Here is a 72,089-nt window from a genome sequence, read left to right as displayed (position 1 = left end):
TGCTCCAGAGTTGCAGGCCGGAGAACATGACTGTTCCAGACTGGACCAGCTGTCAACCCCTATCAGTGAGCCCCAGCCAGGAACAGGGAGGAGAGACATGCACATGACCCCAGGGTGCCACCTAGGTATCAGATCTGTTTCCAAGGAAAGGAAAACTGTCACATGCATTATTATCCAAATACCTGACCACATCCTGGTTCAGGAAGCCTTACAAGCTTCAGTTTGTTAAGTGCTGATGCCCAGTAGGGGCGATCCGGCAGCCAAAGAGTAGGACAGTTTGGTTATTCAAAGTAGCTGAGCCTTGCAGGTGGTTTGTAAGTTTGGAACACACAATGGGCAGTGGTCATCTTGGTTGAGTCCCAGCTTGCCACTTTTATGCTTTACAACTTTCCCAGGAGGCTTTGGGAGGCACTCTGAAGGTTTGATAAATTCCCACTGTAAGCGTGGTCTAGAGGCTTCTGGAGGAGTTTCTGCCTTCACTGGCTGTGCTTAGCAGAGGGATGAGTGGAGGCTCAGTCCAGTCTCTGTTTCACCAGTAAGACCACACGATGGCTTTCCGCCCTTTCCTAAGCCAGAAGCAGGGGACCCCTAGCTCAGCCAGGCAGGTTGCCTAGGTATCTTATTCCAGAGGGGCTGACCACTCCTTCCTGAAAGTGGGTGCCAAGAACATTATTCCAGAGCAGGTACAATACCAAGAGCCACAGCTCACCGGCCCCGACCCTCCCAGTGACGCCACAGTGTTCTGACTCCATACTCTTGAAACAAACTGGACACACAAATGTCTTATATCTGTACAGGGTAACCCTTATGGTAATATTGCATGTTGGAGTTAGGAAGGAAGCTAGCTGTAACTAGCTCCACCTATCTCCTCAAGTGTGTTTAAGAATAGGAAAAATACTCTGTTGGTCTCCATTACTCAGCTGGAAAGAGTACCACATTATCTATTGGTATAGGGAACTTGGATAGCTAGACTTGGCTGCCTTAGGAAGAATCGGGTACAATTATCTGGCAACTAGCCAGCCTAGACAAAAGGCTTCACCAGTCTGACAAAAGGCTTCACAAACTAGCTTGAATAAATAAGAAAAGGGATCCACCTGCTCTTGAGCTTTATTCTTTCCTTTCGTGTGCCCTGGGTGCATGGCCCTTTATAATGATATCTGGTGCCATCTCTACTCAGTTTGGTAGTACAAGGCTCTGGGAAGGTACTGGTTATCTATTACTGTGTAACAAATTAGTAATCCTCAAATTTAGTAACCCAAAATAACAGCTATTATCTCAGTTTTTGCTTTTTGGCCGTGCCACACGGCTTGAGGAATCTTAGTTCCCTGACCAAGGACTGAACTTGGGACACCACGATAAAAAGACTGAGTCCTAACTGCCGGACCACCAGGGAATCCCCAATTATTTCAGTTTCTGTGGTCAGGAATGTGGTCATGGCTTAGCTGGGTGCCTATGGTTCAGAGTCTTTCACAAGGCTGCAGTCAGTTTCCTGGCTGAGGCTGCAGTCATTATGAGGTCCTACAAGGGGTAGGATCTGCCTTCAAGGTCACTCACATGGCTGCTGACAGACTTCGGGTCCTCTCTGTTGGCTACAGACATCAGTTGCCAAAGCTAGGAGCTGAGATGTCTGGGTGGAGAGGCCAGGCAGAAGAGGAACCCAAGAATGAGGCCGAGCCAATAATAGATGTGGCTTGAGATGGGAAAAATACAAAGGATTCGATGAGGCATGGAAGGATCAGTTTTGGGAAGCCTGTTTATAACATATAGACGTTCTCTCTCTTTTCTTAAAGATTTTGTTTTAATGTGGGCCATTTTTAAAGTGTTTATTGAATTTGTTACAACAATGCTTCTGTTGTCTGTTTTAGCTTTTCGGCAGCGAGGTATGTGGCGTCTTAGCTCCTCGACCAGGGATTGAGCCTGCACTCCCTGCATTGGAAGGCGAAATCTCAACCACTGGACTGTTAGGGAAGTACCACACAGATGTTCTCTTATGCTTATGGGTCAGAATCTTGAGGCATGAGGCTGTGCAGAACAGAGGCAGGTGGGTGGTGGTACAGTTACACATGGTGGAAATAATGAGAGTCACTGATTTGTTCTGGGACAAGCTGATTTGTAGTGCTATGGAACTTCCAGAAGGAGATGTTCTCTGGGTAATTGAAAAAGGATGGAAGATCTAAAGAGAGCCCGCATCGGTAGAGTTGGGAACACAGTTAGCCTTGGGGGCAGAGGAGAAGCAGCAGCCATCAAGGTAAGCTGAGGAATAGTCAGATCCTTGGACAGCTACTACTAGAAATGTCTTAGACACTTAAATTCACCCTTTGAGACCTGTCATGAACCTGCTACCCTGATTTGTGTCTACATTTTTTTGAATTCCACTGCATTTTTTAAAAATAATAAACTTTACTTTTAGAACAGTTTGAGATTTACAGAAAAATTGAGAAAGAAGCACAGAAAGTTTCCATATACCCACACTCAGTCCCTCCTGTAATGAATAACTTACACCAGGCTGCTACATTTGTTATAGTTAATGAATCAATACAACACATTGACTATCAGTCCATAGTTTATTCAGGTTTCTTTAGTGTTTTAACCTAATGTCCTTTTTTCTGTCCTTGGATCCCTTCCAGGGTACCACAGTACATTTAGTTGTCATGTCTTCTTAAGTTCTTCTGGATATGACAGTTTCTCAGACTTGTCTTGTTTTTAGTGACCTTGACAGTTTTGAGGAATACTAGTCAGGTATTTTTAGAATGTCCCTCTATTGGGATTTGTCTGATGTTTTCCTCATGATTAGACTGAGGCTGTTAGTTTTGGGGAGAAAGACCATAGAAGTGAAGTTCTATTTTCATCAACCTAATATCGTCGGTGATGTTGATCTTGATCACCCGGCTGAAGTTGTTTGCCAGTTTCTTCCACCTACAGTTACTCTTTTTTCCCACCTTTCTATACCGCATTCATTGGAAAGCTGGGACTATGAGCAACCTACATTTAGGAAGCAAGAGGTTACCCTCTACCTCCTCTGAGGGTGGAGCACCTACACAAATTATTTAGGATTATTCTGCATGGGAGATATGTCTTTTCTCCCTATTTATTTATTTAATCAATCATTTGTTTATATTAGTATGGTCTCATGGATATTTCTTGCCTGGAAAATCTCATGGACGGAGGAGCCTGGTAGGCTGCAGTCCATGGGGTCGCTAAGAGTCGGGCATGACTGAGCGACTTCACTTTCACTTTTCACTTTCATGCATTGGAAAAGGAAATGGCAACCCACTCCAGTGTTCTTGCCTGGAGAATCCCAGGGACGGGGGAGCCTGGTGGGCTGCCGTTTGTGGGATCGCACAGAGTTGGACACGACTGAAGTGACTTAGCAGCAGCAACAGCATGGATACTTATTACATACTTTGGGTTATAATCCAATATTACTTCATATTTTTTACTCAAATTGTTCTACCTCTGGCCGTTGGAAGCTCTTTCAGTTTACTTTTCTGTTGCTTTTACATACCACCATGTTTGTGATAGCTGTTTTATTTTTGGGCTGTGCCTGATCTTCCCTGACCAGATGGAACTTATGCCTCTTTGCAGTGGGGGCTCGGAGTCTTAATCACTGGATCATCAGATAAGTCCTTTGTGTTTTTTAATACTTCCTTACTTTCTGGCAATTTATTGTGCGTATTTTCTGCCCAAGCCCTAGAGTCAGCCTTTTCTTCAAGGAGTCCTGATTCATTTTATTGGAGAATGGTATTAGGAACTAAGACTTGGGTACTGGGTGGGTTCAACTGTATTTTCATCCCTCATTATTTCCTGACTTAAAGTAAAGCGTACTATATGTATAAGCCTACTTTTGTTTCCATTTTGGCTTCTAATTTCTTCGTATACTTTGCTACCCATTGTCTCATTTGCTTTCTCTCTACATTTTATTTATTTAAAAAAATTTGAGTTTGCCATGCTTTTGAAATCTTAGTTTCTCGAACAGGGATTGCATTGAATCCTAACCACTGGACCGCCAGAGAATTCCCATCTCTCTACATTTTAAAGCTGTTTTAATGGGCTTTGGCTAGACTGATGTCCATGAAGAAGACTGAAGACTAGACTCTTCAATCACAATAACCGTTTCAAGTCTAGATTTAAGACCTCGCAGCCATTTTCTTCCTTCCTAATGTAAAGGTATCGCCATTTTATAAGTAAAACGATAACATTTGCCTTGAGTTTGTAAACCTGTAAAAATGAGAACTTTATGAAACCTTTGTCGGAAGAGGAGAGAGGGAGTCATCTAGACACCTAGCGAGCTGGGTTGGGCTGGGTTTTGACTCAACCAGAAAAGGCTTGAGTTTCACAAACATACATCCATTTTCTGTGCTTAATGAAAAGCCTAGACTGAAAGAAAGGGGAGCAGTATTTATGGTGTTTTTAATAATTTATCTTTGCTGCTGCCACCCTGAAAGCATGGCCCAAAATTCCTCTCCCTTCAGTTTAACATAGACTGAACTTTTACAGAGAGTTTCTTAAAATACACACACATATACACACAGATGAAAAAGTATAGATTTTTTACAAACAGTATAGAAATAGTGAGCTGCGTACAATTTTCTTATCCTAAGATAGCCATAATTTGCCCAATTGTCATTACTGCAGACCTGGGGTTCTTCAAGCTTTCACTTCCTCCTCTCTGAGGTGGAGCAAGAGGGCCAGGGTTGCTGGGTCTGATGGGGAGTCTGGGGTCCTTCCAGGGCCTTCCTGGGCACGGGTCCCCATTTGCCTCTCGGACCAGCTTGGGATATCTGGCCCTCTCAGGTTCTCCTAATCACCAGCTCACTGACTCCAGGATCATCAATCATCTGGGCTTCAAGTCAGCTGGGTCTAATTTTCGAAATGTCCCTCCGGGTGGCCCTCTCCCTCTGCCCTGAAAGTTCTACCCTTTTCTCTATCCTATGTAGCTATCCAAAGAATACTTGTGAAGGTCCTGATAAGCCTGGTTATGCTCTTCCTTAGTGCTGAATCTCTGGCTAGCTTTAGGTGTAGTGTCACAACTGGCCACTTGGCCTCTGGAGGCCATTGCCTTCTTTTTAAAAATTTTTAAAATATACTTTTTAAATGTATTTATACATTTTTGGTTGGGCTGGGTCTTTATTGCACACAGATTTTCTCTAGTTGCAGTGCACAGGTTTCGCATACAGTGGCATGGGCTCTGGGGCACACGGGCTTCAGTAGTTACGGCAGGTGGGTTCCTGGGCTAGAGAGCACAGGCTCAATAGTTGTGATTCATGGGCCTAGTCGCTCCACCGCATGTGGGATCGTCCCAGATCAGGGCTCGAACCTGTGTCTACTGCATTGGCAGGTGGATGATTATTACTATTATTATTATTATTATTTTTTACCACTGAGCCTGCAGGGAAGCCCCTGGAGGCTGCTGCCTTCTTAACTGAGAGTCCATCCCTTTTCTGTCATGCTGTCACTGCTCTTTTCTTCCCATGCCTCCCAGAGGTTCTCTCAGGAAGGTTCTTTTCTGAGCTTCTGAAATGCTCAGTTTTAATGATACTTGTTAAACCAAGAAGATTGACCTACTCATGTTCAATGACTACAAATCCTTTCTTCGTCAAGTTCTGAATAGGGACCACGTATTCCAAATAGTTTTCATTTTATCCCTTACAATCCTCCCAATCCCAATTGGCTTTTGCAGTATAAATCACTACAGTTTAACATCTAAAAACCACTTTAAACATCTGACAAGGTGCTTGCTAAGGCAAAGATAAAATGGAGTATCCACTGAAAGAGTAGCTGAAAACACTAGCCTCTCCTATGTGCCCCACTGATTATGTAGTAGGTGAGAAGCAAGGGTAAAATAAACATTCTTCTGGGGGGATCTCATGGTGACCGAGTCATATAACGTGGCAACATTACTTGCATAATTGACATTTTTACAGTCTGGGAGAATTGTGTGGCATGATTAAAACTAGAGTTTTCTGGGACTTCCCTGGTGGTCCAGTGGTTAAGAAGCCATCTTTCAATGCAGATGACAAGGGTTTGGTCCCTGGTTGGGGAACTGAGATCCCACATGCCTCGGAGCAATTAAGCCCTTAAACAATTAAGCTCATGTGCTGCATCTAGAGAGCCTGCGTGCCACAAGTAGAGAGTCTGTGTGCCACAAAAACAAAAGATCCCACACGATGCAATGAAGATCCTGAGTGCTGCAACTAAGGCCCTGATGCAGTCAAATAAATTACAAACAAAATACTAGAGTTTTCTTAAGGGTCCTATAAGTGAGGGGATGTCTCAATAGTGTGAATAATATTTAATCTTCATGGAATATAAATGTCAACACTGAGTTGGTTACTAGGCTGAAAGTACAATGAACTATAAATTGAAAGCCTTGACTAATGTTGATTCAGCAGAAGTTGTATTCACAATTTCTCCCTTTCCATAGTACCTGTCGGTCTTAAGGTAGACCAGTAGTTCAGTCACTGCCATTGTCAAAGTTAAAGGCACTCTCTATCTAGAGAAAACAATGCCTTGTCATCATCAAAGGAAACATGGTAAACCTATTTTCTTCTTTCTTTGTAGATTTATGTGGCTATTTGCTCTGCTGCCATTGTTCTTGCAGTTTCATCCATCACAATAGAAGCTAGTGAAAGGGTATAAAAAGCTCCTCAGTGTCTTTTGTCACAAAGATTTTTATTTGTGATTACTTTGCTCTGAAAAGGAAAAATCCTGCTTGGAAGATCTAAGGTACTAGCAAATCTTAAGCAGAGGGCAAGTTTCCTTGCAGGCAGAGGAAGGTCCTGTGGGGACAAGATCCAAGGCTGCACGTCCACACGAGCACATGGAGTTAAAGCTGACACTTATTTCAGCATTTTTTGCTGAGCCATAGGCTCTTTCTATGACCTGGGCCTGAGACAGGCTTATACCAACCTAACTGCTTCGGCTTCAAACCTCCTTTTAAAACTGCAAATCTTCCAGATTTCAATACCTTTTAGCTCTCCACTAGGAGCGTTTTTTTTTTTTTTTTTTTTTGCTAACCTGTGACAACATGTATCTCAGGGAAAACTAAGGCAAATGCCTGAGGTTTTTGCCATAGCAGGGTAATGGGATCACATACACCAGTTTTTAACTGGAGATAAAATAGTCTGTATTTTAAATCCTGTACCTTGGAGAAAAATGCAATTGCTGTTGAAGAGTATATCAATTATTAAGTGCGGAACCAATGCTATTTTGGTTGCATCTACAATGAGAAGATCATTTCCAGGAATATCATACGCTTCGCTTCAGTCAACCCCAGCCCCAATCTTTCCTCTGAGGCAGAAATAACAGCACTGAGCATAGAGGGGGAGGGAGGTTGGATTGCGGGGCAGGGCGTAGATTGTTACAGGGACAGAAGGCTAAGAACAGCAGGTGTTTTGGAAAGCTGACTCCTAAACCAGTTATTAATAATTTCGGTTCATTAATGTTGATAAATGTAGCTCTCCTCCTTGCAGAATGGGTAGAACACAGCAGGGAACTTTCCATTCATTTTGAAAACGTCTTTGATTTTTCCTGTGAGTAGAATCCTCTCTCAGGCTGTATGAAAATGCTCTGTGATGTGACAGGGGGTAGAGTGGGGGAATCCCTTGCTTTCTACTTGGCCCTCCCACCTCCTTTCCCTCTGGGCTCAAGACCCGCTTTGCTGAGAAGCTTCACCTCCTGATTCTTAGCGCCCAATCAGGCAGTTGGGTCTCTAGATGTCCATCTACCACCAGGACAACAGCCTTTTAAATTTCTTTCCAAGTTTCCTATAGTTTGTGAGCCAAGACACACAGAACCACCTAGATCCACATCCAATTCTTTCTGGACAGTTTATTTTTTTGGAAACAATTTTATTGAGATAGAATTCACAGTGAGCCCCACTGAAGTGTTTAATGCAATGGCAGACAGTTAGTTCTTCTTTCCTTGCAGTCCTTGCCCTGCTTCCACATTCTTTCCTTCCTCTAAAGAGAGGTATGGGTGGATGGTGGAACCCAGCCATGACTGGAGCTGATTCTAAGAACTCTTCTAACTAAAGCACCTGCTGGGTAAGGTATACAGGGACACCCACTGACTCAAGGTTAGGGCTGGCTAAGTCAGCAGGGTTTCTGCAGGAATCTGGCATATGCCATGGTCCAGGGGGAGAGCAGCGCCAAGATCTCTGCCAGGATGCCAACCATTTAACAAAATTGAAGTGGTTTTTCAGAAAGAGCCTGGATTTCTCAAGTTGGTCAACTCCAGCCTCACTATATGCATATACAGATATTGCCAGTTCAGCACTCAGAGAACACTTATTTTAAACAACAGTAGTGGTCATTCATTCCTTCACTCAACAAATAGTTATTGAGCTTCAACAAGGAGACTGGCACTGTTGCAGGAGCTGGGGACACCACTGTCAACTAGACCCATAGTCCCTGCTCTCAAAAGGAGTGAGCAGAGTCTGGCAGAGTGACAGATGACAAACAGGAAACACATGGATGAGCAGTGATTTTTTTTTTAAAAAAGTAACAAGGGAGTGAAAAAATAAGTTGAGGGGATTTCCTGGCGGTCCAGTGGTTAGGATTTTATGCTTCCACTCTTGGGGCCCTGGGTTCAGTCCCTGATCAGGGAACTAAGATCTTGCAAGCCATGCGGGATCTGGCCAAAAATAAAATAAAAAAAAGAATCTTAAAAAGTATATAGGTCGATATGCTAGAATGGTGGTCAAGGAAGGCTTCTCTGAGGAAATGACATTTGAACTGACACTTGATTGACAAGAAGGCTGCTGCTGCTGCTGCTAAGTCGCTTCAGTCGTGTCCGACTCTGTGCGACCCCACAGATGGCAGCCCACCAGGCTCCCCCGTCCCTGGGATTCTCCAGGCAAGAACACTGGAGTGCGTTGCCATTTCCTTCTCCAATGCATGAAAGTGAAAAGTGAAAGTGAAGTCGCTCAGTCGTGTCCGACTCCTAGCGACCTCACAGACTGCAGCCCGCCAGGCCCTTCCGTCCATGGGATTTTCCAGGCAAGAGTACTGGAGTGGGGTACCATTGCCTTCTCCGTGACAAGAAGGCACAGGCCACATAATTCGCTGGAGTAGGATATCCAGGCTGAGGGAATAGGGGCATGGCCCCAGATGTAACTGAGCAGAGGCGGAGGCAAGACACAGCAAAGATGGGCCCAAGGAAAAAGAGAGAACTTGGTAACAGACTATGTGCTGAGATTTTATTTCTTTCATTTAACTACTTAAAAAAAATTAACTGAAAACATAATACTTTCAGTGGGGGCTTCCCTGGTGGCACAGTGGGTAAGAATCCACCTGCCAATGCAGAGGACCTGGATTCGATCTCTGGTCTGGGAAGATTTCACATGCCTTGGAGCTACTGAGCCCCAGATCTAGAACCCAAGAGCTGCAACTCCTGAAACCCGTGCAGAGCCTGTGCTCTGCAACAAGAGAAGCCAAGCAATGAGAAGCCCTTGCACCCCCAAAAGAGTAGCGCCCACTACTAGAGAAAGTTCGCAAGTAGCAACAGAGACCCAGCGAAACCAAGAAATTAGCAAGTTAAAAAAAAACCCTTTCACTGGGCTAAAAAAGAAAAAAGACAGTGGGTTGAACACAACCAATAACCAGCAGATCTCATTTCTACCTAATTTCTTCCCAGTCCTTTAACCAAGAAACAACCGCTCATATAGTATTTTATATATCCTTTCAGAAATCTTATAATGTATCTACAAATGCATCCATATCTATATGTCTTTAATATAAAGAGGGAATATTTTATTTTATTTATTTATTTTTTTTAAGAGGGAATATTTTAGTTGCCAGTTTAGGAGCTAGGCTTTTTTGTTTAGCAATGTGGCTTAGAATTGATTCTGAGTCTATCCGAATAACAGTATTAAGTTCATGAATATGCCATTATTTAAATAACCAAGGACATTGAGGCTGTTTCTAAACTTTTGTTATTGTAAACAATGCAGCGATCCTTGCCTGTATGTCTTTGTGAAATATGTGACTATATGCGCAGGTTAAACTGCTGGTGTTAAAATTTCTGGATCACTAGGTGCGTGCATTTAAAATTTTAATAGATATGGTCAAATGTACCAAGTTTTTTTATACTCTGGAGAAACTGAAGGGATTCTTCATGACATATTGTGAAAGAGTGCACTCAGTTCTAGTCTGAAGGAGTAACTGTCAACATTCACAAATAAGCTTAAATGAAGCTCAAGGTTTCAAAAAATTTTCTTAACTTTATTATGGAAAATTTCAAATAAATACAAAAAGGGAGACTAATAGACTGAGCCCCATCACCCAACTTCAACAGTCAATCTTATTTCATCTATGCTCCCAACCCGTTTGCCCCTGCCCTTGGTTATTATTTTGACGCAAATAGGCATTGTATCTCTCTCTTAAACATTTCAGGATATGAAAGTGACTTATTGACGTCTGGTTATCTTGTAGAATGACCCACATTCAAGATTTGTCAGATAGCTCCCTCTGGTATCACCTAACTTGTTCCTCCCTTCCCAGGGGTGTCTGACGCTGGGTAGAGAGCCGAGTTGGTGATGAGCCAGCAAGGGAGGCAAGAGAGCCTGTAGAGACTTTGGGTTTCATTCCTGGGTCTGGTGCTTACTAGGAGCTGGGGATCCTAGAGCTAGTCTAACTTCATGAAGCCTCATTTCCTTATCTGGAGAATGACAGTAATAGTAAAAGCGTTTTTGTGGAGAGCTGAGCTAGTGGTGGCAAGCAGAAAGAGCGCTTGGGCACTGTAAGAAGTAAGAGACTTGAGGACTTCCCTCGTGGTCCAGTGGTTAAGAATCCACCTTGCAATGCAGGGGACACGGGCTTGATTTTTGGCCTGGGAGCTAAGACCCCACATGCTACAGGGCAACTAAGCCCAAGCGTCACAACTACTGAGCCTAGGCGCCAGATCTAGAGAGACTGTATGCAGTAACAAGCAGCCTGTGGGCCACAGTGAAGAGCCAGCGCAGCCAAAAAAAAGAAGCATCAGCAAGAGGCCTGGAGCGATGGTGGGCAGAAGGGCCATCACATCCTAATGCACCGTAGCAACAGAATGGGTGTGAGGGTTCAGTTTAGTTCAGCTCAGGTGCTCAGTCATGTCTGACTCTTTGTGACCCCATGGACTGTAGCCTAGAGGCTCCTCCATCCATGGAATTTTCTAGGCAAGAGTCCTGGAGTGGGTTGCCATTTCCTTCTCCAGGGGATCTTCTTCCCAACTCAGGGATTGAACCCGGGTCTCCAGCACTGCAGGCAGATGCTTCACCGTCTGAGCCACAATAGGCCACCCCAAAATGTGTCACTTTGGCATAAAGATTATTTTAAGTACTTAAAAATTCAGGTACAAAAAGGGTGCTCTGACCCTCCCCCTTTTCTTTCTAAAAGCAGGAGATAAAACTCCCATTTGAAAGATGGTCTTCCATATACCAGGAGGAAAGTACCATTCTTATCATCAAGGACGGAAGCTGAAGCTGAGAGAATTCTGTATAAATGTACTTTGTTAAGATAATTCTTATCTTCCTTTAGCCTTGCCATATATTTTAGTTACTTTTCTATCGTTGCCTCTCTGTTCAACCTCATATAAAAGCATTTAGGTTCTGCTATCTCTATGGGTCTTCATTTCCTTCTGGTGTTGATGTAAAACTTACAAGAAGTAAATTTGCATGGTTTTCTCTGTTAATCTGTCTTTATGCCAATCTAATTCTCAAACTCAGTCAAAAACCCTGAGAGGGTAGAGGTAAAATTTTGCCCCTCACATGAAGATTACACAGTGACTTTCTCAAGGCTGGACATTAAAAGAAGATAGTGTTCCTTTTGCTTGCATGAGGGCACAGAGTGTCATGGAGCAGAGAAAAAGGCAAGGACTTTGGTGTGAGATGGGGGTGAAACATCCCTTGGTGGCTTCTCATCTTTAAGAACACGGTCTGTGTGGTGGGACATTTCTGAGGGCAGTTTATTGAAAGCTGTGGCTTTCCCTTCTACAAGGGTAATTGTGCATAGTGGATGAAATCATTAGTGTCTTCCTCTTACATAAAATCAGAGACACTGGAAGGTTATGTGAAAGTTGCTCAGTCTCGACTCTTTGCAACCCCATGGAGTAGTCCATGGAATTCTCCAGGCCAGAATACTGGAGTGGGTAGCCTTTCCCTTCTGCAGGGGATCTTCCCAACCCAGGGATAGAACCGGGGTCTCTTGCATTGCAGGAGGATTCTTTACCAGCTGAGCTACTGGGGAAGCCCGTGGAAGGTTATGTTTCCATTAAAAGAGCTGACTGTTTAAAGGATCCACTGTAGATGCTGAGAAATAAAATGGTGTAAACACAACCCCCTGAAAATAGAAATGAATGGCAGAGCCAAGGCTCTGTTTCTTTTTTTTGAGTCAGGGCTTTTCAAAGCACAGTTGCTTAAGTAAGTTGCAAGGACCAGTGGTGCCCACAGGGCATTTCAATTTATAAAGCTTTGGGCAGGGTGTTGGGAGCCCTTTCTGTGTGGCACCACAAGCTCAGCTTCCCCCAAAACTCTTATTATTACTTTCACTTTCCAGATGAGGAAATGAAGCTTCAAGAGGTAAGACCTGCTCAAGGACTCTGAACACAGCCAGTTGTGCAGTGCAAGGTAATGGAGGAATTCATGTTCAGTCTAGACTCAGCAGTATATGGGTCACAACTTTTCACTGAAATTTTGATGGTTCGGGTTATTTTTTGTGATTGGTCACATTTTTAGATCAATCAATTCACTTGTCTGATTTGTGGAAGTGTGAAAGTGTTAACTGTTCAGCCATGTCTGACTCCTTGCAATTCCATGGACTGTACCCTCCCAGGTTCCTCTGTCCATGGAATTTTCCAGGCAAGAATACTGGAGTGGGTTGCCATTTCCTTCTCTAGGGAATCTTCCCAACCCAGGAATTGAACCCAGGTATCCTGCACTGTAAGCAGATTCTTTACTGTCTGACCCACTAGGGAAGCCCCTGTCTGATTTGTATTTAATTATAACCCAGTAGTGAAAATGAGCATGACCTGCTTGGGCTGGCAGAGGCATACACAACGTGAGATTTTTTTTTTCCCCCGGTGTCATGCACAGAGGCATATACCACTCTTGCATCATTTCATTTCATATCGCCCCTTTGATGGAGCCATGTAACTGCCATTGTAAGGATGAGAAAATGGAGCCTTAAAGAAGTCAGGGAATTTGTTCCAGGTCACTTAGCAAAAAAGTTGTGCAGCCAGGATATGAATCTAGAGATGGGCCTAAGAACCAGTGTGGACTTTATTTCCAGGCCAGTTTGTAATTGTAGAGATCCTTAGCCACTTTTGATTCTTGAACTGGGGAATGACTTGATGAAAATGAAGAAAAGGAAGAGCTGTTCAGTGGCATGATATAGGATTCACAGATGGAGGGAAGAACTGGAGTGCAGAGATCAGACAGGAAGCTGTGGCAGCAATGCAGGCCCTGGAGACCGAGGGTTTAGGGTCTGGAACTAGAAACTGTGGCTCCAGCTGTGTCTCCACCGTGATGTTGCTGGTTGGGGAACCTTGGGCAAATTATAGCCACATCTCTGAAGCCTTGTTCCTCCTCCCCAAATAATGGGTTTATAAATCGACACAAGAAAATCTCTTTCAAACTCTAAAATTCTGCCTGATGCCCGATGCAGTCTAAAGATTTACATATGAAGACCCTAAATATCATCTAGAATCCAGAGAAGAATTTAAATGTAATAATTCTCAACAACAACAATATCAAATCTTAACATATTTTTTCAAGTACAGAGGAATAAAATTGTTTTTAAGAATGCTTTTTAAACCAGATTATATTGAGACAAGCCAATCATTTCTGCATCTTATTGTTTTCTTTGTTTAAGAAAATGACTTGGGTTATTGTTGCTGCAGTAGCAGTTGACGCTATTAAAATCAAATAAGAATATTACTCTTGAAACAAATGAAGTGATTTAAACCTATCTCTCTAAGATATTTCATTCATGAAAGTATACCTAGGAGACACAAATTATACTGTCATCAAATTAATTGGTTTTCTAAGCTCAAATGTAATTTGAAATATGATATTTCTTCGACTGGTCCTATCAACAGACTTTAAAGGGATTTTAGATAGAGAACATAGGAAATAAATATAGTAATGTTGAAGCAAATAATCAACAAAATAGTTGTTCTGTGTTCTGTTGCCTGTACAGCTTCTAGAAAGTATTTTTAACGACTCCCTGAGGAATCAGCTCTTGCTGGTGTGAAGCCAGGCTCTTCACTCCACTAGCAGCAGCAAACTTTTCTTCATCCTCATATTCTAGAACAAATCCATTTCCAAGCTGTGCTGAGTCCTTGGTTTCAGGGTTTCTCAGAAATGAACCCTCTCTTATCTACAGAGATTCATGGGTGGGGTTCCCACTTCTTGGCTGCAGAAGTGCCTCCTCCTTAGAACAACCTAAGGGGCAAATGACTTTTCCTGAGATCAAGTCAGTTCTATTCTTAAAACCTTCAGGGATCCCATTAGCTTCCTGGATGAAAGCTGACTTCTGGTAGTGGAGATCCCCATGCGTTCAGCCAACCGATGCATTAGCTTTCTTTCAGGCTTTAATCCTCCACACCTGTGATTCTTCTATTAGACATGCTTTGCTCTTTCTCTCTGCCAGTTCATGGCCATCACTTCTTTTGATTCTGTCTTGAAACATTTCCTTCAGGATGTTTTTCTAGTTTAGTAGCAGCTTAGCAAGTAAACAACTCCCATTTTTGAGTTTTTAGTTACATTAAATGCTTTTAAGATAAATTATCAAGTCTAGATATAAAAAATTTATAGAGATTTGCATTCTTTAAGAAATCACCCAACAAGGAACTATATTCAATATCTTGAAAATACTTTTAATGGAAAAAAATTGGAAAATTGTATATAGTGTCTCTACATATTTATCTCTATATATCTGAATCACTTCGCTGTACACCTGGAACATTAAAAATCAAGTATGCTTCAATTAAAAAAAAATAGGGCACAAAAAACCACCCAAAATGATTTTACTTTGTGAGCACTCCAATTTTTAGGTGTCTGCTTTTTCGCTAAGAATCCACACTAGAATCAGAGCAACACGACTCTTTCTGGTGACCTCTAGTGGGCACTAGATAACCCTACACAATTATGAAAAGTGAAGGGCAAGGTAAAACCCTTCCCAGTAACCAGCTGGTGTACTCCGAAGCCAGATCACCGCATCCCACCTCACCCCACCACACTCTTAATTTTTCTTTTCGTATGTTTTGCATTTAACAGTTAGCCTTACAACTCACCTGTTTCGCCTCTGGCGGGTACTGCGCGAGCAGGGCTGCCTGTGCCGGAGGTCGTGTGAATTGCTTGGAGCAGTTTAAAATAATCCCTGCCCAGTGGAGCCCACTCCCAGGGCATCGAGCAGTGCCCAGGGAAGTTCCCTTCGCAGAGCCTGAAAGGGCTCTTCAAGCTCGAGGGCCGGTGCTGCAGCCGGCTCGGAGGTGCACAGGAGAAATTAAGACATGAAAAGGAGGATGCAGACGAAGATCAGGCAAAATTCTGTTCTTGCCAGTGGCAAGACAATTCTCCCCAGACTTTCATCCCACTCTACAGGGAGCGTCACGAGGGGGTCCAGGGGCGCTAAGCTTAGGCGCTCTCTTAGGACCGGCGCCCCAGAAAGCGGGGGCTGGAGCCGCTCCCCTCCGAGAGAGGCGGCACGGAAGCTGGGTGCTGGGATGTGTGGCCGCCTTCGGAGCACGCGGTACGTGGGTCTCCGCGCCGGGAGAGGAAGGAACAAAGTCGGCAAGAAAAGAATTGCTGGGGTGCCTTCTCTTGAGAAATCCTGTGGGGCGGTCTCAGAAACCTAGCTGGGCTCCGGAGAGTTTCTGGAAAAAGCTCTCCCAGAGCCGTCTGTCCCCGCCCCTCAAATCCTGCACCCCAGTCCTCACTCCTTCTTACCCTCCTGCAGCCTCCTTTTGGGGGGCCGTTAAAAGGGCTCTTGGGGACTCCCCAAGTCATCCCGATGGTCCGGGGAGGGACGCGGGAACTGAGACCCCCAGGCGCGGGGCTTTTTTACCCCTTCCACTCGGGGCTCCAAGCTCGGCGCATCCCTGCTCCGCGGACCCCTCCCGGCCACTGCAGGCGAGAGCGGAGGGGGAGGACGGCGTCACGAGGCGGGGAGCCCGAGGTCCAGGGCGGGGCGCCGGGGAATCCCAGCCCGAGCGAGGTGCGGGCTCGGGTGGGAAGAAGAGGGCGGCGCGCGGAGGGAGGTGAGCGGAGCGGAGCCAGGAGGCAAGGAGGGGTAACCGCGAGGAGGCCCCGCCCCCGCCTCTCGGGGCCGGCTCTCTGCCGCCTCCGAACCCGCTCACTTTGCCTCTTGCCTCTGGACGGCGGTGGGGCGCTTGCCGGAGCCGTGGCCAGAGGGAGCGCCGGGGACCCGGAGCCATCCAGCGCCCTCGCTTCCTCTCGGCGCGCACGCCCCCGGGGCGGGGGGGAACAGCGCCGCCGCCTTGAAAGGGCACCCCGGCCTCGGAGGGAGCATCCCTCAGGCGCGAGGGGCGGCGGCGCTGGCAGCCTCTTTCTCGGCCAGTGGGGCGCAGCGCTGGCGCCTGAGGGGGACTCCCCGGCCACCTGCAGGGACCGCCGTGCGGAGGGAGCGTCGCTAGCAGCTGCGCTGGGCTGCCGAGAAGGCTAGAGCCAGGGGCCCCCGGGCCAGCGAAGGGCAGCAGCGGAGCCCGGAGGGAGAGCCGGCCGGACAGCCCGCGGGCCCCGACGGCGCGCTCCCCCTTCCGCCATCCGCAGGCAGGCCCCGCGCGGCGGCCGGAGGGGGCGGCGGCGCCCTCGGGCTTGGGGGGCTTCGGGGCAGCCAGCCATGACCTTCGGGCGCAGCGGGGCGGCCTCGGTGGTGCTGAACGTGGGCGGCGCCCGGTACTCGCTGTCCCGGGAGCTGCTGAAGGACTTCCCGCTGCGGCGCGTGAGCCGGCTGCACGGCTGCCGCTCGGAGCGCGACGTGCTGGAGGTGTGCGACGACTATGACCACGAGCGCAACGAGTACTTCTTCGACCGGCACTCGGAGGCCTTCGGCTTCATCCTTCTCTATGTCCGAGGCCACGGCAAGCTGCGCTTCGCGCCGCGGATGTGCGAACTCTCCTTCTACAACGAGATGATCTATTGGGGCCTGGAGGGCGCGCACCTAGAGTACTGCTGCCAGCGCCGCCTCGACGACCGCATGTCCGATACCTACACCTTCTACACCGCCGAAGAGCCGGGCGCGCTGGGCCGGGACGAGACGCGACCGGGCCGGGCCGAGGCCGCCCCTTCCCGGCGCTGGCTGGAGCGCATGCGGCGGACCTTCGAGGAACCCACGTCGTCGCTGGCCGCGCAGATCTTGGCCAGCGTGTCGGTGGTGTTCGTGATCGTGTCCATGGTGGTGCTGTGCGCCAGCACACTGCCCGACTGGCGCGCCGCGGCGGCCGACAACCGCAGCCTGGATGACCGGAGCAGGTACTCCGCCGGCCCTGGGAGGGAGCCCTCCGGGTAGGATGCACTGCTTCTCTGCCCGTCACGTCCGTCCTGTCGCGTCTGTCCGTCCCGTCCGTCGGTCCAGTCTCCGTCCTGTTTGCCTCTGGGATGCCGAGCTCAGTTGGGTTCTGGGCCCAGCGAGGCCCCAGGCGCGGTCAGCCAGGGGGTTGGGTTGCCCCCCCGCCCCCGCCTTCCCCCAGCTCTAGCCGGCTCTGGTCTGCACACTAGACGCCCCTCTTGAGGGCGAATCGCCAGCCTTGGGGAGGGACAGATAGAGATGACAAGCCTCTCTCATCTTTGTAGTTTACTTTCGAGCAAATAGGAACCGGTTAATTAGATTTCTCTGAACTTCTGTTGTTAGCCCAAGGTTAAATTGTTGAATACTAAGAGCAGTTTGAATTATCTGCCAGTTTTTGATGGTATTTGAAAAAAGGAAGCCTTGTTATCATGGAGTGTGGTCGGCTGTACACTGCCCACACGTACACGCTGCATAATATATTGTAATGGAATTGTGATAAAGAAGATTAATTTAGCGATAGATTCTAAATAATGGATGTCTGTGCCCTTTTCTCTCTTCTTTTCCTATCAAGTACGGAGTTAGTAAAGCACCTGTCCACCATTTGGTTCCAATGTGACTTCTAGAAGATCTTCAGGCTGGGGAGGGGAAAAAAACAAGGAAACTGCCCTAAACCCAGAAACAGTATTACAGTATTTAGTGGTTTTTCTTTTCACTTTACTAGGATGAAAGAAAAATATTTTGATCTTTCCTTCGATGGTGCTTACTTTTCAGTAGTGATAACATACTTCTGTTTTTAGTACTAGTGAATTTATTTTGCATGTTTGGTGGGAGGAATAAACAGGAAAGTTGGACTTTCAAGGGAGACAGCCTTTTTGGGCACAAACACATCATTGTATCATGTGTTTTACCTTAGATCCTAATTTAAAATTCCCCTTCCATTCATTTAAAAAATTCAGTTGCTTGCCTGATAGTCTTTTCCTCATAGACATGTGCATGGTTCCAGTGGTACTATGTGCCTGATACTGGAGTGTGTTACTTCCCTATAATACTCTTCCTTTGGAGAGTAAAGATTTTTTTTTAATTCTCAGACACAAAACTGTCTGGGACCATGGAGTCCATTACTGATAAGCTGCCTTGGCATAAAATCCAAGATACATACTTTGAAAGGAGATTCATTAGGAATTGCATTTTGTTTATTGTATTAGGTTCTGAGTTTTTTGATTTACAGGAAAGAATTATTTATTTGGTACTGCATCAGTGAATGAAATTAATTTATGTATCTAAATACATCAAGAATCCTTGATTCTTTCAGAGGTCCATAGGAAAATGATTGGCCTTGAAATTATTCACTAGTAATTGTGGAATTCTAAGGTTAGTGAAAGTTCAAGGTACATCAGCAAAGGAAATCGGAGAAATGAGTTATTAGTACAAATATTGAATGGAATTGGCTAAGTCACTATATAAGCAAAAACAGTGAAATGACTTGAGTAATAATTTTGGGAGGAGAGAGGGCATCTGGGGAGGAGAGGAGTGCAGTCTGGAGATCATTAAGGTAAGGCACTTGGAAAGGAATGAGAGACATGAATAATAATTTTAGTGGGAGAAAGAGAAAGAAACCAAAAAGGGAAGAGACAGATGGAAAAGAGGAAGACTGCAAAAGAAGTGAAGGAGGAAGATAAATGTTTAATTTGTGTATATGCATTTTATGTATGTATATAATTATTCAAGTCAGAACTGTTTCCTAGATACGCAGATATTTCAGGCAGAAACAATGTTTTTCTTGGCTTAATGGCCCAGTTTTAAGCTTTACTCTGAGTGTAGGTATGTGAAAACCATTATCTGTAATCCCAAACAGATAAACTGAAAGATGACTGAGTTACTTGAGGCTGCACCTCACAGAGGGAGCTTCCCACAGACCTCCTCTAACAGAGAGCTAAGGTGGTACTTTGAGAACAGTGTCTCAAATCCTGTTTGTTTGTGGTTGCTGAAATTGGTCTTTTTGTCTGAAACATCATTCTGATCATTTGACCAAATTTGGCATCTGCCAGATAAGGTCAAAACTTCTCTCTTGGCCAAAAGAGAAGGTTCTTACCTTTTATTTTGTTCTGTTTGGCTGCACCAAGTGGCTTATGGAATTTTAGTTCCCCAGTGAGGGATTCAGTTCAGTTCAGTTCAGTTCAGTTCAGTCGTGTCCAACTCTTTGCGACCCCATGAATCACAGCACGCCAGGCCTTCCTGTCCATCACCAACTCCTGGAGTTCACTCAAACTCATGTCCTTCAAGTCGGTGATGCCATCCAGCCATCTCATCCTCTGTCGTCCCCTTCTCCTCCTGCCCCCGATCCCTCCCAGCATCAGAGTCTTTTCCAGTGGGTCAACTCTTCACATGAGGTGGCCAAAGTACTGGAGTTTCAGCTTTAGCATCATTCCTTCCAGAGAACACCCAGGACTGACCTCCTTTAGAATAGACTGGTTGGATCTCCTTGCAGTCCAAGGGACTCTCAAGAGTCTTCTCCAACACCACAGTTCAAAACCATCAATTCTTCAGCACTCAGCTTTCTTCACAGTCCAACTGTCACATCCATACATGACCACTGGAAAAACCATAGCCTTGACTAGATGGACCTTTGTTGGCAAAGTAATGTCTCTGCTTTTCAATATGCTACCTAGGTTTGAATAGTGAGAATGCAGAGTCCTAACCACTGGACTGCCTGGGAATTCCCCAAGGCTCTTTAACATTTAATCACAATCTGCCTTTGTTAATTTACTCATTGTAATTTGCAAGCATCTTTTGAGTATCTGCTGTGTTTAAGGTGCTATTGGTATTCCAAATATTGCAGCTTTCTTTTGGGTGAGGAAAAAGTGTCAGGTTGGCAATGTAGGATCAGAGGCACAATTGATCAACAGCTGAGTTTTGAGAAGGTCTTCAAGGTGGGAAACGATGCAAACAAGCCATCTTAGGAAGGGTGCTGAGGTTGTGCACTGCCCAACACTGGTGAAAGGTATCATTTATATAAACGACAGTGTTCAAAACCTGTGCAACCATGTGTACCCCATATGGGAACAAAATAAGGAGACTTGTCCAGCTAGTAGGAACATCCAGGGCCTAGGCATGTTTATATATTACATTTGTGCTGTGGTGTGCTGTGTTGCTCAGTTGGGTCCAACTGTTTGTGACCCCATGGACTGTAGCCTGCCAGGCTCCTCTGTCCGTGGGGATTCTCCAGGCAAGAATACTGGAGTAGGGTTGCCATGCCCTCCTCCAAGAGATTTTCCCAACCCAGTCATCAAACCTAGATCTCCCTCATTGCAGGCAGATTCTTTACCGTCTGAGCCTCCAGGGAAGCCCATGAATACTGGAGTGGGTAGTCTATCCCTTCTCCAGGGGATTTTCCCAATCAGGAATTAAACTGGGGTTTCCTGCATTGCAGGTGGACTCTTTACCACCCGAGATACAAGGGAAGCCAATATTATGTTTATGGAGTGTGAATTCAGTGATGGAGAGAGAGGGGGCCAGTGAGTGCAGTGTTAGAAGGCCTGGAATGAGAGGGAGAATAATTTTATTCTGCAGGCGGTGGTTAGCTGTTGGCAGGTTCAGGGTGAGTGGATTATGCATATAAAGTGACAAATGTTGTGAATTGTGTACTGAAAGTTGGAGATGGTGGAGGGTGGAAACAGAAAGATGAGTTTGGAGATTTTTGCAAAGGGAGGGAATAAGAACTTGGATGGCTTTGAGGTGGTGAAAATGGAGATGAAATGACAACTTTGGGAGAATTAGGAAGAAACAAAGTAAATCCAGGGCATCGGGAGGATACAGGCTCAGGGACTGAGTAAGTGGATTTCCAGGAGCTTGGGGACCACTCTCTGCCACCTGCAGGGTCCATTTGTCTAGACCAGTCTACTCACGTGTTACTGAACCACCTGGGCATCCCTTACTGTGCAGTCAGTCCCTTGCCTATTGAAATTGGATCATTCATCAAGCCCAAATCAGAGTCTATTTCCCTTTTGAAACCTTTCCTGACTGCCTTAGTATATATGATGGTTCTTCTTGAGTTTATTGAGGCATTGCTTCCTCGTGCAACTTATTTGGCAGCTGTAATATCCTTCCTAGCATGGTAGTTATTTTTTCTTATGAACATGTCTTAGCTCCCAAACTAGATGAGATGGAAAGCCCTAGAAGGCATCTAAAGTCTTTTATACTATTTATTATGATAGCATCTTTTAGAAGAAATTATTATTCAGGCACAGTAAATATCTGTTGTTTATCTTGTGTTTTAAAGTAGAAACTTCCAGGAATATATCTTCAGTTGCATAGTTGGAGGAGCTGTGGGGAGCAATCAGGCTGAGGCATTCAGGTGGTGGAACTCTTAATTGAGGAAGATGAGATCCTGTGCTAGAATAAGAAAAAAAGCCTAAGTCAAGGAATAATTATTTATCAAATACTTATTGTATAAAATGAATAAGGATGAGAATATATCTTTAATAAAAAGATTTTTCTGAAGTTTTGAAATACCACACAATCTATTTGCAAGAAATCTTGAGATGTCTTCCAAATCAATGATTTGAAAACTTTTTATATATGAATATGCTCCTTTTAAATTGCTTTTTTAAGGGGGTGGTTAAAAATCATATAAAGCTACACAAGCAAGCGTTTCTCCATTTCCCAAACATGGAGTTCTTTTCCCTAAATGTAACCAAAGTTATAGCAGTGTGTGTGTCACAGAAGAGATATTCCCTGTATTTACAAGCATATCATATATATTTCCTGCAAAAGGGAATGGTAACCCACTCCAGGATTCTTGCCTAGAGAATTCTATGGACAGAGGAGCCTGGCGGGCTGCAGTCCAGAGGGTGGCAAAGAGTCAAACATGACTGAACAACTAACACATATATATTTAAAACAACAACAAAAAAGACAGTGTGAGAACAGTGTCATGACCTGCTTTTTTAACTCACCAACATGTCACGGGGATTATTCTGTATCGGTCTGTAAAGAGCTGCCCAGTTTTTTATGGAGCTGCATGACATTCCATTGTATGAATGTCCTAGAAATTTTCTACTCTTAATATTGTTCCTTGTCTGTAGGAAATGCTGTAGTGAATACCCTTGTACATGTACATTATTTTGCTTTCATGAAAGAATATCCACAGGATAAATTCCTGAAAGTTGTCATTGGGTCCAATGGCATTTGCACTTGTCTTTTTTTTATTATATATATATATTTTTTATATTTAGTTTTTATTTAGATATAATTGCTGTACAATGTTATATTAGTTTTAGGTGTATAGCAAAGTGATTCACTTGTGTATTTATATTTAGATTCTTTTCCATTATAGGTTATTACAGGATGTTGAATGTAGTTTCTTATGCTGTACAGTAGGTCCTTGTTGGTACTCCATATTTTATACTTTGTCATTTTCAATGGAAATTCCAAATTGCTCTAAGAAAAGCTTGTATCAGTTTATACCTACCAGCAATGTGTGAGAGACCATGTTTCTTCATCCTCTACAAAGTGTTATACTTTTGATCTTTACCATGCTGGGAGGTCAAGAGATACCTGGAATAACGGGCAAGTTTGGCCTTGGAGTTCAAAGTGAAGCAGGTCAAAGGCTAACAGAGTTTTACCAAGAGAATGCACTGGTCATAGCAAACAACCTCTTCCAACAACACAAGAGCCAGCTTTACACAAGGACATCACCAGATGGTCAATACCAAGATCAAATTGATTATATTCTTTGCAGCCAAAGATAGAGAGGCTCTATGCAGTCAGCAAAAACAAGACTGGGAACTAACTATGGCTCAGATCATGAACTCCTTATTGCCAAATTCAGACTTAAACTGAAGAAAGTAGGGAAAACCACTAGACCATTCAGGTATGACCTAAATCAAATCCCTTATGATTATACAGTGGAAGAAACAAATAAATTCAAGGAATTAGGTCTGATAGACAGAGTGCCTGAAGAAATGTGAACAGAGGTTCATGACATCATGCAGGAGGCAGTGATCAAGACCATCGCCAAGAAAAAGAAATGCAAAAAGGCAAAATGGTTGTCTGAGGAGGCCTTACAAATAGCTGAGGAATGCAGAGAAGCTAAAGGCAAAGGAGAAAAGGAAAGCTATACCGTTTTGAATGCAGACTTCCAAAGAATAGCAAGGAGATAAGAAGGCCTTCCATAGTGATCAGTGCAAAGAAATAGAGAAAACAATAGAATGGGAAAGACTAGAGATCTCATCAAGAAAATTAGAGACATCAAGGGAACATTTCATGCAAAGATGGGCACAATAAAGGACAGAAATGGTATGGACCTAAGAAGGTCAGAAGATATTAAGAAGAGGTGGCAAGAATACACAGAAGAAATATACAAAAAAGATCTTCATGACCCAGATAACCACGATGGTGTGATCACTGGACTAGAGCCAGACATCCTGGAATGTGAAGTCAAGTGGGCCTTAGAAAGCATCACTACGAACAAAGCTAGTGGAGGTGATGGAATTCCAGTGGAGCTGTTTCAAATCCTGGAAGATGATGCTGTGAAAGTGCTCACTCAATATGTCAGCAAATTTGGAAAACTCAGCAGTGGCCACAGGACTGGAAAAGGTCAGTTTTCATTCCAATCCCAAAGAAAGGCAATGCCAAAGAATGCTCAAACTACCACACAATTGCACTCATCTCACACACTAGCAAAGTAATGCTCAAAATTCTCCAAGCCAAGCTTCAACAGTTCAGTTCAATCGCTCAGTCGTGTCCGACTCCTTGCGACCCCACAAACTGCAGCATGCCAGGCCTCCCTGTCCATCACCAACTCCCGGAGTTTACCCATACTCACTTCCATTGAGTTGGTGATGCCATCTAACCATCTCATCCTCTGTAGTCCCCTTCTCCTCCTACCTTCAATCTTTCCCAACATCAGGGTCTTTTCAAATGAGTCAGCTCTTCGCATCAGGTGGCCAAAATATTGGAGTTTCAGCTTCACTGTCAGTCCTTCCAATGAATATTCAGGATTGATCTCCTTTAGGATGGACTGGTTGGATCTCCTTGCAGTCCAAGGGACTCTGAAGAGTCTTCTCCAACACCACAGTTCAAACGCATCAATTCTTCGGCGCTCAGCTTTCTTTGTAGTCCAACTCTCACATCCGTACTTGACTACTGGAAAAACTATAGCCTTGACTAGACGGACCTTTGTTGACAAAGTAATGTCTCTGCTCTTTAATATGCTGTCTAGGTTGGTCATAACCTTCCTTCCAAGGAGTAAGCGTCTTCTAATTTCATGACTGCAATCACCATCTGAAGTGATTTTGGAGCCTAAAAAAAATAAAGTCTGACACTGTTTCCACTGTTTCCCCATCTTATTTCCCATGAAATGATGGGACTGGATGCCACGATCTTATTTTTCTGAATATTGAGCTTTAAGCCAACTTTTTCAGTCTCCTCTTTCACTTTCATCAAGAGGCTCTTTAGTTCTTCTTCACTTTCTGCCATAAGGGTGGTGTCATCTGCATATCTGAGGTTATTGATATTTCTCCCAGCAATCTTGATTCCAGCTTGTGCTTCATCCACCCCAGCCATTTCTCATGATGTACTCTGCATATAAGTTAAATAAGGAGGGTGACAATATACAGCCTTGACGTACTTCTTTAGTATGTGAACCAGAAACTTCCAGATGTTCAAGCTGGATTTTAAAAAGGTGGAGGAACCAGAGATCAAGTTGCCAACATCTATTGGATCATAGAAAAAGCAAAAGAGTTCCAGAAAAATATCTAGTTCTACTTTATTGACTACGCCAAAGCCTTTGACTGTGTGGATCACAACAAACTGTGGAAAATTCTGAAAAAGATGGGAATACCAGACCACCTGACCTGCCTCTTGAGAAATCTGTATGCAGATCAAGAAGCAACATTAGAACCAGACATGGAACAACAGACTGGTTCCAGAGAGGAAAAGGAGTATGTCAAGGCTGTATATAGTCACCTTGCTTATTTAACTTATATGCAGAGTACATCATGTAATCAGGCTGGATGAAACACAGGCTGGAATCAAGATTGCCGGGAGAAATATCAATAACCTCAGATATGCAGATGACACCCTTATGGCAGAAAGCGAAGAAAAACTGAAGAGCCGCTTGATGAAAGTGAAAGAGCAAAGTTAAAGAGGAGAGTGAAAAAGCTGGCTTAAAACTCAACATTCAAAAAGTGAAGATCATGGCATCCAGTCCCATTACTTCATGGCAAATAGATGTGGAAACAATGGGAACAATAACAGACTTTATTTTCTTGGCCTCCAAAATCACTTCAAATGGTGACTGCAGCCTTGAAATGAAAAGACACCTGGTGCTTGGAAGAAAAGCTATGATCAACCTAGACAGCATATTAAAAAGCAGAGACATTATTTTGCTGACAAAGGTCTATCTAGTCAAAGCTATGGTTTTTCAAGTAGTCATGTATGGATGTGAGAGTTGGACCGTAAAGAAAACTGAGCACCAAAGCATTGATACCTTTGAACTATGGTATTGGAGAAGACTCTTGAGAGTCCCTTGGACTGCAAGGAGATTAAACTAGTAAATCCTAAAGGAAATCAGTCCTGAATATTCATTGGAAGGGCTCATGCTGAAGCTCAAGCTCTAATACTTTGGCCACCTGATGCAAAGAACTGACTCATTAGAAAAGACCGTGATGCTGGGAAAGTTTGAAGGACAGAGGAGAAGGGGACAACAGAGGATGAGATGGTTCGATGGCATCATTGACTCAATGGACATGAGTTTGAGCAAGCTCCAGGGATTGGTGATGGACAGGGAAGTATGATGTGCTGTAGTCCATGGGTTTGCAAGGAGTCGGACGTGAATGAGTGACTGAACTGAACTGATGCTGGGAGGTGAAAAATGGTCTAGTAGTTTACTTTGTTTTGTCCTTGAGTAAAAAATGTGCATCTTTATATATATTTAGGAGTTACTTATCTTACTTTTCAGTGAGCTGTGTGTTCCATTTGCTCATTTTGTCAATGACTTTCTTAGCTGGAAGATTTTGAAAAAGAATTAAGAAATTAGCTTTTTGTTAATGATATGAGTTGAAAACATTTTGTTCTCTAATTTAGGACACCATTCAAAGAAAATCACAGTTGCTTGGAACATAGTAGCTGTACTTTTAGTATCTATTTGAGAAAATACATAATGACTAAAGAATAATTGTGAATTCTAACCATTCATCAACCCTTTCTTGGGTCCTGTGACCGTGCGGGGCACTGTAGATACTGAGGTACAGAAAGATAGGGTTTCTGCTCTCATGAAGCTGGAGTACTTAGTGGTGGTAGTGGGAAAGGAGACAGCCAGCAGAGTCAGCAGATAAGTAAGAATTTCAGGTAGTGAAAGAAAATCAGAGTACAGAATACAGCAGCAGTGCTCCTTCATTTGCAAAGGATGTGAGGGGGTGACCTGAGTTAAGACTTGGATTATAGGAAAGACCCAGCCCTGGGAAAGGGAGGGCAGTGTTCTGGATGGCAGAAATAGCACATGCAGAGGCTCTGAGATGACAGTGAACTCGGCGAGTTTCCAGAACAGAAAAGAAAGACCATGTGGGCTAGATCTTAGTCCAAGAGCGAGAGAGAGGTAGATGAGATTGGAGGGGAGGCAGTGCCCTCTCAGGCAAGTCTTAGGTGCCCCGGGAAAGAGTTTGGATTTCAATTCACATGTGACAGCAAAGCCTTTGGAAGCTTTTAAAGCAGAGGAAAGATACGATCTGATGTAGTTTTTTTTTTTAAAATATGCAATGTAAATCCTTTTACTTAAACGTTTTATTTATTTATTTTGGCTGGGTCTTCGTTGCTGTCTGGGCTTTTCTCTAGTTGCCAAGAGCAGGGGCTACTCTGGGTTGCGGTGGACCAGCCTCTCATTGCGGTGGCTTCTCGTTGTGGCGCACAGGCTGTGGGCACAAGAGGCTTCAGTAGTTGCGGCGCGCGGGTTCAGTAGTTGTGGCACACGGGCTTAGTTGCTCCGAGGCACGTGGGATCTTCCCAGACCGAGGGTTGAACTCATGTTTCCTGCATTGGCAGGTGGATTCTTAACCTCTAGACTGCCAGGGAAGTCGTGACCTGCTGTATTTTTTAAAAACACCACTTACCACTGGTGGATGGACTTTTAAGGGGCAACAGGAGATGCAGCAGGATGTGGCAGGCAAGAGAATAGGTGTTTGATCTAGGGCAGTAGCAGTAGCGAAAAAGGTGAGAGTGATTAGATTTGGGTAAATGTTGGGTTTTTATTAGGTTACTAATGATGACTCATCTGCCAGTAGTAGGAAGGTCTATGAGATGTATATTGTAAAGCAGTGGCAGTGCCCACAGACATTGAGGTCCCTCTTGCTTACCTGCCTTGGCCCACGTGTGGTGAGCTGGGAATCCAACACTTCTCTCCAAGGATCTGCTTCCCACTTTGGAGTATTGTGAGGAGCAGGCTCTGGAAAACAGATCACCTGAGGGTCAGTGGGAAAGGGATCATGGACCATTTTTCTTTCTGTGGAACAAAAACCATCTCATGGAGAGGACTGTCTGTTCTGTTAAAGGTGTTTGGTGAACACTTTCACCACTTAGTGAAAAATTCTGGTAAGTAAGTAGTCTTAGCGTGGATGATGTTCTTAATGTTTTATCTGACTTATAAGACACACAACAGATTTTTCAGGCAGTTTGCCTTCCAGTAACATCTGAGTATCATTTCAACACTGCCGAAGGTGAATAATGTTCTTTTTAGCATTTTAACCTAAAGACATAGTCATCTTTTCATATTATGAAGCAGTGCTGGCTATTTCATAAAAAGATGCCATTGTTAGTCAGAACTTCTAAAAGATGGACTAGATATAAAAAAGCTGTCCCTTTTACTTTTTGTTTCCTCAGTCAGTCTCAGCAAGGGTGGGTATTCTCTTTTGAGTTTTACGTCTCTTTACCATGCAAAGTCTTGCTGTAATTTTAATGAGTTCTTTAGAAATTATTTCTAAAAGTTGCTTTGTGTTGTGGTGAGAATTTGAGGAGATGTAAAGATGTTTGAATTTCTTGAGGTGTTATTTTAAGTCCCAGTTTAAAAAATGAAATAAAAATGAAACAGCAGGTGATGGAAATTTTAAAATCAATTCTATTATTTCTATTGCCTTTTAGGTCAATATTATATAAATTCAGTAGGTTTTAAAGCACTTGAAAAATAAAAAGCAGTATTTGGAACTGTAGATGAAAGTCTCATTGCTTTTACTTTGCAGATAAGGTGGATATTTTCAGAAGCCAGTAATTAATAGATCTTTGATAGGATTGAACATAACCCAGAAACCTCAGTGAAAGTCTGTTCTTTCGCAGTGGACTGTTTCTTTTAGTATGTATACAGGGTTTTTCTATCTCCCACCAATTTTAGAATTCAGTGGAAACTTCCTTTTGTCATTGTGCGCTTAGTCACTCACTCGTGTCCGGCTCTTTGCAACCCCATGGACTGTAGCCCGCCAGGCTCCTCCGTCCATGGGGATTCTCCAGGCAAGAATACTGGAGTGGGTTGTCGTGCCTTCCTCCAGGGCATCTTCCCAGCCCAGGGATCGAACCGAGGTTTCCCGCATTGCAGGCAGATTCTTTACCGCCTGAGTCATCAGGTAAGCCCCCTTTTGTCAATACCTTTTCTTTAATCAAAGTGCTTTCTTTCTCCCTTTTGGTAAGCAAGTTATTTCAAACTTTTTTTTTTTTGATGAAAACTTTACTCACTGGAAACAAAGTATGGCTCTAAGTGTTAGAGTGAGGAGTAAACATGCCCCTTTCTCCTCCATCCTGTTACCCAGTTTCTTTGTATTATTCCGGAAATCTTTGCGTATGTAAACATAGATACACACTCATATATATGTGTGTGTAAGTGTACATATACACATATGTGTGCTAGTGTTCTCAGCTGTGTCTGACTCTTTGCAACCCCATGGACTGTAGCCACTAGGCTTCCTTCTGCATGGAATTCTCCAGGCAGGAATACTGGCCTGGGTTGCCATTTCCTCCTCTAGGAGATCTTCCTGACCTAGGAATTGAATCTGAGTCTCCTGCGTCAGCTGCGTTGCAGACAGTGTTTATCCCCTGAGCCATTCAGGAGGCCCATAAGCATATGGAGGCATATAAATTATGTGTGCATATCACACAGATGTCTTTTTAAATTTATAACTGGGGTCATTCAATAATCTTCTTTAGTGATTTGCTTTTTTCACTTAATATCTAGAAACTCTTTTCCACATCAGTTAATGTAAATCTTCATCCTTTGTAAAAAGTCTGTGTAATATCCCATTGTATAGATGCCACAATTCATTTAACAAGTGTCTGTCCTGTCAATTACAGTAATGGCTGTAATAGCCAGTATTTACAGAATACTTAATCTGTGCTAGTCCTTTAAGTTTTTACAATTATTTTATAATTTAAGTCTCATAGTAACCCTACTAGGTAGCACCACTGTTACTCCCCATTTTAGGACTGAGATTTAGAAAAATTAAGTAGTATGTCAGACTCACATAGCAGGTAAGTTGTGGCCTAGCATCTGATCCCCAGGTCCCTGTGGAATGGTTAGTTCGACTCTGATTTTTCAAAAATGCCAATAGTGATGCAGAACATAGTCTTTTTCATGTTTCTTTGCAAATTGGTGTCTGTGTATATGTTGGATAAATTCCAAAGTGGAAATATAGCTGGGTTAAAAGGATTGTGTTTAAAAAAATTGCTTTGATGGATATTGCCAAATTTTTGTCTAAAACATGAATTTTATTCATCACTGCTTTTTGTTAATCATCACTATTGTAATGATAATTATATCATTCTTTACCATCTGAGCCACTAGGGAAGCCCATGAACGTGTTAGTCGTTCAGTCCAACTCTTTGCAACCCCATGGACTGTAGCCCGTGCTAGGCTACTCTGTCTGTGGAATTCTCCAAGCAAGAATACTGGAGTACTGGGTTGCCATTCCCTTCTCCAGGGGATCTTCCTGACCCAGGGATTGTACCCTGGTATCCTCATTGCAGGCAGATTCTTTATCGTCTGAGCCACCAGGGAAGCCTGTATTATAATGATAATGCAGTTAATATTAATAATATTTTAATAGCAAACATTCAGGAATATTCTTTTTTAAAAAAAGAATGCCATAGAAATCATAATTTAAAGTGCACAATTAAGTGACTTTTAGTGTATTTACAGAGTTGTACAGTCATCTTCATCCATACTTTTTATTTTTTTTATTTGACAGTGAAAAGTAAAGTCACTCAGTCATGTCCAACTCTTTGCGACCCCATGGACTATAGCATACTAGGTTCCTCCATCCATGGGATTTTCCAGGCAAGAATACTGGGGTGGGTTGCCATTTCCTTCTCCAGATCTTCCCAACCCAGGGATTGAACTCGGGTCTCCCGCATTGTAGGCAGACAGAAATCCAGTACTTCGTCTTATTTGCAGAATGCCAGATCTATGATCTTCACTGTGGCATGGAGGATCTTTAGCTGTAGCATGTCAAATCTTAGTTGTGGCATGTGGGATCTAGTTCCCTAACCAGGGATTGAACCTGGGCCCTCTGCATTGGGACTGGGGAGTCTTACCCATTGAACCACCAGGGAAGTTCTCATTCGTACTGTTTTAAAAATTATGTTTTGGTGATGTGTTTGAAGGAATGTACAGTGTGTTAGAAAGCTGGAATCCATGAATGGCTAATAAAGGGACCCAGGCATTTTGGCTGAGCAGGTGAATCAGACAAAGCAACAAGCAAAACATTTGTGTTTGAATTAATTCATTCATTCACAAACTGGTGGGTTCTGTTTGAGTTTTGCATAGTTGTGTATCTTTAAATGATTTTCTTACCCTTTGAGTAGCAAGGACTCATCAGCTTCTGACTGTATTGGCAAAGGGAAGTGTGTAATTGAGGCAATCACCATGACTTTCTCAGGTTAAAAAAAATGTCATAAGGAAAAGGCTATGGTGGAAAGAATCCAGGATTCAGGGTCAGGGGGTCACTGGGCTTAGTTAAATGGGGCTTTCACACAGAAGGATAAGAATAAAGATGGAGCCTTCAGTGGGAAGCCAAACTAAGAATTATCTTTCCCTGTCTTCGGTCCCTTCTCACTGTCTGTCCTTTCTAGAGGTTGCTTGCATGTCTTAACTCCCTTTAAAATGAGATTCTCTGAGAACACATAGAACACTTTAAGACACATAGTTCAATACCTTGCACATGGGTAGGCACTAAATATATATTTTAAAATGAATTATACATGTGAAAGAATCATGTAAACACAACAGCATTTTCATTTTTGAAAGGAATGTGTATATTTGTATATTGTCTTTAACCTGTAAGCAGGTTATATTTTAAGAGATAAACTGCAGCTTGGTGTTATGGTTCTCCAGTCATTTATTTGTTAAATTCAACAAACATTTATTGAGCAACTGCTGTGTATCTAGGGCTGTTCTAGGTGCTAGGAATACAGCAGTAAACAAAACAGTCAGGCTTCCCTGACGGTCCAGTGGCTGAAAGTCCATGCCTGGTAATGCAGGAAACACTAGTTCTATCCTTGGGCTGGGACAGTCCCACATGCCGCAGGGCGACTAAGCCTGTGCACCACAGCTATTGAGCCCGCTCTCGAGAGCCTGAGAGCTGCAGCTCCTGAAGCCCACATGCTCTGGAGCCCGTGCTAAGCAACAAGAGAAAGCCCACGCACAGCACCGAAGACCCACTGCAGCCGAAAATAAATAAAAACGAAACAAGAAAAGAGAACGTCTCTGTCCTCCAGAACCATCTAGTCTACTAAACAAATATGTATAGCAGATGGTTCTAAGTACTATGAAGAAATAAAGCAGGGTAATGGGTTTATAGAATAAGTATGAGTCATGGTCAGGAAAAGCTTCTCTGATAAGGTGCTGAATGTCTGACCAAGGACCAAGAGGGATATAGGAGAAAGCTGTGTAGGTAGCTGAGCAAGAAAGTTTCAAGCAGTATAGCACAGTAGTTACAAAGCCCTAATGGGTCTGCAAGGGAGCAGAGTGGTAGGGAATTGAGAGTGAAGAAGGAGGACTGTAGGTGTTGTAGAGCTTTATAGATGCACCAACTAAGAGGATTTATTTTTGATAGTCTACTTTTTTTCAGTCGGCATGAATTCACATTTAAAAAAATCTTTTATTTATTTATTTATGCATTTTATTTTTGGTTGCCCTGGGTTTTCCTCGCGTGAGTAGGCTTTCTCTGGTTGCAGCGAGTGGGAGCTACTCTCCCATCCCAGTGGCTTCTCTTGTTGCCGAGCATCGGCTTTAGGTGCACGAGCTTCAGTAGGGTGGTTCATGGGCTTAGTTGCTCCTCAGCATGTGGCATCTTCTGGGCCCAGGGATTGAACCCGTGTCCCCTGCATTGGCTTGTGGATTTTTATCTGCTGTACCACCCAGGAAGTCCCGAAAGGTAGATTCTTAACTGCTGGACCACCAGGGAAGCCCAATAGTCTTCTTTTATAGAAGAGAAAATGATAAAGACTTTGGATTTGTATCTGAATGTGGGGTTTTAAGCAGAAGATGTAATTTGACTTAATTTTAAAAGATTACTCTGCCATCGGTGGAGGACAGATTCTAGGGATTAATGGTGCGGCCAGTGAGGCCAGTTTGGACCACATTTCACCTCAACTCTCAAAGGGCTGCCTTGAGTCCTGGGTCCAGGCTGCTAATGGCTGTGTTGGTCCAGGCTGTGGTGTCAGGGTTTTCTTTCTCATTTACTGGGTAAAGAGGATGTTGTAATTGGCCACACTTGCCTCTGACATCATTGTATGACAAGGGGCTCTACTGTGCCCCACCCAGATCTTCTTTTGCAGGACTGGTGGTAGCACGGAAACAGCTCAGTTCAGACCCACCTCCTGTTTTTGTACAGCCCCTGAGCTAAGAATGGTTTTTACATATTTAAATGGTGGGGGAAAAAAAATCAAAGGAAGAATACTGTTTTGTGACCCTTGGAAATTACCTGACATTCAAATTTCAGTGTCCAATAATAGAGTTTTACTGGAGCACAGCCCCCATCGTTTCCATAACGTCTATGGCAGCTTTCCTGCTACTTGGGCAGAGTTGAGTAGCTGCAGCAGAGACCATACGGCCTGCAAAACTTAGAACATTTACTGTCTGGCTCTTGACGGAAGTTTGCCAACTCTTGGTCTAGAATGGTCTTGTCAAGGGTTTGGGCCTGTCCAGCAGGGCACCTTCAGACATGTTACTTCCTTCAACCTAAATTTCTGTTATCAACGCTCTCAAGTCAGGCCCCAACAGGAGTCCTCCTGCCTGGTGTCATTTGACTCAGGAACAAGACTGCATTCAGTTCAGAAGCAAAGGGAAGCTTTATTTGCTAATCAAAGAGTTGAGAGCTGGGAGCTTAAGCTCCCAGAGAGCACCTGCTCTCTCAGAAAGGCTGGCTGGGAGGCTGCTTAATAGAGATCTGGACAGCAGGGAGGGGAGGGGGCGGAGTCCTTGCAAGGCTGACTCAGATGCCCTGGTCAGGGCGCCGGATTGCAGTGCCTGCTGGGAGCAGCGTCTTTGCACACTGCCCACTGCCACTGCTGCCATATTGAATTGAGGGCTGTGTGCAGCTTCTGCACACAGTCCAAGCAGCTGAGGAGTGGGCACAGCCATGTCGTGCCAGGAATTCTGGTCTGAGGTGCCCGTGTCAAGGCTGTAGCACATGACACCCTGTGAGCAAGTGTAAACCAGACTAAGCACAAAGGAAAGGAGAAAAAGGTTAGCCTTCATTACCCAGATTCTATCTTTATTCCTTGGGAATTGTTACTGGGCTTTGCTTGTGACTGTTGTCTCCTTTGTAAAACAAAGATAGCAATCATACCTATGTTCTTAAGAAGTGAGGGTCAATGACTGATCCTTGTCTTCTAACCAGCCTGATGCCAGATGCTGCCCTTGCATGTCAGCAGTGCCCACCCTGGCTCTCAGACGGTTCTGTTTTCCCAAAAGACTTCCCCTGTGTGTATGCTCAGTCCCTTCAGTCATGTCCGACTCTTTGTGACCCCTTGGACTATAGCCCACCAGGCTCTTCTGTCCATGGGAATCTCTAGGCAAGAATACTGGAGTGGGTTACCGTGCCCTCCTCCGGGGGATCTTCTTGACAAGGATCGAACCCTTGTCTCCTGCATTGCAGGCAGATTTTTTTATTGCTGAGCCACCGGAAAAGCCCCAGACTTCCCCTTCCCAGAGCTTTTTGTTCAGTCATAGGAGTTCTGGTAGAGCAGGGCATTTTATTAGTATTTGTGGTTGGTGTGGGAAATCAAGTATTTATAAGTTAGGGACTGTCTGTAGTAATTTCAGGTTACAGATTTAGCTTTATTCATTTTCTCTGAATTGGTAAACGTGGGAGGTGGCTAGAGATGGGACGGATGATCAAAATAGGGATTTGTGAGACAGGCAGGGCCTATTAAATCAGGACTGCATTTTTGTAACATAATAAAGTTCATGATTTTACAGGGAATAAAATGGGAAGTGCATTTTTAAAAAGGAAGTGAGTCATATTTATTAATATACCATACAACTTCATGGTTGTTGAGAAGGCCCCTGCCCTCCTCATAGTGGGGGGAAGAGCCAGAGAGTCGCTGATGGAGGGCGAGCAGGTGAGGTGGTGCTGCTGCAGAAGCGGGCAGAGCTGGTGTAGCCTGGGGTGTTGTAGAAGGGCTTCTGCTGTAGCAGCACTTAAGTCTACACTGAATTCCCCGAATGCCAGGCACAAGCACACAGTGGGAGTGGGGGTGGCACCAGGCTGCAGTTGTCTTCTCCACCACTGTGCCCTCACAGTTGACAAAAAAGTTTTACCTCCATTTGTTAAGAATGTCCTTGACGGTAGTCAAAATTATTAATTTTATTGCACCTGGACTCTTAAGTGTATGGGAAGTTGCAGAGAGCACGTCCCCTGCCTCGTGAAACACTGTGACTGTCGGAGGGAAAGGACTTATACATTTAAACAAGTTGTAAGCAGAACCAGTGGCCTTTTTCATGAAACACCCATTTTTATTTGAAAGAATGACTGACTAACCAGGGTTATTGGGATTTGCGTGTGTAGCAGACCTCTTCTCACACAGGAACAAGATGAGTTTATCACGTCAAGGAAAACAGTAGACAGTACTATATACTTCATCACTCAGTCGTGTCTGACTCTTTACAGCTCTAAGAACTATAGCCTGCCAGGGTCTTCTGTCCCAGGCAAGAATAATGGAGTGGGTTGCCATTTCCTACTCCAGGGGATCTTCCCGACCGAGGGATCAAAAACCGCATCATGCTTGTTGCCAATATTAAAATTAGAGCTTTCAAGTAAAAACTAGACATTTGGAAAACTTGAATCTGCCTCTGTGTGCTTGCCAGCCTCCAAGTAACTTATCAACTTTCCTGGTGAATGGGTGGTAATATTAGTACATGTGATTTTGAAAAATACTGTAGAGTGAATTGTGTTAGCATTTGGAAGAGCTGCATAAGTCAGTAACCAGTACCTCCTAAATGACCAATGCCAGACGGCATATAACCATGTATGGGCAAAAGATATATTCCGAGTGTCAGAGGAAGCATTGGGTTTTAATATAACTGAATAATATAATGAATAAGTTCAGTGATTTCAGTTTCCACATTTCAGCTAACCTTTAAGAAACTACCACTTTTTGAGTTTTGGTGTAGTGTCAAAGAATATCCACAGTGTCGGTTAAAGCTATTAAAGTACTCTTTAATACTTAGTATTAAAAGTATTTAATAAAATACTTTAATTAAAGTAGTCTTTAATAAAAGACAAGACCTTTTCTAACTATCTGTCTTTCTGACGCTAAATTCTTTTCATATATAGTTTAAAGCAACATAGCACAACACATATATTTTTAAAATTGTTTTCTTATTTGGCTGTGCTGGGTCTTCGTTGCTTTTCCGGGCTTTCTGTAGTTCTGGCAAGCGGCGGCTACTCTCCGTTGCAGTGCACCGGCTTCTCATTTTGGTGGCTCCTCTTGTTTCAGAGCGCGGGCTCTAGGCCCACGGGTTTCAGTAATTGCAGCGGCCATAGCATAACATGCTGATTGCAGAAATAGATTTGGGAATTCAGCTATCGTATGTTAAGCCAGACATTATAGTAATCAGATTTGCAGAAAGCTAAAGCAGTGTCACTTTATTCACTCCCTATTTGCTTTTGGAAAAAAGCTTTTTTTTTTTTTTTTTTAAAATTAAAATGGCATTTATATGTAATGGATGTGTTGTTTTAATTAAACTGATAACTGAATAGTTTTTAAAATTCCTAGTTTTAATATCCAGTATGGTACATGTTGATAGAGGTAACCTACAAGAAACAAAAGCTCTTTGGGGGCCTCAGTAATTTTTAAGTGTTTAAGGGGTCCTGAGGCCAAAAAGTTTGACAGCCACAATTTTAAAAGCATGAATTTCTAAGTTCTCAACTTCAGTATGTGTACTTTTTCCTTGAAAACTTTTTTATTTTTTGATGTGGACCATTTTTAAAGTGTTTATTAAATTGGTTGCAGTATTGCTTCTGTGTTATGTTTTGGGTGTCTTTTGTTTTTTGACTGCAAAGTGTGTAGGACCTTAGCTCCCCGAGCAGGAATCAAATGCATATCCCCTGCCTTGGAAGGTGGAGTCTTAACCACTGGATGGCCAGGGAAGTCCCCAGTCTGTGCAGTCTTATATACCAATCTGCCTGAGATCATCCCTGTGCTGAAGGCAGTATTCTCCTTTCATGGTTCCTTCTCCCATTTCACAAATGGAGAGCATTCCCTTTTTAGCCCTGAATCTTATTGAATAAGGTACATTGTCTCAGAGTGTAAAAAACCTATGAATGCCAATGAAAGAAACCACTCCAGATATTTTTCTTTTCTTTTTTATTCTGTAAGTTTCCAGTGGACAGCATTATAATCTGTATACAATACAGAGTGATCACTGTAGAAGTTTACATCCATCACCATACAGTTGACCTCCTTCACCTGGTTCACCCACCCCCCCAGCAAAATAGTCTTCTTTTAATGACCTTACCTCTGCTGTTCTCTGAGAGAGGCATATGGCAATAAAGCAAAGATGACATTGGTAAGAAATACCTAGGGAATGAGTTGGGTTCATGAGAAAGTATCCAGAGGTACCTTATTTCATCCAGGCAACAGACCCCTGGCAATACTCTTCCTCAGTCCCTAGCTCCCCCTCTATCATTCCCTTTCTCTCTTCCTTCTTTTTCTCTCCTTATTCACTCCTCCTCTCTCTGCCTTTCTTTCCCTTTCTGTCTTAGAATTCACAAGTGAGAAGCTTGCCATAGGGAAATGTATTTACACGTCATTTGAACTGAAAAATAAATCACTCTGTTCCTTAAGAAAGTACATCTGATTTGAATGATTGAATCTGCAAAGTCAACCCTAACTCTCAAAACAATTATTTGGTGGGGATTTTTCATAAACTAAGCTAAGTGTGTGGTCCCAATGTTTTGATGAAAATATACTTAAACCACATAAGGTAAAAATATTTAATAACAAAGTTGTATTGACAAAGACATATTGAAATATTGAAATATCCCGACCCTCTCTAATATTATCAGATTTAGAACTGGTGCCTCAAAGTGGCAGAGTAACCAGTGTCTTTAATAGTCACTGGATATATCTTGGTTTAAGTGTTTTTTATGTAGTATCTTCTAGGAAGTAAGAAAGTGAATGATTCTAATGATGGGCAACAAATTCTATTAAAAGTTAGATGGTTGTTAATTTTTTTGCTTTTAACAAATTTGAAGAACATACTTGGTTTCACAGCAGATAAATCATTAAAATTTTTTTACAGTTAATTTTATAAATATCAATACTATAGGAAAGTTGCAAGAAAAATACAGTGAACAGTCTTACATCTTTCACCTAGATTCACCAGTTGTGAACATTTTGCCTCATTTGTTCTATCATCATTATTACTATGCTTCCTTTGTTCTGTTTATGAACCTGTCTATAATCATTATTACTTTGCTGAAAAAGTTGCAAGTTGGTTACAAACATCTTGACACTTCATCTCTAAACACTGAAGCATGTATCATTCCAAAACAAGGATATTTTCCCATCTAACAATAACAGTGATCACACTCAGGACATTATTTAACATTGATGTTTTTAGAGACCTTAGGCCAGTTGTTTTGTAGTTATCTCTTAATTTGGACTCACCTGATGGTGTCATCATAATTATATTCAAGTCAAACCTCTGTACAAATACAGCATAGGTATAAAAATAATTTTTGATAATAGGTGGCTATAGATGGAACTATCATTTTTTTGTATATATTTGGGAAAAGGGAAAATTAACTTTGATACAGCTCATTCCATTTCTGTTTAAATAAATAAAGGTTTTCAGCCTTTTTATTTGTGAAAACAAAAATAGGAATAGATCGATGTTATTCTACCAGTAAGAAATATTCATTTATTAATATGGATTTAAAATATCCAACTACTAAAAAGACATGACATGGGCTTCCCTGGTGGCTTAGACGGCAAAGAGTCCACCTGCAATGTGGGAGACCAGGGTTCAGTCCCTGGGTCAGGAAGATCCCCTGGAGAAGGACATGGCAACCCACTCCAGTACTCTTGCCTGGAGAATTCCGTGGACAGAGGAGCCTGGTGGGCTGCAGTCTGAGGGGCTGCAAAGAGTCAGACACGACTGAGCGACTAACTTTCACTTTCAAAAAGACATGAGCTAATGCAAAGGAAAAAAAAAAACTATCCATTTAATTAATAGATGAGTTTCAATAAAATTGTATTTTTTGCTTAATTATATACTAAATTTCCTAATAACAATGAGAAAAAGGACATTTACAGGTTATAGTCACAAATTAAGAAAATTAAGATATAAGCACGTTTTTTATTGTTGCAGAGAAGTATGAAAGGATGTTTAAATTTTTTTCAAGCATTAAACGCCTTACATTAGAGCAATAATATGTGGGAAAAGTGGAGTGGAAGTCCAAGATTTGTGAAAAAAAGTAAAATGTGTAATTTCTATCAAAGAGTTTGTTAGTGTTTTTTATTTTTTCATGAGAGTTGGTGGATTGTATCAAAACTATAGTACATGGATTCATTACTCTAAAAAAGTGATGGAAGTTTCATTTTTTAAAATGTCAGCATTTAAGAATATGTATGCTTTGCAATTATTTTAACTTAAAAATGGTCAGGTGTCAAAATGAAAATGTCAGAGGGGAAAGCATGGTTTTTCAGGGGTCATGTGAGCAAAAAGTACTGTGTTTTCGTGCGCTAGAGGCAGGTGAGAGCTGCTGGTTTGGTTTGGGGCCCTGCATTGCTCTATGTCAGTACGTTGAAATAGTGTCATGAAGTGTTAGGAGATGTGGATGGTCAGGAAAGGGTGTCAGGTTGGGCAGCAGCTTGCTGAGTGACAAGGAGCTTGGGCTTTTCAGGAGGGGGAGAAATATGCCAAGGAAGCATTTAAACCCTAAACAATAAGACTGAAACGCCTGGAAGACAACATTGAGCTCTTGTCTTTTATTAAATGCCTCTTCATGGGATAGTTCATGACGGTTTCATCTACCCCTTTGTTCATTTCCTACAGTGTATGTTCATTTGTGATTACTAAGGATGTGGTTGTATGATGAGATGTGTGATACTTCTTTGAAGGAAAACAAATGTTTCTGGTTTTGTTGCCTTGTGTCCTTAAGAAATTCTTCGAAGCTGTATAGCTTGTCTGTATGTCATCTTGGGAGCAACTTCACGTCTGTGCCTATTTCCTTGTGTGTAGGACATGAGCTTCCCTGGTGGCTCAGTGGTAAAGAATCTGCCTGCCAATGGAGTAGATGCAGGTTTGATCCCAGGGTCAGGAAGATCCCCTGGAGAAGGAAATGGCAACTCACACCGGTACTCTTGCCTGGAAAATCTTGTGGACAGAGGAGTCTGGCAGGCTACAGTCCATGGGGTTGCAAGAGCTGGACATGACTTAGCTACTAAACCACCACCACCACCACCAGGGAGGTCCCCAAAATTATTTTTACAGATATCATTTAAAAACAAGTAAGTGAAAGAGCAGAATTTTTCAGTTTCTATAAAGATAAAATTAAATTTTACTAGTTAACAGTACATTCTACAATGGGCTTTTAAAACAAATTGTTGCCATTTCTTATTTAATCTGTATAATTTATTTAAATGTTGGATGTTGTTGCTTTAACATTTTTACTGCAAATGCTCTAAGGAATTTTTTAAACCTAGGAGATTACTGAAAATAAAGCAAAATTTAGGCATTTTTAAAAAAATACAGAATTCTTTATGCCAGTCAAAATGTGTTTTCTTTGAATACAATTATCCAAAACTTAAAAAGCAGAACAAATCAATCTGTGAAATAAAAGAAACACATGTTTTACAAAGGCAGAAGAGAAAATTATGTATAAAACCATCATAAAGTCTTTCAGGCATATAAAAAAGTATAGATTATAGTACATTGAACACCTGTGTACTGACCACCCAACTTAAGAAATAAAATACAAAAAATACAGTTGAAGTCTACCGGGTGCTATTTCCCCATTGAAATCCCGTTCTTTCCCGTAGACAGAGCCACTTTCCTGACTTTGGTGTTACTGTTTTATGCATTTTAAAACACTTTTAATATATACTTGCCTATACATGTTTGTATTTACCTGTAAAATATAGGGTTGTTCAGCATATTTAAAACCATTTTTACATACTTGATCTTAGCCAAAAGGCCGAGAAGCAATAAAACTGTTTTTATAAACAGTATCATTAGTGAAATCTGTTTCTTGCCATTTTAGCTTTATGGTTCTTGAGATGTGGGCATGTTGGTGTCTGTAGGTATAGCCCTTTCATCTTAGCTGTAATGTAGTGAGCATTGATTTGTTGTTCTGTCGGTGGAAATTTTGCCGTTATCGCAGTGCTAGATGAAGCTTTGTTCACATCTCAGTGCACATGTAGGAGAATGTTGTTACCCTGTCTACGGAGGACTGGGGTTCTCAGTGCACATGAAGGAGAATTACCCTATCTACGGAGGACTGGGGTTGCTGTATTGAAAGGTAAACCTATCTCTCCTAAAGTAAAGTTGCTCAGTCGTGTCCGACTCTTTGCGACCCCATGGACAGTAGCCTACCAAGCTCCTCTGTCCATAGGATTTTCCAGGCAAGAGTACTGGAGTGGGTTGCCATTTCCTTCTCCAGGGGATCTTCCCGACCCAGGGATCGAACCGGGTCTACAGCACTGCAGACGGACGCTTTACCCTCTGAGCCACCAGGGAAGCCCATCTCTCTCCTAGATGTTGCTAATAGTCCTCCAGGGTAGTTGTACTGAGTCATTCTTTCATCAGTAGTGAATGAGTCCTCTTGCTCAATCCTTGCTATTTCTACATGTTGTCAGACTTTACCGCTTTGGAAATCTTGTTGGTGTGAAATAATATCTCATGTTATAATCTTTTAAAATCAATTTTATTGAGGTGTCGTGCCTTCCTGGTGGCTCAGTGGTAAAGAATCCCCCTGCCAATGCAGGAGACTCAGGTTCGATCCCTGGATTGGAAAGGTCCCCTGGAGAAGGAAATGACAACCCACTCCAGTATTCTTGCCTGGGAAACCCCACGGACGGAACAGCCTGGCCGGCTACAGTCATGGGGTCTCTGAAGAGTGGGACACAGCTTAGAGACGGAACATGAGCACTGAGGTGCAGTTTACATAAAATGAAATGCACCCATTTTGAAGCATACATTTTGACGTTTGACATATATATATATGTGTGATTCCAATCCCAGTCAGGATATAGAATGTTTCTTTCACCCTAAAGTTTCCCTCGGCCTTATTGCCACAGGCAGTGATTGCCATAGGCAGTTTTGCCTGTTCTAGAATTTAACAAGACTAGAGTTGTATGGCATGTATTCTTATGTCTGGCTTCTTTTCATGAGCATAATATTTGCAAAAATTCATCCATACGTTATTTGTAGGAATTTACCTTAAATTTTTTTTTTATTCCCTTTCTTTTTTTTTTTTAGGTGTTAGTCGCTCAGCCGTGTCCGACTCTTTGCAACCCTATGGACTGTAGCCTCCCAGGCTCCTCTGTCCATGGTATTCTCCAGGCAAAAATACTGGAGTGGGTAGCCACTCCCTTCTCCAGGGCATCTTCCCCACCCAGGGATTGAACCTGGTCTCCTGCATTGCAGTCAGATTCTTTACCATCTGAACCACCAGGGAAGCCCTTCCGTTTCTTCTAGAGAAATTTTTGGCATGTCGCGCAGCATGCAGGATCTTAGTTCCCCAACCAGGAATCGAACCTGCACACCCTGTGTTGGCAACTCAAAGTCTTAACCACTGGGCCACCAGAAGAAGTTCTAAAAAATTTTTTAGATATAATTCACATAATAAAATTAACCGTTTTAAAGTGTATAGTTTGGTTATTTTTACTATATTCACGTTATTGTTCAATTTACAATCTTGCTACTGTTCCAGAACATTTGGTCACCCCAAAAGAAACCTCCTACCTGTTAGCAGTTCCCTCTCCAACTATCCCCTGGCAACCCCTAGTGTCCTTTATGTTTCTATGGAGTTGCCTATTCTGGGCACGTCATGTAAGGACCCTTTTGTGTCTGGCTTCTTTCATTTAGTTTAATGTTGTCAAGGTTCACCCAGTAGCGTGTAGGATTAGTACCTCATTCCTCTTTACAACTGAATAATCTGTTGTATGGTTATACCTCATTTTGTTTATCTATTTATCAGTCGATAGACATTTGGATTATGTCCACTTTTTGATTTCTGTGAATAATGCTGCTGTGAACATTCATGTATACAAGTTTTTGTGTGAACATATGCTTGCGTTTCTTTTAAGTAGACATTTAGGAATGGTCATATGGTAGTTCTGTGTTTAACTTTTTGAGGAAAGCTCATTTGTTTTTATAGTATTCCTTTATATGAATATACCACATTTTCTTGTCAGTTTACCACTTGATGGGCATTTGCACTGCTTTTTGTTTTTAGTAATGAACATTCATGTGCAAGTTTCTTGTGGACCTTTTTTTTCACTCTTGGACAAATATGTAGCAGTAGAATTGCTGGATCACAGGATGGATGTCAGTCAGTTCAGTCACTCAGTCGTGTCTGACTCTTTGTGACCCCGTGGACTGCAGCACACCAGGCCTCCCTGTCCATCACCAACTCCCGGAGTCCACCCACACTCATGTCCATTGAGTCGGTGATGCCATCCAACCATCTCATCCTCTGTCATCCCCTTCTCCTCCTGCCTTCCCTCTTTCCCAGCATCAGGGTCTTTTCAAATGAATTAGCATTTTGCGTCAGGTGGCCAAAGTATTGGAGTTTTGGCTTCAGCATTAGTCCTTCCAGTGAATATTCAGGATCGATTTCCTTTAGGATGGGCTGGTTGGATCTCCTTGCAGTGTCCAAGGGACTCTCGAGAGTCTTCTCTAACACCACAGTTCAAAAGCATCAATTCTTCGGCACTCAGCTTTGTTTATAGTCCAACTTTCACATCCGTACATGACCACTGGAAAAACCATAGCCTTGACTAGATGGACCTTTATTGGCAAAGTAATGTCTCTGCTTTTTAATATGCTGTCCAGGTTAGACATAACTTTTCTTCCAAGGAGTAAGTGTCTTTTAATTTCATGGCTGCAGTCACCATCTGCAGTGATTTTGGAGTCCAAAAAAGTAAAGTCTGTCACTGTTTCCACTGTTGCCCCATCTAACCATGAAGTGATGGGACCAGATGCCATGATCTTTGTTTTCTGAATGTTGAGCTTTAAGCCAACTTTTTCACTCTCCTCTTTCACTTTCATCAAGAGGCTCTTTAGTTCTTCTTCACTTTCTGCCTTAAGGATGGTGTCATCTGCATATCTGAGGTTATTGATATTTCTCCCAGCAATCTTGATTCCAGCTTGTGCTTCATCCATCCCAGCCATTTCTCATGATGTACTCTGCATAGAAGTTAAATAAACAGGGTGACAATATACAGCCTTGATGTACTCCTTTTCCTATTTGGAACCAGTCTGTTGTTTCATGTCCAGTTCTAACTGTTGCTTCCTGAACTGTGTACAGATTTCTCAAGAGGCAGGTCAGGTGGTCTGGTATTCCCATCTCTTTTTCCACAGAATTTTCCACAGTTTATTGTGATCCACACAGTCAAAGGCTTTGGCATAGTCAATAAAGCAGAAATAGATGTTTTTCTGGAACTCTCTTGCTTTTCCCATGATCCAGCGGATGTTGGCAATTTGATCTCTGGTTCCTCTGCCTTTTCTAAAACCAGCGTGAACATCTGGAAGTTCACAGTTTACGTATTGCTGAAGCCTGGCTTGGAGAATTTTGAGCATTACTTTACTAGCGTGTGAGATGAGTGCAATTGTGCGGTAGTTTGAGCATTCTTTGACATTGCCTTTCTTTGGGATTGGAATGAAAACTGACCTTTTCCAGTCCTGTGGCCACTGCTGAGTTTTCCAAATTTGCTGGTGTATTGAGTGCAGCACTTTCACAGCATCATCTTTCAGGATTTGAAATAGCTCAGCTGGAATTCCATCACCTCCACTAGCTTTGTTTGTAGTGATGTTTCCTAAGGCCCACTTGACTTCACATTCCAGGATGTCTGGCTCTAGGTGAGTGATCACACCATCGTGATTATCTGGGTCGTGAAGCTCTTTTTTGTACAGTTCTTCTGTGTATTCTTGCCACCTCTTCTTAATATCTTCTGCTTCTGTTAGGTGCATACCATTTCTGTCCTTTATCGAGCCCATCTTTGCATGAAATGTTCCCTTTGTACTTCTAATTTTCTTGAAGAGATCTCTAGTCTTTCCCATTCTACTGTTTTCCTCTATTTCTTTGCATTGATCACTGAGGAAGGCTTTCTTATCTCTCCTTGCTATTCTTTGGAACTCTGCATCCAGATGGGCATATCTTTCCTTTTCTCCTTTGCTTTTTGCTTCTTTTTGTTTCTCAGCTATTTGTAAGACCTCCTCAGACAGCCATTTTGCTTTTTGGCATTTCTTTTTTTGGGGATGACCTTGATACCCGTCTCCTGTACAATGTCACGAACCTCCTTCCATAGTTTATCAGGCACTCTGTCTATCAGATCTAGTCCCTTAAATCTGTTTCTCACTTGCACTGTATAATCATAAGGGATTTGATTTAGGTCATACCTGAATGGTCTAGTGGTTTCCCCTACTTTCTTCAATTTATGTCTGAATTTGGCAACAAGAAGTTCATGATCTGAGCCACAGTCAGCTCCTGGTCTTGTTTTTGTTGACTGTGTAGAGCTTCTCCATCTTTGGCTGCAAAGAATACAATAAATCTGATTTCGGTGTTGACCATCTGGTGATGTCCATGTGTAGAGTCTTCTCTTGTGTTATTGGAGGAGGGTGTTTGCTATGACCAGTGCGTTCTCTTGGCAAAACTCTATTAGCCTTTGCCCTGCTTCATTCTGTACTCCAAGGCCAAATTTGCCTGTTACTCCAGGTGTTTCTTCACTTCCTACTTTTGCATTCTAGTCCCCTGTAATGAAAAGGACATCTATTTTGGGTGTTAGTTCTAAAAGATCTTGTAGGTCTTCATAGAACCATTCAACTTCAACTTCTTCAGCATTACTGGTCGGGGCATAGAGTTGGCTTACCGTGATATTGAATGGTTTGCCTTAGAAACGAGCAGAGATCATTCTGTCGTTTTTGAGATTTCATCCAAGTACTGCATTTCAGACTCTCTTGTTGACTATGATGGCTACTCCATTTTTTCTAAGGGAATCTTGCCCACAGTAGTAGATATAATGGTCATCTGAGTTAAATTCACCCATTCTAGTCCATTTTAGTTTGCTGATTCCTAAAATGTTGACGTTCACTCTTGCCATCTCCTATTTGATCACTTCCAATTTGTCTTGATTCATGGACCTAACATTCCAGGTTCCTATGCAATATTGCTCTTTACAACATCAGATCTTGCTTCCATCACCAGTCACATCCACAGCTGGGTGTTGTTTTTGCTTTGGCTCTGTCTCTTCATCCTTTCTGGAGTTATTTCTCCACTGATCTTCAGTAGCATATTGGGCACCTACCGACCTGGGGAGTTCCTCTTTCAGAGTCCTATCTTTTTATCTTTTCATACTGTTCATGGGGTTCTCAAGGCAAGAATAATGAAGGATAGATGTATGTTTAATTTTATCTGTGTATGTATGTATTTTGGCGGCACCACGTGGCATGTGGGATCGTTTCTGTGACCGTAGATCGAACCTGGGCCTTGGTAGTGAAACCACCAAATCCTAACCACTAGGCCACCAGGAAACTCCCATGTTTGATTTTGAAGATACTGACAAACTGTTTTCCAACATGGTTGTACTGTTTTATCCTCCCTCTAGAGGTGTATAACAGTTCCAGTTGCATTCTGTTCTTACTACAACTAGGCATTGTCAGTCTCTAGTTTTGGCCTTTCTAGGAGACCGTATACCTCATTGTGATTAACTTGCATTTTCTGATTACAAGTGAAGTTGAGCATCTTTTCATATAATTTTTGCTACATGAATTTTCTCTTTGTGAACTGTATGTTTGTATCCTTTGCTCATTTTTTCTGTAATGATTAACTATTTATCTTGGGTACCGATATCTGTCAATTATGTGCATTGCAGATGTCTTCTTCCTGATTGTGGCTTGCCTTTTGACTTCATTTATAGTGTTTTTGGAGGTATAGTGTTTTTTCCTCAGTGACTCAGCGTTAACAAATTCACCAGCAATGCAGGAGCCACAGGAGACTCTTGTTTTGATCCCTGAGTGGGAAAGATACCCTGGAGGCAACCCACTCCATTATTCTTGCCTGGAGAATCCCCATGGACAGAGAAGCCTGGTGGATTACAGCCCTTGAGGCCGCAAAGAGTCGGACACAACTGAAGTGACTTAGTACACAGAGATACATCGTGTTTTTTGGTGTACACAATTTGTATATTTTCACATAGACAAATTTATCAATATATTCCTTTATGGTTTGTATTTTTTTAATTACTATTATTTAAGAAGGCATCTTGTATCTCTAAAATCTTAAGGAGTCTTTTATATTCTTTATACTGTCTTAAAATTTAAAAATATATTTGTAAAGATTTTGCTCAACTTTTATTTTCCAAATTTGGCATTTAATCTACCAAAAATTATTTTTTGGAGGTTTTAAATTTATTTATGTATTTTATTTGTGGCTGTGGGTCTTTGCTGCTCTGGGTGGGCTTTCTGTAGTTTCCAAGAATGGGGACTGCTCTCTCGTTGTGGTGCCCAGGCTTCTCAGTGTGGTGGCTTCTCTTGTAGCGGATCACAGGCTCTGGGCACGTGGACTTGAGTAGCTATGGCACAGGAGCTTGTTAGTTGTGGCTTGAGGGCCCTAGAGCATGCAGGCTTCAGTTTCAGTAGGTGTGGTACATGCGCTGAGTTGTTTGGCAGCATGTGGAATGTTCCCAGACCAGGGATCATACCCATGTCCCCTGCATTGGCAGGCGGAGTTCTATCCACTGTACCACCAGGGAAGTCTCTACTTAAGATGATATTGGTACAAGGGATCTAATTTTATTTTTTCATATGGATGAGAGTTTCCTCAGTACTATAGAATAGTCCAGTATTTACTCCACGGACCTGGAGGGCCTCATCTGCCACATATCTAGTCTATGAGTACCTGGACCTACTTCTGCGGTCACATTACTGTTTTTGCGACCTTTTTTTCCTTGCTGAGCATTGCCAGGGGCAAGGTTTTTGGTTTTTATTAATCTTTTCTTTGAACCAGCTTTTGGTTTCATGTTTGTTTTTTTTTAATCTTTGTGTTCTTATTATTTGTATATATTTTTATCTTTATCATTTTCTTGATTCTTTGTTTTTTTCCCTTCTCCGCTTTAACCTTTCTGTTTCAAAATCACATAAAATTTGTTTTAATAAATGCACACTTAGGACACTCCTAACTCACTGACTGTGTTGTATGTTCTGGCACATCAGAAATTCGTCTAGGGCTTTGGGGACACTGCCACACCTTTTCCCAGAGAGGTTGCACCCGTTTATCCCCCCAACCCCTTGCCCACAACCTATGAGGGTTCCTATTGTTCCGCATCCTCACCAGTAGTTGGTGTGGCCAGCCTTGTTATTCTGTTGCGTGTATATCTCACTGTAGTTACTTACTATTTATTTATTTTGGCTGCGCTAGGTCTTCACTGCTGTGCAGGCTTCCCTCTAGTTGCGGTGCATGGACTCCACTGCAGTGCGTCTCGTGTTGCAGGGCGCAGGCTCCAGTGGCTGCAGTGTGCAGGCTCAGTAGCTGCGGCTCGCTGCCTCTGGAGCACAGACTCAGCAGATGCGGCGCGTGAGCTTACGTACTCCATGGCACGTGCGATCTTCTTGGACCAGAGACCGAGCCTGTGTCTCTTGCATTGGCAGTCAGATTCTTTATCACTGAGCCACCAGGGAAGCCCTCATTGCGGTTTTAATGTTCATCTCCCTGATGATGAGAGTGCTGATCACCTTTTATATTTTATTAGGTGAAGTGTTTGTCCAAATTACCTTTTTTTAAAAAAAATAAGAAGATGGGCTTTTTGTCTTTATTAATGAGTCTTGGGAATTCTTTTTACATTGCGGATACCAGTCCTTTGTCAGATAAATGTTTGCTTGTTTGCTTTTACATTTTCTTTATTTATTTTTGGCTGTGCTGGGGCTTCGTAGCTACTCGGGCTTTTCTCGTTGTGGCTAGCAGGGGCTACTCTCTGGTTGTAGTGCATCAGAGTCTGATTGTGGTGGCCTCTTTTGTTAAGGCTCCAGGGTCTAGAGGACAGGCTCAGTAGTTGTGGGGCTGGGGCTTAGTTGCTCGGAGGTGTGTGGGGTCCTCCCAAATCAGGGATCCAACGCGTGTCTCCTGCATTGGTGGGCAGGTTACTTACCACTGAGCCACTAGGGAAGCCCCAGATAAATGTTTTATGACCGTTTTCGTCTATTCTCTGGCTTGCCTATTTGGTTTCAGTGTATTAAAGTTTCAGATTTTGATGAAGTCTAGTTTATCAATTTTTTTTTCCATGCTCAGTGAAATAAGTCAAACAGAGGAAGACAAATACCCTATGATCTCACTTATATGTAGAATTTAAACAAAATAAAGGAAACAAACCAAAATGAAAAAAGACAGATACAGAGAACAAATTGGTGGTTGCTGGGGCCTGTTTGAGGGTGGGGTAGGGAAAGTGAACTAGATGAAGGGTATTAAGAGGTACAAACATCTAGTTAGAAAATAAATAAGACACTGAGGTATATTATGTGGTATATGATAGCACGTAAGAAATATGGTCAATAATTTTATACAGGGACAGATGGTTGCTAGACTTACCATGGCAATCATTTGATAATGTATACAGATATCAAATCACTATGCAGTGAGTCTGAAACTAACACAATATTTATTAACTATATTTCAATTTTTAAAAGGTAAAATGCTATTAAATAAAAGAATTAGAGGAGGGAACGACTTAGGGTTAGCAGAAGGCGGGTCCTATACTAGCATACTAGTTTACACTAGTGTATACGGGATGGATAAGTAACAAGGTCCTACTTATGGCACAGGGAACCGTATCCAATATCCTGTGATAAATCATCATGGAAAAGAATATTTAAAATGTAAAAAAAAAAAAAGGGGGAAACTAGAAAAGAAAGGAAAAATTGGTATCAGTTTTTATAAGAGGATCATGTCTAAAGAGGAGGATGGTCTCTTGATATCCTTTCTTTTTAAAAAAATTCCTTTTAGCAATTAATTACCAATGAAATAAACAGAAAGTAGTAGGACCCATCTGGTAGTTATATATGGATTGGGAACAGATTAATTCTTGCAATGAGTTGATCTTCTTGTATCATTATTTAGATGGATTTTGGAGTGGAGATGAAGGTGCTGGGGGAGGTGATGTACCTGCAGGATGAAGGAGATCCCTCTGGAATGGAGAATGCTGGTGGCCTGGGTGGGTAGGTGCTGGTGGGTCTGGGTCATCTCACCTCTGGGAAATTTTTTAGTAATGAGAACAGAACCACAGGTTTTGGGTCTCCCTACTTGTTATGTGTATTTTCATCTAGAACATGGTGGTTTACTGAAAACACATTCATCAGCATCTGGTGAAGAAAAGCCGTCCTGGTGTCCCTGACTATGAGAGCATCTGGTGAGATACAGACAGAAACGTGGACGGTTTCTTCAGAGTCAGCCCAGAGCCAGGTCCTCGATTAGAGGGTGATGAATACAAATAGTAATGCATGTGGTGGGGGTGGTTAAGTTGCTAAGTCATGTCCTACTCTTTGCAACGCCATGAACTGTAGCCCACCAGGCTCCTCTGTCCATGGAATTCTCTAGGCAAGAATGCTGGAGTGGGTAGCCTTTCCCTTCTATAGGGGATCTTCCTGACCCAGATTTCAAATATGTGTTTCCTGCGTTGCAGGCGGTCACCGGCATTGCAGGTGGATTTTTTTTTTTTTTTTTTTTTTTTGCTGATTGAGCCACCGGGGAAGCCCTACAGCAGTGCATGATATTGATGAAATGCTTTTCATAATCTGGCTCTGGAAGGTGATCTGTCATTTCATCTCTTAGGAAAATCGAGAGACTTGTTCAGAGTGGCCATCTTTTGTAATAGGATTTTGTTGGGTGGTTTTTCTTCACTTGCCTTTTAGTATAGGGATGGGCTCCGGGCAACTGCCAGGTTCCATCTGACCCACACGTCTCCAGGGTGGCGGTGAAGGTCTGCTGAGTCCTTGACGTTTGCTGACATCCTTGCAGAGAGGATGAGAACCTGCAGTTCTCATAGCCAGTCAGTGGCAGAGGCTTGTTGAAGGCTTCTGTTGTCTTTCCCCCACACCTGCCAGTTTGGGCCTTCCCTTTCTCTTGCCTGTGTCTAGTCTCCTGACTGTCTGCAGCCTCCAGTCGTTTCATAAACTCCTGCCCGACAGGTATTCCCACAGTGCACTTGGCCTCTTCCCAGCTCCTGAGCCTGGCAATGTGCCCAGCACATAGTAACCTCTTAAGAAATGCTTATTCAGTGAATGAACCCACCTGTTGCCAAATCTTTAATGGGTTCCCTTTGCCTTTAAAGCTGTAACTTTGAAAATCTATCAGCTTTGCCATAAGGCTTCCAGCCCTTAATCCTACAATCACTCCTCTTTGCACTGACATCTCACTTGGCAGCCCAGTGAGGCCCCCTGTTCTCTGTTCTCTGCGGCTTTTCTGCACCTGTGACTTTTCTGACCTGGTCCCTCCTCTCCTTATTCTACTGTCACTGCTTGGTTTCTGGCTTTTATTTTTGTTTTTGCATATTTTAGTAATTCCATAGCCAGATCTCCTGTTTTCAGTCGCCTCCCCAGCGGAAATGTCCCTGCTGTAGTCCCATCCCCTCAGCCAGGCCACTGACTTAGCTTAGAACTTGTTTTCTTATCTGTACAATAGAAATAATGCAATAGTGATGACCAACTTGTGGGCCCTGACGGTAATAATGTATCCTTAGAAGTTATTTGAAAGGCTTTCCTGGTGGCTCACTGGTAAAGAATCTACCTGCCAATGCAGGAGACACAGTTTTGATCCCTGGTCCGGGAAGATCCCACATGCTGTGCAGCAACGAAGCCCACGTGCCACAGCTACTGAAGCCCATGTGCCTAGAGCCCATGCTCTACAACAGGAGGAGCCACTGCCGGGAAAAGGCTCTGCACCGTAGCTAGAGAGCAGCCCCCCGATCGCCGCAGCTAGAGAGCAGCCCCCCGACTGCCGCAGCTAGAGAGCAGCCCCCCGACTGCCGCAGCTAGAGAGCAGCCCCCCGACTGCCGCAGCTAGAGAGCAGCCCCCCGACTGCCGGAGCTAGAGAGCAGGCCCCCGACTGCCGCAGCTAGACAGCAGCCCCCCCATTGCCGCAACTAGAGAGCAGCCCCCCCCATTGCCTCAACTAGAGAGCAGCCCCCCATTGCCGCAACTAGAGAGCAGCCCCCCATTGCTGCAACTAGAGAGCAGCCCCCCCCCATTGCTGCAACTAGAGAGCAGCCCCCCCCCATTGCCGCAAGTAGAGAGCAGCCCCCCGGTTGCCACAAGTAGAGAAACAGCCCCCCAGATTGCTGCAACTAGAGAGCAGGGCCCTCCCTCCATTGCCGCAACTAGAGAAAGAGCCCATGCAGCAAGGAAGACCCAGCACAGTCAAAAATAAAAATAAATTAATTAAAGAATAAAAGTTTAAGAAAAGTTATTTAAAGAATCACATAATTAATACTTGAATACATTCTAATTGTGAAAAATTCAGCCATTCATAGATGTTTATGGCAAAAAAATGGATTCCTACTTTATAGTAATTTACCTGCCAGTCTTCCTGTTTCTCTTGGACTAACCACTGTTAGCAATTTGATAACCTGGCTCCTTTCCATTTATGCTTATGACATGGTCATATTGAAATTACCAGCCTCATAGGAGTCATTTCAGTAAATGGTACCCATGATTATTGCCATCAAATAAACTTCAGGGTTTAATTTACCTTTCCATCTTTATTACCTGCCTTGGACTTTTTTTTTTTTTTAATGTAATTGCTTTCATTGTTCTGAGTTTATCAGCACCTTCCTGCCTTTGCTTGTACTGGTCTTTCCATGACAGATTAGATCTCCACTTTCTTGAAGAAGTTTTCCATAATCCCCCAGATGAAGGAAAACTTAACTGCTGAACTTAATGCATGTTGATTACAGCATTTATCACTCTCTACATTTTACGTTTGAGTTTCTACAGGCAAGGTTGTTGTTGGGGAGGGTATATCTTACCTTTCACTAAGATGTTTTTTAGGTTAAATTCAGTCTTCTTTTTGTTGTTGTTTAAAATTATTTATTTGGCTGTGCTGGGTCTTAGTTGAGGCACGCAAGATGTTTGATCTTCACTGTAGCGTGTGGGATATTTTAGTTTTGGCATACAAACTCTTAGTTGCAGCATGTGGGATCTAGTTCCATGACCAGGGATTGAACTTGGGCCCCCTGAATTGGGAGCTTAGAGTCTTAGCCACTGTAGGGAAGTCCCTGTTTTGTTGTTTTTAAAGAAACTTTTTATTTTGAAATCCTTTTATACTCACAAGAAGTTGCAAAAGTAATACTGAGAGTTCCAGTGTACCCTTCACCCAGCTTCCTCCAATGATGACACCTTGAATAACTATAATTAAGTTCTATGTATAAGTCACCTTTCTAGACCTCTTGGTGGCTCTTTGGCTCCTGGCATACATTAGGAATTCACAAACTTCACTGTGTGATGAATGAATTAACGTGCTCCACCAGCTTAGAACCACATCCAAGTAACAGATTGTCACTCCATCCTTACCCCAGGACATTGCATCCCCCATCATAGGAGATTCAGATGAAGCCTTGGACATTTCTTGCCTCCCTTTGTGAATGCTTGCTGACCCATCAGACAGGGAGGACAATAAAGGGTTCTGGGTTGTATGCTCATGTGTGTGTGTTTGCTAAGTCACTTCAGTTGTGTCCGACTCTTTGTGACCCTATGGACTGATTCTGCCAAGCTCCTCTGTCCATGGCATTCTCCAGGCAAGATACTGGAGTGGGTTGCCATGCCCTCCTCCAGGGGATCTTCCCAGCCCAGGGATTGAACCCGCATCTCCTGCATTGCAGGCAGATTCCTTACCATCTGAGCCATCAGGGAAGCCCAGTAGAATAGTAGCGACCCCTTAAAAACTCCAAAGGGGAGTCCAGTCCTCTGTAGCCAATCCCTAGTGGTAGAAGACTGACCTTTCTGTTCATCCTTGTTTTTATCCTACCACGTGTCCTAAAGATGCTATCCAAACACAGGCATGAGTAAGCAAAGTGATACAAAATGAGGAACATAAAATAACAAGCGTACATTAATTACGGCTATAAGGAAATGCATAAATCCCAGCCAGGATTCAATGTATTACATAACCAATGAGTATATATTATTAATCTGCCATTTATTAGCTGTGTGGCATGAGCAAGTAACTTATCTTCGCTTCAGTTTCCTCATTTATAGGTGGGAAAAAATAAAACCTATTGCATTCAGTTGTGAGAATTAAGTGAATTACTATGTGTAAATTTACTGAAAAATGCTTAGTACTTTATTTAATGTATTCTCATTATTATTCTAGAGTAGAAGGATAAACATGTATGAGTGGTTTTTTTTTTGGTAAGATAATTAAAGTACATAAGAAAAAATTCAGGTTTTTTTTTTTTAATTGAGCTTTTTCACCCATTGAACTTGTGGCGAAAACTCTTATAAGGACATGAAAGAGACTGTAGAGAGTGTAGTGGATGGTGATGTGCAATTTGTTGGAAATTTTTATTACACCAGGTATCATCAGACAGTACAGACCTTTTGGAAATATGATTGGAAATGCCTCATATGTTTCGGTCTGAAAGCTTGGGGTAGGAAGAGTGCAACTTTTCTTTCTGTGCCACTCTTGGGAGTGTGCTGGTTGATTCAAGTCACTGGTAACTCCATCACAGTGCTTGCTCTTCTAGTTGGGCATGCTTTTTCATTTTTCTTTAAAATTTTTTCTTAATTGGAAAAATAATATGGGCACATGGTAAATCATTTAACGTTACCACAGGTAATAAAATAAAAAATGAGTTTGCATCCTGAGCAAGGCTCCCTCTCTGGAGGCAGCAGCTAACAGTTTCTTAAGTATCCTTCTAGTACATGTATGCACACATACACACAATTAGAGCATAATATATGCACTGTTCTGCACCTGTATGTCATGAAGCCTGCTTCACATAATCACAGTAATGCACCTCACCACATTCCTTTTTGTGGCTACGTGGCATAAGGTGGAGTTGTTAAATTCCAAATGTCAATTTCCTATGATTCAACCTGATGACTTCGGGAAATACATTTATATAATGAATCTCCAATGGCTAGATGTTTGTATTTTTTTTTATGCTTGGGTATTACAAACAGTGGCTCTCATTGTACTTATTCTTGTGTAAATATGAGAGAGTGTTTGTAAGATAAATTCCTTGAGTGGGTGGCTGGGTCTCATGTGCAGTATAAAGCTTGACAAATCCTGGCAATTGCTCTTTTAAGTGGTTTTTACCACTTTATGCTACAGCCAGCAGTGTATAAAAATATAAGCAGAATTCTTGGGAAAAGAGAAAATGAAAAGATGAAGCATTCATCCTTGCCTTCTCTTTGTGCTCAGGAAAATACCGAAGTGATCTCCTTTTGAGTATGAAGAGAAGACTATGAGTCCAGAGATGGTTTGTAATAGTGACAATTATAGACACAATATATTAAGCTTTTTACTATTATTTCATATTAATTCATTTAATTCTTTTTTAATATATATTTTTAAAATTTATCTGTTTATTTATTTGGCTGTGTCTTAGTTGTGGCACACCGGGATCTTTTGTTGTGGTGCAAGGACTCTCTGGTTGTGACGCATGGGCTTAGTTGCTCCATGACATGTGGGATTTTCATTCCTGGACCAGGGATGAAACCCACGTCCCCTGCATTGCAAGGCAGATTCTTAACCACTGGACCACTGGACAAGGGAAATCCCTAATTCCTTTAATCCTTAAGACAACCTGAGAGATAGGTCCTCCTGGCATTCTCATCATTTAACCATTGAGCAAGATTTAGGAAGAGAGATTGAATAGTGTATCCATGGTTTCACAGCATGTTATTAACGGAGAAGGGTTACTTGCTTCAAGATTCCCCTACCTTTGGACAAACTCCGGAAGTTAGTGAAGGACAGGGAAATCTGGAGTGCTGCAGTCCATGGGGTCGCAGAGAATGAGACACGACTGAGCCACTGAACATCAACATCATTGCCTTTGGACATCCTTGGTGGTCTAGCAGCTAAGACTCCATGCTTCTAGTGCAGGAGGCCCAGGTTCTATCTCTGGTCAGGGAACTAGATCCCACATGCTGCAACTAAAGATCTCTTATGCTGCAACAAAGACCTGGTACAACCAAATAAATAAATATTTTTAAAAATCCTCCTTTGTTGGACAGTTTCATGTTCATATTTTTATTTTGTGTAAAAAATGATCTCAGTCTATTATCATTTATCTTATATTTGTTTGTCAACATGTATATGCCTTTAAGGGACTTACATTTCATTTTTCCCCACCAAAACTATAAACTTGAATCCTAAAATTCTATTTCAATTGAAAAGAAACAGTTATTGAGGTTTGAAATAATAAAGCATTTTTTATGCTATATTCTTAATCACTGTGACATTGTACTTGCTTTTAAATATAATTTTATTATAATTACATATGTATGCTTATGTATATAGTATTTATATAATGTACATATACAGTAAATATTGCAGATGTTTTCTGTTCTTTCATATATTTGTGTCATTCATTGAACTTTTTCAAGTCACCTATTCAGTAAAAATATTCAGTCTTCGACTTTTTTATATTGTGAAGTGAAGTGAAAGTTGTTTAGTCGTGTCCAACTCTTGGTGACCCCATGGTCTTTACAGTCCATAGAATTTCTCCAGGCCAGAATACTGGAGTGGGTAGCCTTTCCCTTTTCCAGGGGGATCTTCCCAACCTAAGGATCGAACCCAGGTCTCCCGTATTGCAGGTGGATTTTTTACCAGCTGAGCTGCAAGGGAAGCCCCTTTATATTTTAGCTTTCTTAATTGTCTCTGTAATATTGAATTTTAATCAGGTTCTGGCTGGAGCGAATGACAGGAACAATCATCTTAAATCCTTCTGCAGTAAGGCAGAATGTAAGTCACTACTTTGATGGCAGCGTCAGCACCATTGTTTTAGTTTGACCCAGTGGGTAGCATGGGCACATGGTCTAAGAGTCTGAATTAAGGCTCCAGTTTCTTTGGGAGCATGGATTTAAATCCCACTGCCTTCTCTCCTTTTTCTTTATCATGGTAAAAAATACATAATATAAAATTTACCATCTTGCATATGTGAAACTGTGTTAAGAACCAGAAGAGTGAAAACTGCTGCTCTAATACATATACCATAGAGACTAAGAGATTGACATATATCATTTAATGTTAGTGAACATTGTTATAAAAGTCGTTAGCACCTTCAGATGTTTCTTAGCGCTTCAAAGCCCAGTAGATCCTCATTTTATTTCCTGTGCCACTGCCATTTCTTAATTGTGTGATCTTGGAAAAGATGTTTAACTTTTCAGCCTCAGTTTTGTCATCGGTAATATGGAGGTGTTAGGAGGAATACCCATTAAACAACAATTTCTCTTTTTCCTTTTCCCTCAGCCCCTGGTAACCACCCTCTACTTTTAAATTTGACTGCTTTATATACCTCATACAGATGAAAGTGAAAGTCGCTCAGTCACATCCGACCCTTTGCAACCCCGTGAACTATACAGTCCTTAAATTCTCAAGGCCAGAATACTGGAGTGGGTAGCCTTTCCCTTCTCCAGGGGATCTTCCCAACCCAAGGACTTAAACCCAGGTCTCCCTCATTGCAGGTGGATCCTTTACGAGCTGAGCCACAGTGAAGCCCAAGAATTCTGGAGTGGGTAGCCTATCCCTTCTCCAGCAGATCTTCCCAACCCAGGAATTGAACCGGGGTCTCCTGCATTGCAGGCGGATTCTTTACCAACTGAGCTATCAGGGAAGCCCATATAGGTAGAATCATACAGAGTTTGTCTTTGTGTGTGTGTGATGCCTTTCTTTCACTTAGTGTAATATCCTGCAGGTTCATCCATTTTTTAGCATGTGACAGCATTTTCTTCCTTTGTAAAGCTGAATAATATTCCATTGTAAGACTATGACACATTCTGTTTATTGATTCCTTTGTCAGTGGGCGTTTGGGTTGCTTCCGCCTGTTGACTGTTGTGAATAGTGCTGCTGTGAACACAGGTCTTCCACATCCTGCTTTCAGTTCTTTTGGGTATATACCCAGAAGTGGGATTGCTGGAGCAGATGGAAGTTCTATTTCTAATTTTTTGAGGAACTTTGGTGCTGTTTTCCATAGCTGCTGCACTCTTTCGCAGTCCTAACAATAGTACATGGAGGTTTCAATTTCACCACGTTCTCAGCAACACTTGTTTTCTGTTTTAATAGTAGGCATCCTAATGGATGTGAGGTAGTATCTTCTGATGATCTTGATGACTTGATGATTCTGATGATTTCATTTCTCAGATGATTAGTGACATAGAGCATCTTTTCAAATGCTTGTTGGTCATTTGTGTATCATCTTTGAGAAATGTCTATGCAGATCCTTTGCTCATTTTTAAGTCGGATTTATTTGATTTTTTGTTGTTGTTGAGTTGTAGGGGTTTGATATGTATTCTGGATGTTAATCTCTCATCAGATATATGGTTTGCAAATATTTTCTCTTTTGTAGCTTGCCTTTTCACTCAGTTGTGTTTGTTGATGCACAAAAGCTTCTAAGTTTGAGATGTCTCATTTGTCTCTTTTTATTTTTGTTGTTTGTTCTTTCTGTGTCATATCCAAGAAATCATGGCCAAGTTCAATGTCATGAAGCATTCCTTCCATATTTTCTTCTAGGAATTAAAAATAAATTATCTTAGGTCTTACATTTAGCTTTAATTCATGTTGAGTTCACTTTTGTACTTGGTGTAAGACAAGGGTCCAACTGAATTCAGCACCATTTTTGATGGCAGACTTCAGTTATCTTATAAAGCTTCCAGAAGAAGCCATTCTTGTCCTTCAAGTTCTGTCAAGGTCACTTATATTGTACTGGGCAAAAAGCTGTTGGACACTTATTATGTGTCTGATGAACTTGGGAAGGAAGGGCAGGAGATACAACGATGAATAAGGCAGGGAGCTCTCGGGAGATGTGAATGAGCTACATCTTAATAGGAGTTTTGGTTATAGGAGTCATGCAGTTGTCAGACCTCAGTAATGTGCACTCAAGGTTTGTGTGCTCCATTGCATGTGAAGTTTAAATCAAAAGAAAAAAATGAAACAGTTATTGAACTCTGGCTAATAATATGCATTCTGAAGTTTTTAGATGGAAATGCATTGATGTCTGGATTTACTTTATTTTTAAATTAATTATTTTTGGCTCGTCTGGATCTTCATTGCTTTTTTAAAATAATTTTATTTATTTGTTATTTTTGTCCATTCTGGGTCTTCCTTGCTATGCGGCTTTTCTCTGGTTGCGGTGCCTCTAATCGTGGTGGCTTCTCTTGTTGCAGAGCCTAGACTTTAGGGCACGCAGGCGTCAGTAGTTGCGGCTCCTGGCCTCCAGGACACAGGCTCAATAGTTGTGGTGCAGGGGCTTAGCTGCCCCTCAGCATGTGGGATCTTCCTGGACCAGGGATTGAGCCCATGCCTCCCGCAATGCCAGCCAGATTCTTATCCACTGTGCCAGCAAAGAAGTCCTGGATTTTCTATAAAATGCATCCCTCCTGAAAGATAGATTAATACCTGGATAAAGGGGTGAATAGGTGATAAGCAAGTATATTTAAAATATTAATGAATTTGTTCCATGTTTGAACTTTTTCAAAATAGAATAATGAGGGGAAAAAGATGAGAAGATAGTACCCAGAGAGAGGCGGAGGTTCACCTCACATGACATAGTTAATGGTCTCTTGTGTCCTGTCCTGGTCTCTTTTGCAGGCAAGAGGGCGCCGTGGTAGAACTCGTTAGCACTAAAAGCATTTGTTCTCCTGTGGAGCCTGTTTGTAAACCTCTGAGTCATTGCCATAAGCGCCTTCTATTATGAGGGATCAGTTAGGGGAATTAGAATGACTGGTGATTGCCAGCAAGTTTTGAGGTCGTCCGGAGCCTACAGAAAGGAATACATTTTTCATCGTAATTTAGTATACAATTATATATAACTGAAGAAAAAATTTTATACTTTGATGCACTGTAATATTGTTATTTAACTTCCAAAAAAAATGACCTCTGTCAATTTTGATCCATTAATGGGTTAAGAACCAGCAGTGTGAAAAATCTGCTTTAATACATCAACCATGGAGATGAAGAGATTGACATATATCATTTAATATTAACGGTGAACATTGCCATACAGTTATAAGCATGTTCAGATGTTCCTTAGTGCTTCAAAGCCCAGTAGATCTGGGTTTCATTACCTGTGCCACAGCAATTTCTTCATTATGAGATCTTGAAGAGATGGTTAACTTTCAGCCTGTTTTGTCATCTGTAAAATGGAGGTATTCGGGGAAATACACACGCTCTAGAGTTTTTGAAAAAGGTTAAATTAGGTGATGTCTGCCCAGTGGAAAAGCCTGAATAAGTGGGAACTGTATTTTAGGCTGTAAATTCATTAGCTTCTTTATCTTTGCACCACAAAAGAAATCAGAATGGGCTTTGAGGCTTCTGGTATCCTTCAGTATCTTCTGTTCTTTTTTTCCAACTTGTTTTTTGTACAAGTAGCCCACGGAGTACCCGGTCGTTGGCTGCAATACTCAGTAACACAGCACTCAAGTTTTCCATCAGTTGCTGGAGGTGGCTTTGGTGACAGTGCCATTTGGAAACATGGGGAGGTTTGGCAGGCTTAGTGGTGTTTGTTGTTGGAGAATGCTTTGGCATAGTCCTTGGTGGAAGAGGGATGCCTGGGGTTTCTCACTGATTCATCCCTTTTGCATGGAGTTCTGTATAAACTGTGTCTGACTTGGGAGGTGGGGCAGGAGAAGCCCGGTGGGCCTCATTACAGATGACTTTGTCTCTTTGAAATTTCCTGACTGAAAGATTATTTTGCATCATTTGGATTTCCTCCTTTTAAATCTGAACAATTTGGCTGCTAGTGGAAGTAATTAGCTGAAAATGTTCTGGTGTTTTTGGCACAATTAGCATTTTTACTCTTCTTAATTTAATCGAATCTTAGGATTTTATTGCTGGGAGAGCCCTTAGAAGATCAGAGCAAGAACAGCAGCAGGGCTCTCTGCATCAGGTCCAGAGCTCTTGCTCATGTCTGGCTGGAGAGGAGACACAGTACTTTAGCTGGGGAACGGAAAAGATCCGCAGCTGATCGAAGAAAACTATTGTTGTGATTGCTTTGTGCTTTTGCAACCCCTTTTGAGTGCATGTGTTACTACTTACTGAATTTACCAGTTTATTACCTTGGATAGGCTTCCGTGGTGCCTCAGTGGGAAAGAATCCATCTGCTAATGCAGGAGACGCGAGTTCAAACCCTGGGTCAGGAAGATCCCCTGGAGGAAGAAATGCAACCCACTCCAGTATTCTTGCCTGGGAAATCCCATGGACAGAGAGAATCCTGGTGGGCTACAGTCCTTGGAGTTGCAGAAGAGTCAAACATGACTTAGCAACTAAACAACATCAACAACAAACAGCCAACTTAGAAATCTTGGTGGCTTAACACAGCAAAGATTTATGGTTGCTCACATTACCATATCCAATCAGAGTCAGGATGGGGAATCTCTGTCTTTCTCTGCACATATACTCAGGGACTTGGGCTGATGGAGACCATACCATCTTGGAGCCTCTTAGGACACATGCTTTTCAGGTTGCCATGGCAGGGAAGAGAATTCCCACCTACTCTTCATTGCCTCTGCCCTGAACTGTAGTCATTTTGCTCACAGCTTATTGATCAGAACTGGTCACATGACCCTGCCTAACTGCAAAGGGCTAGAGATATGGGGGAACACACGGAGTATTTTATGAGCATTGTCGGGGAGAAGGGATGCATGGTATTACATTTATAAAAACTGCATATTGAAAAAACTCCGCCTCTTGTTTTCTAGATCTACCAAGTTTCATTACCATCCCAGTTTTCTAAGCCTCGGGGCTCATAGAAGCCATTATGGCAGTAGCTTTTATTGATAGTCTAATGCGGACAGAGAAGCTGCTGCCAGCCACCGATTAATGGGGGTCTGTGTGCTGAGCCGCAGGTAACAGAGAAACCGGGACAGCTGTGCTTTCATCGGATGACCTCCCTCACCAGGCAGTAGGTTGGATTACTTTCACTGTGGACTTCATCTTCCTGGTTGGTTTGTGTGTAGGCTGAAAAATAATCCCTTCCTCTCCACAAAAAAAGGCAGGTCCTAATTGCTGGTAACCAGTTTACACTGTGCATGCTAAGTCACTTCAGTCGTGTCTGACTCTTTGCGACCCTATGGACTATAGCCCGCGAGGCTCCTCTGTCCATGTGATTCTCTGGGCAAGAATAGTGGAGTGGGTTGCCGTGCCCTCCTCCAGGGGATCTTCCCAACCCAGGGATCGAACCTGTGTCTGTTATGTCTACCTGCATTGGCAGGCAGGTTCTTTACCACTAGCGCCACCTGGGTAGCCCCTGGTGGATATTGCCTTATATATCAAAAGGAATTGTGCAGATATGATTACGTTAAGAACCTTGAGATGGGAATGTGTCTTGGGTTGTCCCAGAGGCTCTAAATGCTATCAAATGTATCTTTACATGGTGTGTCCTTACACGGTGGAAGCAGAGGGAGATTTAACACAGTGGCCGCGGAGGCAGAGATAGGAGTGATGTGGCTCCAACCAAGGGATGCCAACCAGGAGCTGGTGGAGGTGAGGAATGGGTTCTACCCTGGAGCCTCCAGAGGGAGTGGGTCCTCCTCACCCTTGATTTTGGCTTGATGATAATGATTTGGCACTTCTGACCTCTGGATTTGTGAAAAAGTAGATTTCTCTAGGAAAAAGCAAGAGAGTTCCAGAAAAACATCTATTTCTGCTTTATTGACTATGCCAAAGCCTTTGACTGTGTGGATCACAATAAACTGTGGAAAATTCTGAAAGAGATGGGAATACCAGACCACCTGACCTGCCTCTTGAGAAATCTGTATGCAGGTCAGGAAGCAACAGTTAGAACTGGACATGGAACAACAGACTGGTTCCAAATAGGAAAAGGAGTATGTCAAGGCTGTATATTGTCACGCTGCTTATTTAACTTCTATGCAGAGTACATCATGAGAAACACTGGGCTGGAAGAAACACAAGCTGGAATCAAGATTGCCAGGAGAAATATCAATAACCTCAGATATGCAGATGACACCACCCTTATGGCAGAAAGTGAAGAGGAACTAAAAAGCCTCTTGATGAAAGTGAAAGAGGAGCGCGAAAAAGTTGGCTTAAAGCTCAACGTCCAGATAACGAAGATCATGGCATCTGGTCCCATCACTTCATGGGAAATAGATGGGGAAACAGTGTCAGACTTTATTTTTTTGGGCTCCAAAATCACTGCAGATGGTGATTGCAGCCATGAAATTAAAAGATGCTCACTCCTTGGAAGGAAAGTTATGACCAACCTAGATAGCGTATTCAAAAGCAGAGACATTACTTTGCCAACAAAGGTCTGTCTAGTCAAGGCTATGGATTTTCCGGTGGTCGTGTATGGACGTGAGAGTTGGACTGTGAAGAAAGCTGAGCGTCGAAGAATTGATGCTCTTGAGCTGTGGTGTTGGAGAAGACTCTTGAGAGTCCCCTGGACTGCAGGGAAATCCAACTAGTCCATTCTAAAGGAGATCAGTCCTGAATATTCATTGGAAGGACTGATGCTAAAGCTGAAACTCCAATACTTTGGCCATCTCATGCGAAGAGTTGACTCATTGGAAAAGACTCTGATGCTGGGAGGGATTGGGGGCAGGAGGAGAAGGGGATGACAGAGGATGAGATGGCTGGGTGGCATCACTGACTCGATGGACGTGAGTTTGAGTGAACTCCAGGAGTTGGTGATGGACAGGGAGGCCTGGCAAGCTGTGATTCATGGGGTCACAAAGAGTCGGACATGACTGAGCGACTGAACTGAACTGAAGCCACCGAGTTTTTACAGTAGCCTCAAGAAATTAATACACTTAGGTTTCCGCTTTCTTGGTGGTCAGTGGCTCTTGCCCTTCTAACCAGGGCTCTGAGGAATCAGGACTGAGATGGACACTAGGGAACTGAGTGCTGGGGGAATATAGGGCACTCTGTACTTTTTTTTAACCTTTGTAATTTAAACCCTGTGAATTTATCACCTATTCAAGAAATAAATAAAATTAATCCCTGTGGCTCTGGGAACCACTGTAAGTAGTTTGTTGTTGTTCAGTGGCTAAGTTGTGTCTGACGGTTTGTGACCCCATGGATTACAGCATGCCAGGCTTCCTTGTCCTTCACCATCTCCCGGAGTTTGCTCAAACTCACATCCATTGAGTCAGTGATGCCATCCAACCATCTCATCCTCTGTCGCCCCCTTCTCCTCCTGCCCTCAGTCTTTCCCAGCATCTGTAGTAGGGGAACATGGTTCATTTTATTTATTCATTTCCATGAGTCACATCCAGTGCAGTTTGTGTCCTGTGCAATGCACCGTGGGTAATTCTTTTCAAATTGTCACTCCACAAACCTTACCATCCCACCTGCTTTATTTTCTTCTCTGTCCATCATACTTCTCAGGTTTGGGTCTAGGTCAGTAGCAAGACTGAATTAAGTGGGAAAAAATGAATGAGGGTATAATGATTATTATGTCTTTAAAAAATACGTATTTATTTACTTTTTGGGCTGTGTTGAGTCTTAAGTTACACCACACAGGATCTTTCGTCACGACCTGCGAACTGTCTAGCTGTGATGCGGGCTCAGTTGCTCCGAGGCATGTGAAGATCTTAGTTCCCCAAGCAGGAATCAAACCTGCGTCTACTGCGTTGGAAGACAGATTCTTAACCAACTGGACCACCAGGGAAGTCTCAATTATAACTTTTAATTTGAATTTTAAAATGTAATTTAATTAAAAATCACTTTAGCCTTACCTCTCACTCTTTATCAGGGCTTCCTAACCAGTAGGCTGAGACTTAATTCCTCAGCCTTGGGGAGTGTGAGGCAAGGCTGGTGGCTTCCACTTCAGAAATGCTACCCCTGATGCCAGTATGCTCTATTAATTACATGCTTTTCTGTGTGTGCAGTAATGTGAAAAGGTTGGTAAATACTGATCTAGGTAAAATGTGACCTTATATTTAAAAAAATACATGATGCATGAAAACAGCTATGGAAAATGAATAAGCAAACTTGTTGGGTCTTTGGGAAAATTCTAGTGATTATTTTGCTCCAGTGTAGGAATCTTCAGCCTTTTTTCCTCTCTGACGCTCGTGATAAGATGGTCATAATCTGGTGCTCTCCTGGTGGAGGCACTGGCATTCCTGCAAAACCTAAAAGCAGGCTCAGATTCCGTGTCTCCCACACAAGCCTGTAGAGAAAAAGAAATAACAGTAACATTTTAGGAAATGGTCTTGAGTTCACTCTTATTTGGTGGTGGTGGTGGTTTAGTCGCTAAGTCGTGTCCAACTCTTGCGACCCCATGGACTGTAGCCCACCAGGCTCCTCTGTCCATGGGATTTTCCAGGCAAGAGTACTGGAGTGGATTGCCATTTCCTTCTCCAAGGGATCTTCCCAACCCAGGAATCGAACCCAGGTCTCCTGCATTGCAGGCAGATTCTTTACCGACTAAGCTGTGAGGGAAGTCCACTCCCACCCCCTAAATATCCCTTCTAGTGGCATGCATTGGAGAAGGAAATGCCAACTCGCGCCAGTGTTCTTGCCTGGAGAATCCCAGGGAAGGTGGAGCCTGATGAGCTACCATCTGTGGGGTCGCACAGAGTTGGACACGACTGAAGCGACTTAGCAGCAGCAGCAGTAGCAGTGGCTCTAGGGTGTTTGATGGAGTAATGTAAGTGCTGCGAGCCACAGGCTAGGGATGGGAGGAAAAGAAGGAAGCAGCTGCTTCTCTGCGCGATCGGGTTTCCAGCATCCTCCTTCACCCCTGCCTCCGATGTGTCTACCTTTTGATGCCCGTAGAGCGAGTGAATGGGGGGCGAGGGGAAGGGGCACAGGTCTCGAAGCAGCCTCTGCCTCTGCAGGTAGAGCTTGATGGCCTGCAGCAGCCGGCAAGGCAATCCTCGCAGCGCAAAGCGATGGAGTCCTCCTGGCTTGAGACGCACTGGACAAGGCCCTTTCACTCTTATTTACCAAGAAATAAATCATCAAAAACTCTCTGTAGGAACCATGTCTTTCTGATTCACCTAATAACTTACATCACACTAGAGAACCACTATCCTCATGGAATAACATTTCGTATTGTGGCAAGCTGAGTATAAGTTAATTTCAGGCCACCATGTAAGAGAGAGATTTTTCTACAGTACTAGTGATAAGCAAACAAATTTTTTAATGGTATTACATGCTGTATATTAATAAGAGCTTCATCAAGTTCAATTTTCATTTGTTGAAGTATTTGTTGTTCTGTTGCATCCTGGTGGGTCTGGTGATGTTGGTGATGCTGTCTGTTCTTTTATGTTTTCTGGAAAAGTAACTAAATTAGTATGTTAGTGTAGTACTATCTGAAGAAATCTAAGTGCTATTAAAATGCTTAAAAATAAAATGATCAATTCTTCTTTTGTTCTCTTGACAGGATAATTGAAGCTATCTGCATAGGCTGGTTCACTGCGGAGTGCATCGTGAGGTTCATCGTCTCCAAAAACAAGTGTGAGTTTGTCAAGAGACCTCTGAACATCATTGATTTACTGGCAATCACACCGTATTACATCTCCGTGTTAATGACCGTATTTACAGGCGAGAACTCTCAACTCCAGAGGGCTGGAGTCACCTTGCGGGTGCTTAGAATGATGAGGATTTTTTGGGTGATTAAGCTGGCCCGTCACTTCATTGGTCTTCAGACACTTGGTTTGACTCTCAAACGATGCTACCGAGAGATGGTTATGTTACTTGTCTTCATTTGTGTTGCCATGGCAATCTTTAGTGCACTTTCTCAGCTTCTTGAACATGGGTTGGACCTGGAAACATCCAACAAGGACTTCGCCAGCATCCCCGCTGCTTGCTGGTGGGTGATTATCTCTATGACTACAGTTGGCTATGGAGATATGTATCCTATCACAGTGCCTGGAAGAATTCTTGGAGGAGTTTGTGTTGTCAGTGGAATTGTTCTATTGGCGCTACCTATCACTTTTATCTACCATAGCTTCGTGCAGTGTTATCATGAGCTCAAGTTTAGATCAGCTAGATATAGTAGGAGCCTCTCTGCTGAGTTCCTAAATTAATGCATTGCAGAGCAATTCTTGCACACACTTCATTCATTTGATCTAGTTGACGCTACTTCATGTTTATGCGTTTCTTGCTGGGTGAGCGCTGCAGTGGTCCTGTCCTCACCTTGGTGGAGTAAAAATTGTCCTTCCCAGCTGAAGGGATAAAAGAATTTACTTATTATGGAGTAAAGAAGATTGAGATTGCAAAGGAAAGGGAATGTCTCCTAGAATAAATTTTAAGATCTTATTTTATTTAGACTTGTCTCTTCCCTGCCTTGAACAATTACACTTTTTGTGTTTGTTTTAAAGTATATTATTTGAACATTTTAAAACTGAAAGCTACTATTTTCCAAATGTTTTTCCATCTTGTGAATACAGAAGAAGCTTGGAAGTTACAGTGTTTTTTGTTGGAGAGTAACATTTTCATTTCTAAATGTTTTGTAATCTCTTATATCAATGTCAGAAGTATCCTGGAAACATATGTCAGATGCAGGAACTGTTTAACAAATACTTTGAAAATTTGGCCAAATTTTAAAGTGTAGAGTGGAGCTAGTAGATACAAGCAAGAATAGTATTTAAAAACTTCTCCAGCATATTTCTCAATTATCTGATTTATTTTTGTTCTTATTCTCCTTATCATACCATAATATAATATGGTATGATATCATACCTTATCATACCATAATATGATATGGAAGCTTGAGTAGGTTCTTCCTTTTCCATTTTGGATTTCTTTTTTTCTCTGTCTTGAAATGACTTAAAAGAGTGTTGTATTGTTTAGCAGTTTATTGGAGTTCATTTTATTTGAATTCATTGCTGTTACTAGATGTTAATTGTCCTAACATTCAGATATCCAAATAAGATTTCCAACATTAAAATGATAATAGAAATAGTTTGATATTGCAACCCATATTTATCTTCTTCTGCTCTTAATGTCTTTTTTTTTTAAAACTAAACACCATGTGTTTAATAAGACTTAAGATGAAAGCATATTTATGTAACCATTTTATACCAAAGTCATACTTAGATGTTGTCACTGGATTGTCTTAAAAAAGAAATGAAACATTTTCTTACTCTTGGTTGCTGTGTAGCTAAGCCAATTTTAAACCAGCTAAACGCAATGAATACATCAGTATTTGAGTTGGTCTTCACCATTGGCAATTATAGCTATGCCAAAACTTCTTGTAACAACATTGAGTAATAGGCCACACTAATCTGGCTAGGTTATTAGGACTAGATAATATAAACTGATAATGTTAACAATCTGAATTAGAATTTTGCTTTGTTAACCAGTTGCCATAAAGCCAGCAATATATAAACACAAAAAACTAAAGTCACTGATTCATGAATAATTTAATATTATACATTGTAATTTAGTGGGGATGGGAGGGAGAGCAGAGGAGATGGAAAGGGGATATATTTATCAAAGAAAGGGTTACCAGAAGTGTTCATTAAAGGAATATTAGCCATGATCTAGTTCAAACCTTAAGTAGTACAGGTAAAAAACTGGGGCAAGAGAGAATGTGATTGTGAAGGAGTTAGGATTAAAACCTCTGAGAACCTAGTCCAGCAGCTTATTCTTAACACACCCCTGGATTTCAAGAAAAGCCTTGAGAAGCCACTCTGCTTTGCTCTTGCTACTGCTGAGGTAATAATAGCAAAACCGTTCCTTTTCCCTGACTTCTTTTCCTGAGTTTAGGTGATTCCCTAGTGGCTCAGACGGTAAAGCGTCTGTCTGCAATGCGGGAGACCTGGCTTTGATCCCTGGGTTTGGAAGATCCCCTGGAGAAGGAAATAGTAGCCCACTCCAGTATTCTTGTCTGGAAAATCCCATGGACCGCTGAGCCTGGTAGGTTACCGTCCATGGAGTCGCAAAGAGTTGGACACGACTGAGCGACTTCACTTCACTTTGGTCATTAAGACTCTCATCCCAGGACTTCCCGGTGGTCTAGTGATTAAGACTCTGAGCTTCCACTGTAGGGGGCATGGGTTCAATCCCTGGTCAGGGAACTCAGATCCCACGTGCCCCACAGTGTGACCAAAAACAAACAAAACCCCCTAAACAGGGCTCTTGCCCCATCTTTTCTACTATCGCACACTGGTATGTTACTCATTACGTACTCAAACTCTTTTGTTTCTTGAATATTCAGTGTACTCCAGTATATTTGAAATAGATAGCATGGATTTCTTACCTATTTTGATGAAAGCTTTGTCATTTATGCAAGTAATAGGCAAGTGATAGCATCCCCATATTCCTAATAAGACAGCCGTCCATTTTGCTGGCACTGGGAACTCCTCGTGAGAATATGTCTTACCTCCCCAAGTCAAGTTTAACTATCCTGAAGGCCTGGATCCCCTCTCTTGCACACACCTTCATGTCCCCACAGCATCTGTGATAGACTTGGGCACAAACTGTTGACTGATTTGGGAAGAGAAACTACTTTCGGAAGAGGCAAGGGGAAACACATGCTTGGTTGTGTGTGTGCGGAGCCACCTGGGTGAATACGCAAGCATACTTTGAGGCTGCCCTGAAGTAACTAGTAAGAAATCTCTTGGTGACGTCAGACTTCATAGGACCAGTTCTCATAAAGGAGCATGTTAGATAAATGTTAGTGGTGGTTCAGCCGCCGCTGTACTTAAGATGCTGATGAGACCTGGTAGACTAGTTCATTCATGACTGGAAAAAGTATATATCATGGATATTGTAGCTTTTTCAGATTGAAGGCATTTTCTTATAAGCTTCCCTGGTGTTATTGCCTTAAAAAATAGTAACTGAGTAACAATTCTTTCATAGTTGTACTTTCAGAGATTTCTCATCACCGAATCTTCATGGCAGAAATGCTTTTGTTAGGACCTGTATTAGTCCCAGTAAGTCAGATGTTATCTTAAATTAGAATGCCCAAGGAGGAAAGAAGAAGTCCAAATGTTTGTTCTCATTTTCTCACCCGTGAGCTTATGTGACTTGATCTTACATATAATTTGTTTTGTTATCCTCTGAAGTGGGATTCTTCAGGATTGAAGTTCCAAAGTTAGGGAACATATTTGAAAGTGAACATACTCTAACAATTCAAGATCTTCTTATCTTTTTTCTTTTACGACTCTATTGTTGCTGGTTGCTATAGTTGCCTTTACTTTTCTGTAGGGTTTTATAGTTACTTGTAAAACATGTTTCTAAGTTCTTACTTTCTTAAAAATGTGGAAATGTATTCTTTCAGAGTGGCTATCAGTGAGTCAAAATAATATGTTCTGTTTTTAAACTTTCGTCCAGATGTCCTAGGTCTCCAGTGATTTGGGAAGAGGAGAAATGGGGTTAAGCTGGATGTGGATATTGGAAGAATTTTCTCTGTTGGCTTGGTATTTTCTAGAAGCAGCTTATTTTTCCTCTTTGCTATAGAAATGAAAATTAAAAAAACTAAAAACTCCTAGCTCTGTTTTATTATTAATGCTTATGTAGCTCTAAATTTAATAAATTTAATGAATAGCTTCACAAAATATTCCCAGTAACCTCTGACCCTACATAAGTGTACACTTAAGGTATGCAATGTACATTCCAATCAAACCTGGTATAAATATTTCATAGGGTTGTAATAAATGACAACTAAAGGGCCCTGGAGGCCTTCTGGTTTACCTTGCCTCTTTCTGCATCCTTCATTCTATCCAAATGTTTGCAACTTTGCTCCCAGTGGGTTGTGATTTAGCCATCATCACCCACAGTGAGCCCAGCTAGCCCTGGTTTGGCTGGCACTTCCTTGGTTTTAGCACTAACTCTGCTCCCATCCTGAGAAATCTCTTAGTCTCAGGTGATCTGGCACAGTTGGTCACTCTAGTGTCAGATCAGGCCTCAGAAACCTGATTTTCAGACTTTTGATTCAGCACCCTTTGGACTTACTTTGTTTTTTTTATTGTAACATCAGAAAGCATGAAGGATTTCTCTTAAAAATGTTTTGGGGTCCTTTTTGTAGGTCATATAAAAATCAGATGTTGCTTTTAGGTGCCCTGCGTGTCAGGAAGGAAGGCTTGGAACCAGTGTATAGGGAACTCAGATTTTCAATAGAGTTTTTAAATTGAAAAAACTTCACAGTTGTGCACTTACTCACATGTAAGTAAATAAGTGCAGTTATTTCATAGTTTATCATTTCATTATTTAGAAGGGCCAGGTTGAGAAATGTCAGAGCTGAAGAGGAAGTAACATGGGTTGAAGCATTAATGGAATGTTCGGGAAAAATTCCACTTTGGTCAGGGAAGGTTTCATACACTTCTGTTTGTTCAGCATGCTTTCATATGGTGTTTTGCTTCCTGCTTTTCCAGACCCATCTGTACTTGGAGGACTGGGCATGTCAGTTCTGACCCTGTAAGTAAACTAATAATTTGCTGCCCCATGCAGTTGAGCCTGCCATAGACTTGTGAGATGTCACCCACAAGCATGACTACGTTGTCCCATTCTGTCATTAACATTTATTTTGCCTTTACCAACTCCAAACTTATACCTAAACTTTGGGATTTTTGCGGTTCTCCCTGACATTCCTCAGCTACTGAGATTTTGAAGTGGTATTGTGGTGGTGGTTTAGTCACTAGGTCATGTCTGACTCTTGCGACCCCATGGAATTTTCCAGGCACAAATACTCAACTGGGTTGCCATCCTTCTTCAGTGGATCTTCCTGGCTCAGGGATTGAACCTGAGTCTCCCACG

The 72,089-nt window shown here is 42.4% G+C and overlaps 1 protein-coding gene across 1 annotated transcript; it reads left to right on the top strand.

The window, feature by feature from the left end:
- Window positions 1-16,838: 16,838 nt before the first annotated feature.
- KCNG3 (potassium voltage-gated channel modifier subfamily G member 3) lies at window positions 16,839-67,414 on the top strand. The gene is made up of 2 exons (XM_052649577.1): window positions 16,839-17,503; window positions 66,769-67,414. The coding sequence occupies exons 1-2, from the start codon at window positions 16,839-16,841 to the stop codon at window positions 67,412-67,414; spliced, it is 1,311 nt and encodes a 436-aa protein (XP_052505537.1).
- Window positions 67,415-72,089: the final 4,675 nt, after the last annotated feature.

Source organism: Budorcas taxicolor, chromosome 11, assembly GCF_023091745.1.
Source record: "Budorcas taxicolor isolate Tak-1 chromosome 11, Takin1.1, whole genome shotgun sequence".
Classification (NCBI taxonomy): domain Eukaryota; kingdom Metazoa; phylum Chordata; class Mammalia; order Artiodactyla; family Bovidae; genus Budorcas; species Budorcas taxicolor.
The sequence above is the reverse complement of the archived record's forward strand: the minus strand, read 5'-3'. Positions and strand labels throughout refer to the sequence as shown.

Coding starts and splice junctions, on each gene's coding strand:
- KCNG3 (XM_052649577.1), top strand. CDS start 16,839: ATGACCTTCGGGCGCAGCGGGGCGGCCTCGGTGGTGCTGAACGTGGGC. Junction 17,504..66,768: donor CCTGGGAGGGAGCCCTCCGG/GTAGGATGCACT, acceptor TTCTCTTGACAG/GATAATTGAAGCTATCTGCA.